Below are 72,089 nucleotides of genomic sequence, written 5' to 3'. Positions count from 1 at the left end.
AGGTGAGGAAACAGATGGAGATTCAGAGGGAACATGTAAAGGAGGACTAAGTGGAGAAACATGGATATTGTTAGGAAGATCATTGTGTGAGATATGTGTCAAAGGACTTGTGGGAAATATAGGTGTGGCAGAATTAGATAGATAGACAAAAAGATAGACAGATTTATGAAAGACCACATCCCTAAAAACAAAGATGTATCTAGTGGATAGGTTCAAAAGTTTGTAACCCTTCTTACCAAAAGGATATCCAATAAATGCACAAGATACTACCCTTGGGTCCAATTTGCCCCTATTTTGAGAGAGAGTGAAAGCATAACAGAGACAACCAAAACATCTTAAGAAAGAATAGTCTGGTGATTTGTGGAAAATGATTTCAAAAGGTGTTTTGTAATTCAATAGTCTTGTAGGGTATCTATTGATTAGAAAAGTGGTTGTAAGTAGGCATTTCCCCCCCAATAACTAGTAGGCAAATGAGATTGGAATAGAAGAGCTCTACGTACCTCTAATAGATGTCTATGTTTGCACTATACTATTCCATTTTGTTGGGGTGTTGCTACACAGCTTGTTTGGTGAATAATCCCTTTGGAAAGGAAATAGGCAGTTGCACAAATACTAAAGCCAAACTCTAATGCATTGTCAGATCTAACTTTCTTTATCTTTGTGTTAAACTGTGTTTCTACCATATAGATAAAGGATTTGAGTATGGTGAAGGCACTACCTTTTGTGCTCAAAAGATAGGTCCATGTGCCCCTGCTAAAATCATCTACAATTGTAAGAAAGTATTTGAATATATCATGAGTGGCTGTTTTATATGGACCCCAAGTGTCAATATGAATAAGCTCAAATACTCTGGTGGTAGAAATATGACTATTGGGAAAAGGCAACCTATGTTGCCTAGCTAAGAGGCAAATTGCACAGGGGGTTGCAGCCTTATTGATGTGAAAATGTGGTAGGCTACTAATGTTTTTCATACTAGTAATTGACATATGTCCTAGTCTAATGTGCCATACATCTTGACAAGAAACAACAGAATTAGACATAAAATAAACAGGAGAATCAATAACATTGTCAAGTAGATGAAAGAAAACATTATTTGTAGAAGTAAGATGTCTAGAAGGGTAGTGTGTAAATCTCAGAATGTAGAGTCCATTACTAAGTTTACCAAGGTCCAAAGGCCTCTTCAAGGGAAGGCCGGCATAGAGCAGAGAAAGGCACCAAAGATTAGTTCACAACCAAACTGATAGCAAAATTTGTGAATAGAAAGTAAGTTGAACTTGAAAGAGGGCACATATAGTACTCTGTCTAGAATTATGTCTGGAAACAAAGATACTTTTCCAGCATAAGTAACTCTAATTTTGAAAGAATTTGACAAGTTAACAATTAAAGGTTGGGTCAAGGTTATGATGTCAAACAAGATAGATTTGTCAAAAGTCATGTACTCAGAAGCACCTGAGTCAAGGATCCAAGAATGTATAAAGGATTTATTAGGGAGTAAAGAAGGCAGCATAGGAGCTATACCAACACAGTTAACAGTAACATTAACCTCAGAACTTGAAGCAGCTTGTTGTCCAATTTTGAGTTGTTGTAGGATTTCCACAAGCCGAGAATATTGTTCCTGATTTATTCCCATGATGCTTGATGAATTATGTTGTTGAATTCTCTGATTATATTGCTGAACATCACCAAATTCTTCTTCTATAAATACTACATTTCCTTGTATCATATTTGGGTTTTGAAATTTTCTTGTTCTATTCACCTGCATATTCCCTTGCACATTTGTCTTAAAACTGTTTGGATAACCATGGATTTTGAAACACTTTTCGATTGTATGTCCAGCTCTTTGACAATAGGAACAAAATATATTTCTCTTGTCACTTCCCTTTGCTGCATTGTTTCTGTTTCCTCCCCCAGTATTTAGGTTAAAATTCATCCTACTCTATCCTGAATACTGTCCAAACTTTTGTGTTGATGCATTAAATGAACTCGAATCCATAGGAGAATTCATTGTAGGTTGAATATATCTTTGTCTTTCTTCTTGAAGAAGTAAAGAATATGCCTTATCAATATTTGGTGTAGGAGTCATCATCATTATATTTCCTCTACAAGCAGTGTATGTTTCATTTAGTCCCATAAGAAATTGAACTAATTTTTGTCTCTCCTCAATTGCCTTATTCTTATGTTTTGCTTCACATGTGCATTCAACACAAGTACATGGAATTTTTGCATCCAATGCATTCAACTCATCCCATATTGCTTTTATATTATTGAAATAGGTTGCTATATCATTAGATCCTTGTACAGTTTCTAATAATTTTTTTTGTAGGCCAAATGATTGAGCTACATCAGATTGTCCATACCTGTCTTCAAGTTGTTTTCAAAGATCCCTTGCATAATTGGAAAGAAGAACACTTGACCTAATTCCTTTTGTCAACAAGTTTATTAACCAAGCCATTACCATATCATTACATCGAGCCCAAAGCTCGAAATATGGGGAATCATCTCTAGGTTTGAGAAGTCTTCCATTGATCAATCCTACTTTGTTTTTAGCTGATAGAGAAATCAACATTGATTTGCGCCAATCTGCATACCCAGTTCCGTCAAATAACGTGAACACCAAATTTGTTCCAGGATTATCCGAAGGACTCAAGTAGAGAGGATGTGAGCTTTCAACAACAATTTGATTCTCAGCAAAAGGATTCTCTGCCGCCATTGTTATCAATAACTCGAAGTAGAAAATCAATTCCAATGGATAAAAAAAATGAATTGTATGAAACGAAAATAAAATTGAAGATCGATCAAACTGAATCGACTGAATTGTGAACGTAATTCACAAAAAAAATGTAGAACAATATAGAAGATTTAGGAGATCGAGCACCTGTGCTCTGATACCATGTTTGGATTCAAGAATTTGGAATGAACAAAATGCATTTTGGAATTTTGGTGCTTTTTTTTCTATCTCAATAAAAACAGTACAATGTATATATATATACATCAATGACTAACCCCCTAACTTTCTGTCTAACCACATTAGTGGAATAACTAATTACATAAATATCCCTAGATCTTTCTAGAGTGTATGTGTAACTATAAGGACTAAAATGTTATAACATCCTTCAAAGATTAGACTATGTAATGCCCTTTGTATTGGATGTATCGATCAGTGGGTCAGTCTTCTTCTTCTTCATTTGCTCCATCGGAACACTGTCAACACCCCTCCGTCTAGTTAATAATAGTAGTGTTGTTGTTCACTTCGCATCAATTAATGTTATACTCCATTATATTTTTAAACTTTTATGTCTAATCTCTTAAAAGATTCTTAGTTTACACATAATATATATAGAAATTAAACACAATAGATCATTGCAATATTTTTTTTTTATCAAATTATAAATAACTATGAGGGTGTTTGGATTGACTTAAAAGCTGTCAAACAAACTTCAAAGCACATTTTGGTTAGTTTGAGTGTTTGGCAAACATAAAATATATATTGAATTATTTTCTCATTCACTTCCGGCAAGTATTTATAATTTTTAATTAGGGATGACTCCAAAAAATATAAATTATGAAAAAATTACATATTGCCGATTTGATTCTATTTTAACTGACGTTATTTTTTGCAGTTAATGTATAAATCAAACTAAATATTATTGTATTTTGAACTTTTAACACCAAAAAACACTAAACAAATACATTGAATATTACTTACTCCAATAATATAATTAGTTGAAAAGTTAACGGGAGAAGCATATACTGGAGGCTGGAGCGGCTTATTTTTTCCTACAGTAAAATATCTTTTGTAACTCGTCCAAATAGTTTTGAACTATTCGTATATAATTTGGGTTTAGGGTTTAAGAGTAGCATAACTCACTTTTGCTACACTGTCACTTGAACGAACACAACTGTCAAAGGAAACTTCGTACAATCAAATCAAATGCGTGTCTGAAATTTTTTCCATGTGGGTTTCAACAATAAGGTCAGCTTCTTATAGATACCTATTCAAGAACAGCTATCATTTAATTCGACTTAAATCAGTTTCTTCAGTAGCTCAATTAAGCCCATATTTTTCGGATTCTAGTTCTGATGAACAAAATGGAAATACCCAAATGAAAAATAGTACCAATAATATTCTTGAGGTAAATTCTTATTGGGTCACTGAAATGCTCAACAGTTTAAAGGAAGAGCCTGAAAATGCTTTATTATTTTTTCGTCAATTAAAAGAAAGTGGGTTTAAACATGATGTACAAACTTATATGGCTATGGTTAGGACATTTTGTTATTGGGGTATGGATATGAAATTGGATTCTTTGTTTTTGGAGGTTATAAATTGTGGAAAAAAGGATTTGGGGTTTGAGGTTTCTGATTTGTTTGAGGAACTAGTGGAGGGGTTAAATGCTGAGGGCCCTAATTCGTTGGTTCGGGCTTTGGATGCATTGGTTAAGGCTTATGCTAGTTTAAGGATGTTTGATGAAGCTATTGATGTGTTGTTCAAGACGAAAAGGTGTGGTTTTGGGCTGAGTGTGTTGTCGTGTAATTATCTCATGAATCGGCTTGTTGAGTGCGGGAAAGTAGATATGGCCGTGGCGGTTTATAAACAGTTGAAGAGGATTGCGGTGAAACCCAATGTGTATACATATGGAATTGTGATCAAGGCATTGTGTAGAAAAGGTAGTTTGGAAGAAGCGGTTAATGTATTTGAGGAGATGGAGAAAGCTGGTGAAACTCCTAATGAGTTTACTTATTCCACTTATATTGAAGGGCTTTGCTCGTATGGTAGATCAGACTTGGCTTATGATGTATTGCGGGCATGGAAAGGAGCGAATCTACCCCTTGACGTCTATGCCTATACTGCTGTAATTCGCGGGTTTGTTAATGAGAAGAGGTTGCAAGAAGCAGAAATTGTTCTGCTTGACATGGAGGAGCAAGAACTGATCCCTGATGCCTTTTCTTATGGGGCTATAATTCATGGTTACTGTGATGCCGGGAATATTACTAAAGCTCTGGATTTCCATGACAAGATGGAAGCAAGGGGTATCAAAAGTAATTGTGTAATTGTCAGCTCAATTCTTCAGTGCTTGTGCAAAAATGGCAAGGCATGTTATGTTGTTGATCAGTTCAGTAGTTTTATGAAGCAGGGTATTTTTCTTGATGAGGTGGCTTATAATGTCGTAATTGATGCCCTGTGCAAACTCGGTAGGTTTGGAGAGGCGGTGAAGTTGCTTGATGAGATGAAGGGTAAGAAGATGACACTTGACATTATATGCATTACACTACTTTTATAAATGGGTATTGCCTCCATGGAAAAATACTAGATGCGTTGGAGTTATTTGAAGAAATGAAAGAGAAAGGCTTGAAACCTGACGTTATTACTTATAATGTGCTTGCTGGTGGATTTTCTAGAAATGGCCTTGTTAAAGAGGCACTTCACCTTTTGGACCATATGAAGGGACAAGGCTTGACTCCAACGACTGTCACACATAATGTGATTATTGAGGGCTTATGTGTTGGAGGTTATGCAGAGGAGGCTGAAGCATTTTTTAGTAGTTTGGAGTATAAATCTGTAGAAAATTATGCTGCCATGGTGAATGGATATTGTGAATTAGGCAACACTAAAGATGCCTATGAACTTTTTGTTAGGCTATCAAAACAAGGCATTTTAATTAGAAGGAACTCTCGTTTGAAGCTTCTCACTAGCCTCTGTCTGGAAGGTGAATACGGGAAAGCCATAAAGTTGTTCGAGATAGTGTTGACTTTAGATGATGACACTTGTAAAATAATGTACAGCAAACTAATTGCTTGTTTATCTAGTGCTGGAGATATGAAAAGGGCCAGGTGGGTGTTCGATAATATGGTTTGGAGAGGATTAACGCCTGACGTGGTTATTTATACTATGATGTTAAATGGTTATTGCAAGGTGAATCACTTGCAGGAAGCTGTTAATCTTTTTGATGATATGAAGGAAAGGGGCATTTCTCCTGATGTGATCACTTACACAGTTATGCTTGATGGTCACTCTAAGAATGTAAAAAGAGATCGATTGTCATCAGATACAGGGAGGAATGGCGGAGAAAGAAAGGATACATGGTGGAATAATGGGGAAAAGACAGACCCTTCAACTTTTTGGAGTGAAATGAAGGAGATGGAATTAAAAGCTGATGTTATTTGCTACACTGTTTTGATTGACAGGCACTGTAAATCAGATAACATTGATGATGCTATTCGCCTTTTCACTGAAATGATTGATCGAGGTTTAGAACCTGATAGTGTTACATACACAGCTCTGATATGTGGCTATTGTAAGCAAGGACAGGTTGAGATGGCTAAAGACCTTGTGAATGAGATGTGGAGTAAGGGAATACAACCAGATAGCCATACAATCTCAGCATTACATCATGGCATCATAAAGGCCAAAAAGGTGCACCTTAGGCATAACAATAACTCGGGAAAATCAGAGGTACTTTCAACACCTTACGTTTCCAGTAGTGTATTTTGAATTTCTACATGCATGTTAGTTATTTGGTCTGAATTTCTCATGCATGTTTGGTATTTGATCCTTGGTGCATCAGCTTTGAAGATTCTTTTCCCTGTGTACATTTTGCATCTCCTCATTTTTATTTTATGCAGGTGATTCGATCCTCATAGATGAGTGACATTTATTGGAGCTCTATTGCACTGCGTAAGTTGTCTATTATGGAAATGCCGAGCTTCATGCAAGGATTATCAGGAAATGCACCAGTAAATTACAACGGGGATTGGGGTGCCAAGCATCAGACCAACTTGAAAGATTCTGGTCAATCTATACCTGTTGGTGGTCTTGCCTATAATATTGCTGCACCATGAAGGTAACCAGTGTCTCTGTTCCACTATATTATGGTTGCCTTACGTTCGTGCAATTCTCATTATTGACCTCCAGCAAAGTCAATTTCTTCCTCAAATGCTTGCTTACAGTTGCTCTTCCTAACTGCAGCCTGGCGGATACAATAGCACATACTTCCAATGCTATATTGTATTCACTGCTGTCAGCTTGTGCTTTGTTCTTGAAAACTTGGATCAAGGTTTCAGGATCATCAGCCTATGTTGTAGCTAAGCCGTTAAAGGTATGATCTTCATTCTGTTTCATGTCTTTATAATTTATATAGACATGTTTTGTTGGTTAATATAAGGACGATCCTGAAGTTGAGAGCTAAAGTCTCAAGTTTCGTTGGTTAATATAAGGACGATCCTGAGGTTGAGAGCTAAAGTCTCTCTCACCCCGCACATGATTTCACTTGTCAAAAGAAAGATAAAAAAAACTTCTGTCGCTGTTATATCTGTCCGTGTGTACTATTATCAGGTGTTAAATTTAGTTAAGAAAAAGATGTGTAACAAGTTGAGCGGATATAGATGCAAGTCGACTTTGAAAAGAACTACTTAACTTCCATGTTTGAGCATGTTTATGTCGATTGAAAGATATAGGTGGACTGCTTATGCATAGAACTGCTGAAAGTTGGGTTTGATTTTTACTTATCCAACAGCAAAAAAATAAAAGCAGTAAGTACAATTTTTTTTTTGGGTTTGACTTGTTTATTGTCTGAATTTTCTGATTTTACTATCTTGATATGGAACTGCAACCTGCAAGTATTGTAGTTGATAAACTGAACAAGAACTTGTCTCCCATGCTTTTCCTGGTTTGTACCCTTTTTTATGATTTCCAGGAATGGTGATGGCTGGGTATGAGAAATCAAACATGTACAAAGAGTTAAACCTCTAGATATGGACAGCTGCAGCCTTTGGTGGAGAGTGTGTGGCATCCAGACTGTGTTGGGTGATCTGATAGGAGCAGTTGGTTCAGGGACTGTAATTTCTTGGCAGTCGCCATCATATATCAGTATTTTGACGCATACAAGAAGGTAAAAGATAGTGAACTTGGTTTGTTTAGTCTCTCAGCCATAGAACAGTTAATTCTTGGTATCATGCAAGCTGCAACATATAATTAGCTATTCTTCTCTATCTTTGAAGGTTTCAGATCAAACATCAATAATTGGACAGCCTTGCAACAACAAGAAAGCTAGCTGAAAAAAGATGCAGTAACTGGGGCTCTGGAAGGGCGCCGTTCTTTGTGTCTTTTTCGCATATATTGTAAAAGAAAAAGTTTCATGTTATAACCATGTTGTATAGAAACCTCTTTTGAATATAATTATCCATTTTGATTTCAATACAGAGCACTGTGTTTACTATCACCACCACAATTGAAAAAAAAATTCTAAATTGTTGGGCCCCTGCATAGCATGGGCATCATCCCTCTAGTTTGAGATATATATAGAAAGATATAGCCAAGATCAGTTTCAACATGTCTTTTTCTTGGAATTAATTCAAAGCTGTTGTACTTTTTTGCTCCGACAGTCTAAAAATGTTCTCAATATGACCCCAAAAAAAACTAAATATCTCTAATCTTAATACCTCTCGTTTCTGTTCGAACAGCTTACATAGCTCTTTATATAAGGACTTGCGTGTCCTTTTACGCTGCAACAAACAGCCACCTCCCCAAATACCTTATTTTCCTCTTTTTTCTCCAAAATCTTCTTTGCCTCGGTTTCCCTGTTAGTTGTGTCTTTCTTTAAGTTTCTCCAATTTCTACCCTGTTCAGTTTCTTGTTCGCCTTTGTTTATTTAATTTCTGCTGTTTATTGATCAGGTTTTCTTGGCTTTTATTTGTTTTCTGTAATTCATCTGCTTTGTCTACATGGAGTGATGGAGAACATCTATCCGTGCACCCTCCAAATTCCACATGCATCCTTCTGGTCTTCCGCAAGGTCAGAGGTAAGAGACAAAATAAAAGATAGTGAAAATCGTGACACTTTTAGAGGTTGTCATTTTATAAACTTTTTTTTTCCTCTTTGATAGCACAGAGAAGTAGAAAGAAGATGCAGTAGCTTATTTATTGGTATACTGCATGGAAAATGACGGCATTCATCGTTTACCCATTGTGGTCAGTTCACTTTTGATATTTGGAATGTGAGACTTTAAATTTTATGTAAGAGTTCGTTTATCGTATTTGATCCTGGTATATTTCATAAATTGATGTTTAGTACCAGCAGAAATTAGAAAATAACTGAAAAGAGACTTCAAGATGAATGTGCCTTATTGCTTAGACAATGAGGTATTGGTGAAATGAAGGATGAATTTCATCTGTTACTACATATTAATTTAGTTCAATCTTTTTGAGCATAGTGCATTTGTTGAAGAATATGGATGTGAAATGGATAAAGGGAGTACATGGCTGAAGACGTTGAAAATCTAGTCTGGTAACTGCAACAGAAGTATGTTTTGTACCTCGGATCTTCCAAAGATTTGGCTGAGAGACGAGTTGCAACCATTGTTTTGAGAAAGAACGAAGTTTGATCTCCTTATATGCGATATCAGGTAGATTGTAGTTTATCTGTACATTCCGATTTTTTCTATGTTTTTTATTTTTTAATAAATAAGTGATTTTAGCCATCTTATGATCCAAAGAAGAATGAAGAATACAACAATAACAATCCCATACATGAGAAAATTTTCTTTTAGACTCGCTTCTTTGCCGGTGGCTGCTGGTGAAGCCAGTTCTATGAGGCAAGTCAATGAGGCCAACTTAATGAAGGTAGTGTTTAGGAATTTTCAGTATTGATTCTATTTTCTGCTTTATTCTTGGGGATAAAACTAAAAAAGTTGGTTTGTGCAGGGATGGAATATTATAGTCATGGATATTACCTTTTTCTTTTCGCCTTTGTATATTTCTTTGTCTGCTTAGTCAGGGAAAGCCTGTCCATTTCTCCCCTTTTTTCTTGTTTGTTTCGTATGAAGCTCAGGGATTAAAAGCAATGCAGAAACTTGTTGAAATTTGATTCCAGTTTTCTTTTTACTGGATTCTGATGGATCATCTTTATTGTGAAAATCCTCCTATTGCTTTCTTAATATTGCTCTAAACACATTCTTTTATAGTATACGCTTTATTAGTAGAATGAGACCATCAAGCATTAATTCACTGGAGATTTCACTGATCTAATATTTTTCAATTATGACCAGTTCAAAATATATGAGAACCCAAGAGCTTTGTCCTCACTCCTCAGAAGATAGAATATGAATATGTGCCTTTTAATTTATAAATTAACAACTTAAGTGAACTAGATGTTTTGTTTCCCTTTTTGGTTTCCAGCAATAGAATAGGTGCTGGGTGATGAACTAATGTATCTTTGGTTTATTTATATCAACATTGTACTAGGTAGGTGGTCCATTTGACTAATTATGTGTAGTTATTAAAGATTTTTTAATCCTACTTTGATAAGCATTGTGTTTTAGGCATGTGTTTTATATCTTTTGGAGGTGGAAGCATTTTAAGTAGGAGCGAAGTGTTCTTTTTATTTTTAATTTTAACCTCTGAAGAAGTCAATTAGTTCACTGATTTCTTGCTGAATGACGTGAATTATCCTTGATAGAGGAATCTTTTCAGTGCGATCATGTGATTGATAGCGAACAATCTTTGTTGAAGAAGATAATCGTTCTTGCTAAAAAGAGAGGGAATCAACTTCCTTATGTTAAATAATTATTCTGGATAATTCTCTTGTAAATGACTGCTGGTGGTTGATGGAGCAAATGGAGAACCCGGTAATCAGGCACAGCTCCAGGGAGATTAATGCAGTAGCAGATAATCTAGGTAAGGAAGGAAAGAAGCGAGCATATTTTGTTTATGTTAGCTATCTAGCCACCTCATCCCCTACTACCCTTAAGTAACTAGAAAGGGATAAAAGCAAGACTGTTTTTGTTAGAAAAGCCTCGACTGATGTTTGTAATTTTTTTAGCTCGCTTTGGGAACATCTACGCTCTTAGGAGCGCTACTTGTTACGATGCTACTTAGTTATTAGTAATATATTTGCTGTTTTTACCAAAAAAAAAAAATTCTGTATTAGGAACAATTTCTTTTTGGTACTCGTGTGATGCCTATTAGATCATAAAAGTTTTATTTGGCTGAAAATTCACCCCCTTTGAAAATTAGTAGTTTTATTGAATCAGCATATGCTATCTTTATTCATACTTTCTTATTGTTCTTCACCTAGCAGTTTTTGAATAATTTGCTTGGAATATACTTTAGTTTGTATTTCATTTAGATGTTCTGTTTGAAGTACTCGTGCTGGATTGATCTTGCCGTCTTGGCATACTTGATAGGGACCGATTCGTAATATTCTGGTTGAGTTCTTGCATTTCTTTTCTCTGCTTCACATTTAAATGCAAATGCATTCATATTTATAGTAAGATCACATTCTCATGCTTTATCCAGGAGGCTGTGGAACAGATATTCCAGGAATTCTGAAAGCAAAAGTGGATTTTGTTTATCAGAGGAAGACTCCAGAGTAAGTCTTTGCTTCAAACTAACACCAAAAGGTTACTATTGTCAGTTGTGTGTATTTTATAGTATGAATTTTGTACCAAAGGTACTTAGATTAATGGCTGTTGGAAAATGTTTTAAAGAAATTGTCCTGGTGCTTTGTTGACTTTTTCTCTCCCAAGTATTAAGCTTGAAATATTCTTTTTATTCGCAATGTTGTTACATCCCCAGAACCACTTACGAGATTACATTGGGTCTGTTGTCATGGTCAATCGCAATGTAGTTATATCTTTATAGGCACATGAATATTTTACTGTGCCTCTTAATTTTTTGTTAAAGATGTCGCGTTTATGTTTTGTTATATCTTTATCGGTATCGAGTGTTTACATCACACACCAATAAATAAATGATACTTGTCACTTTATTTAGGGGCAATTGCATTTATACTCGCTTTTTGAGTCACGTTTTAACTTGTGCCCGTTTTGCAAAAAAAATTGCAAACGTACCCACTTTTCGCGTAACTTCAGCATACGGGCCTGAAGTAGCAAAGACAATTACGCAAAACTTCAGCATTCTAGTAGACGAGCCTGGAGTAGTAAGTGTGCTGAAGTTTTTGTTTGTATTTGCTGAACTTAAACATAGTAGCTGAAGTTTTGTTCTCTATTTGCTGAAGTTTTTGTTTGTAATTGCACTAAATAAGCTGAAGTTTTTTTGTCCTGGATTCATTAGTTTTGTCATTAAGCTTTTTCAAAAACTTCAGCAGAAGATGCTGAAGTTATTTAGTTCATTTATAAAAACTTCAGCACTAAATAAGTTGAAGTTTTTTTTGTCCTGGATAAGCTTTTTCAAAAACTTCATCAGAAGATGCTGAAGTTATTTAGTTAATTTTAAAAACTTTAGAACTAAAAGTTGAAGTTTTTTTGTCCTGGATTCATTAGTTTTGTCATAAAGCTTTTTCAAAAACTTCAGCAGAAGATCTGAAGATGTTGAAGTTATTTACTTTATTTGTAAAAACTTCAGCACTATATAAGCTGAAGTTTTTGAAAAAACTTTCTAACATACTAGATAAATAATCAGATTGCCAACAATATCTAAATCATAAATTTTGGAAACAATAAACGTGAAAAGAACAGAAATATCACCCGAAGAAGAAGGAGGAGGAGAAAGAGGCATGAAGTTGTTTAAAAAGTGGTTACAAGTTAAAACTTTTTTAAAAAGTGGGTATAGGTTAATTTGGTCGCCCCGTGCAATTTTTACCTTTATTTAACTATAACTTAAAAGTTGGGTACAAGTTAAAATTTAAAAAAAAAATAGGTATAGGTTAAATGAGGGCGATCAAATAGGGTGCCCCGTGCAATTTTTACCTTTATTTGACTACAACTTAATGTATTTAACCATGGTAAGCTACCATTTGTTTTGCACGTGATCTTAATTAATAATAATTGGTTTATCGGCTATCCTGTTCAACTAAGCTCAATTATGATACTAGCTACAGAGTTTAATACAAAAACTAAGAACAAGGAGAAATAAGATAGGGAAGAAGCTCCGGGCTGCGAAAGTTAATGACAATTTAGGATTCGTTTGGCCATAGATTTTGGCAAAATATATTTGTTTTTTTTTTTGGCAAATACATGTTTGTTCATGAATTTTATTCATATTTTGATAAATTCCCAAAACTCAAATCTCAAAATCAGTTCAAGAGCTGATTTTGGCCTAAAATATTACAATTATATTTTTTAAAAATTGCCCCAAACTTTTGTATTTTATAAAAGAGCCCACCATTTTATTATTTTGTAACTATGCTGCTTCGTCTTCTCGGTCATCTGATAGTGTATTATGTAGTTCATTATAAAAATGATAATTTTGAACAAATTTATTTATGTTCAGGACTATGGTTTGCGATAATATAACGAATGTTATTGATGAAGGTACTGTTGGGTATTTGTGATAGTTTTTAGAACTTGTGGGGTATAAGACATGTTTCATGTTTTTTCAAAAAAAAAAAAAGTGAAATATGTTTTGAAAACTGATGTCTAAATACATTTTCATCTTTAAACCAAACTTCACCCAAATCAGATTTTTCAAAACAATTTGGGAATTTATGGCCAAATGCTAACTTACATATCTGGCATTCTTAGTCGCGTTATGAAACAATTTATAAGGGAAATTCATAGACACATAAAGATAGAGGGAAATCACATAATGAGTGAATCTCTTCTTTAAGCATGAGATAACAACACTCCTACATAGCAACTCACAATGACACTGGAATTCATTAGTTTCCAAGAAAAAAAAAGAGCAGCCCAGTGTATAAAGCATCCCATGTTCATGCAGGGTTCGGGGATGGATCACACCTCAAGGGATGTGATTTAAACAGCCTGCCCTAATGCAAGCATTAGTGGCTACTTCTCGAGTCCGTGACCTATAGGTCATACGGAGACAACTTTATCATTGCTCCAATGTTCAGCTTCTAACTCAAAGAAATCATCACAATCTTTAATGAGTTGTCTCACTTTCTGTAGGATTCCATATAATTGTACTATTATAGAGACTTGTGGATCCACAACCAGACTAAATATGAATAGCAAGTTCTGTTTCTGAAACTTCATAGATAATAAGCTGCCAGTTTTTGTCACATCTGAATTGAACACTTGAATGCCAGACTACTATTGACATTAGTGAGAACAATTGCTTGCTAATTATCAAGTTATAAAATGAAATCATCACTTATTTTTGAACCTTCAACCTGAGCCCTCAATTTGCTTCAGAAAATTGTTGGGAAAATGACATTGTATAGTCGCTCTCAGAATAGCAACCGAAAAAAATGTATATATACATTTTGTATGTTATACGACAGAATGAACAATGTTGTTTCAAGAAATTGATAGCAGTTACTAGTGTCATTTAGCAAAACATAAAATGCAAGTGAAGCAGAGGAAAAACAGAAAAGTTACCTAAGTGAAAGCTTCTGTAAATCATACAGATTAGGACAGACAAAAGTAACTCATAAAATAAAATTCAGAGTACCTTTATCATTATGAATGATGAAAAGAATAGTACATGTTTAAACTTATGATATCTTGATACAACTTTTTTGCCTGATGATTCTGTGTCAACATCCTCTCTCTCTCTATATATAGATGATCAAGTAGCTGGAAATGTTAACACCGCGCAATGTATCCCCTATCAATAAGTACTTTCTCCAACAGGACTTCGACACAATTTCTCATTTTCCCACGAGAGGCACGAATCGAGTACAAAGAAACTTTCACATATCAATTCCTTCTTCTCATAAAGAACTTCAAATAGCTTTACAATCCATAAAATTAGCTTTCGAACATGTTGTTATTGAACTTCTTCTAATGCTGAAGAAATTGTCAAGGCTTCTAATACAGGCAAACTTTCTTCATTTGATGCTTCCATTCTATATGATTTACAACGGAAGTAGAAAACAGTACTCATCATAGAGTCAACAAGCATCACAAATGAATACATTATTACCAAAAGTGGCCCTTCCCATATTCTTGAAGATTCATTTCCATAGCTTAGTATCTTCACTCTATGCTCAAACAATCCCTCCACAAATGCCATCCCAATAGTCGATCCGAGAAATATCAATAGCCCAACTTGTGTTTGCCCCTTGATGAGAGAACTAGACCGAAGCAATGCCTGCGCTCCAGAGTCATCCTCCAACACAGATATCACAATAGCAATATTGCAAATGATCATAGCATTTGCTAAAATTATAGAGAAAATCATCCCAACTATCATCGCGGGGTATAAAATCAAGTCAGGAGGGAACCCCATTACAGAGAAAGCACTGCTCACTGCCACAAGAAGTACAATAAACAACACGAGACAACCAGAAATCACCATACACACCCACATATAAGTCATGACGATGCGCTTCCAAATCTTTGTAACAATAACATAAAACTTTCTAGTGTCGAAATTCTTCCTCGAGTACGTGCAATCAACAGAGTATACTATAGCAGCTTTAGACAGGAGCAACAAAGTAGCATATAAAGGAAAACACATTGCAGCTGAAATCACCATTTCAGAGAACTTTTGACAAGACTGTTTGATAAAGGGCTTAAGTGGAAGCCCACTGGACTTAGCCAAAAGCAATAACCTAATTGTCAGTTTCTTCACAATAGATTGATCAACTAAAACATTAGATAAAAGAACAGCAGAAACAGGACAAATTAACAATGTAGCAATTGACAAGAAACCTATAGGATTGTACCTAAGAATCCTCACAGTTTCCTTTAAAATCTCCAATGCATCCATAGAATGATCAAAATGCCTATCCTGGTAATCACCATTATGATCTGTGGACTCCAATTGTGAATCTTGATAATCCGGGTCATGGTTTTTTTCCTTATTTAATACAACTGTGTTAATTCTTGGACTCAGTCCAGTAAAAGCTTCCATTTTTCACCAACCCCAATTACTCTTGTCAAATTTTTCGCAAAGCCAACAAACTAAATTCTGAATTCCCATGTCAGATCTGCATATCTCTGTCTCAAGAGTCAAGACTCAAGATTGAACGAATAACACGACAGAGGCGGATCCAGGATTTAGAGTCCGGGAGTTCCAAACCAGTACAATCTACTATATATATAGTACATTTTCTTAAAATTAATTTGCATATATTGCTCAGTACAGGTTCAAATTGAACGGCACTGCCTCGTTAAACGAGTAGTGCACATGAAAACCACAGACTCAAAGAAAAAGAAGTGAAGAAAAGTGGCACAAAGAAGCTGATCAAGGTCAGAAGAAGTGCACGCAGAAGGGGAGGAGGGGGGGGGGGGGATAACGTGAAGGGAGAGAAAGGAGAATGGCGTGAGAGGGTAATGGGGAGTTAAGAAGAAGAAGATTCGAAAGTGAAAGTGAGATTACAAAGAGACTGAGAAAGGAAAGAATTTTAATAGTGGAGAGAAGAGAATTTGGACTTTAGATTTGGCTTCGATTCTTGGAATTACGTTATTTAGTTGTTAAAGGCAAAAATGGTGGATGGTATGCGTACGCCATGCGTCCCTTTACATTATTATTATTTGACCATATATGCATGCAACACGTGCTAGGTTCCCCCTTACATAATATTTTTTGAGTATTTTTTTCCCACTAGCTCCATGCAAAATTTCTACTTTTGATAAAACATAGGTTATTGTAAAAAGAAAATAAAATCATCTTGGCCAAGAACAAGAATAAAAAATTACAATAACAACAACAACAACAATAAACAAATAAACTAGTGAATTCCCACAGTTAGGGTTTGGGGAGGACAATGTGTATGCACACCTTACCCCTATCCTAGGAGGGCATAGATCTTATTTTCGATAGACCCCCGGCTAAAAAAAATATGAAAAAAAAGCAGTGGCAACAAGCAGTAACAACAAGAAGAAGATATTAAGAATACTGAAGCAAAAGATAACAATCAAATAGTAAGTAATAGTAGCAATCTACGAATAAGAAGATACCATACTTACTAATACTAGCAGTATAGGAATAAAAAAGGAAATAGCTAGACTGCCTACTAATCATCTACCCTAATCCAACTTTCATACCTTACTATCAAGCGTCATATCCTCGTTAAGCTTAAGCTACACCATATCCTGCCTAGAAGCCGTTTGGATTGTCTTAAAAAAGTGACTTTTCAGCAGAAATAGCTTTTAAGACAAAAAAATAAGTTGGGTTTGCCCTGCTTCTAGGGGTGTTCATTGTTCGGTTTGAGTCGATTTTTCCCTAAAAAGAAACCAAACCAAGTAAGTCAGTTTTTTAATATTGGAACCAAATCAAACCAATTAAGTCGGTTTTTTATCGATTCCGTTTTTTTTGTTTTTCGAGTTTTTTGGTTATTTATCGGATTGTTTTCCTTAAAATATGAGACATACACTACCAAACGCATATTCCGACGACTACATTTTCAATATAACACTATCAAATCAATTGCTCTTTGAGAAATATATCATTTACCAAGATATGTTGATGATAATTGAATCAAATAGTGATAGATAATTTAAGTACTCAATTAAAAATCGATTATTTTTAAGATGAAATAAATTCTTATACTTCGCAAAGAAAACTGCCAATCAAATTAGAATGTAAAGGCAAATAATTAGATCATTATAATAGCAAAGAACTAGACTAAAAATATAAATGACTAATATGTACCATAAAATTTAAGAAACTTTATATAAGAATATACACACACACATATATATATATATATATATATATATATATATATATATGTGTGTGTGTGTGTGTGTGTGTGTGTGTGTGTGTGTGTGTGTGTAATAATAAATTTAAATAGCTACTTTTATAGTCGGGTTGGTTTGATTTTTTTTCGGTTATTTTTTGGTTAAAATCAAAATCAAACCAAATTTGACCGGTTTTTAAAATTTAAAATCAAAGCCAAACCAAACCTATAAATTATCGATTTTTTTGGTCGGTTTGGTTCGGTTTTCGGTTTTGTTTGGTTTTTCGGATTTTTATAAACACCCTACCGACTTCTTGTGTTTGGCTTGTTTTAAGTAATTTTTAACTTATTTTAAGAATTTTTTTTGCTTTTGCCAAATACTAAAAAAATTTAAAAAAGTCTTAAAAGTTGATTTGACTAATCCAAACACCCTCCTAATCATTTATCCCTTAGTACTTCCTCTTTTCCTTTCCCCTGTTCCCTGTCCCACTGTAATACTCCATGAAGTGCTTTCTCTGATTATAAGAAAGAAAAAGGAAGAAAAGAAGAAGAGAAATTAGAGTATTTTTGTTATTTAGCCAAGGTATAAAATTTAGTACTACATTGTAGGAAAATTAGTGGGGCATTTGTATCTATACCCGTTTTTTGGGTCACGTTTTAATTTGTGTTCGTTTTGCAAAAAAAATTGCAAGCGTACCCACATTTTCGTGTAACTTCAGCATACGAGGTTGAAGTAGCAAAGGCAATCACGCAAAACTTCAGCATTCTAGTAGACGGGCCTGAAGTAGCAAATGTGCTGAAGTTTTTGTTTTTTTAATTGCTGAACTTAAGCATAGTAGCTGAAGTTTTGTTCTCTATTTGCTGAAGTTTTTGTTTGTAATTGCACTAAATAAGCTGAAGTTTTTTTTTGTCCTGGATTCATTAGTTTTGTCATTAAGCTTTTTCAAAAACTTCAGGAGAAGATGCTGAAGTTATTTAGTTCATTTATAAAAATTTCAGCACTAAATAAGCTGAAGTTTTTTTTTTGTCCTGGATAAACTTTTTCAAAAACTCCAGTAGAAGATGCTGAAGTTATTTAGTTCATTTGTAAAAACTTCAGCATTAAAATATGAAGATTTTTTGTACTGGATTCATTAGTTTTGTCATAAAGGTTTTTCAAAAATTTCAGCAGAAGATGCTGAAGCTATTTAGTTCATTTGTAAAAACTTCAGCACCATATAAGCTGAAATTTTTGAAAAAGCTTTCTAACATACTAGATAAATAATCAGATTGCCAACAATATCCAAATCATAAATATTGGAAACAATAAACGTGAAAAGAACGGAATTATCATTGTCTACTAACTTACGTAAGTGGAAATATTCACAAATTATTGTCTACTAATTTACGTGATTATTTATAATTTATTTTTAAATAATCTGATAAATATATTTATGACAATCATCCCATGAACTGAAGTTTCATAGCAGCACTAACAGCATCAGAAGAAAGAAGAAGAAGAAGAAGAAAACGAAGGAAAAGGAGGAGGAGAAATAGGGCTGAAGTTGTTTAAAAAGTGGGTACAAATTAAAACTTAAAAAAAAAATTGATATAGGTTAAATGAGGGCGACCAAATAGGGCACCCGTACATTTTTACAAAACTAGTAGAGTACAAAAGAGGCTATACTTAAAATATTTAAAAGTCAATGGAATCATATGCGACGAATAAATATAAAGGGGCTACTAACTAAGGGCAACCTATTAAAATGAATAGCGATGTGAAAGTTTTACTTTTTTGATATTGGGATCATCAAAATTTATGTGGATGGTAAACTTTGTATTAGTGAGTAAAAGTAAGCTTTTAATTAGAAATGTATTAGTACTATGTAACTTAAATTTCAAGATTATATATATTAATAAGAACGGAAAAAGGTAAAAAATACTTCTTTACTATGCAAAAAAATTATTTATACTCCCCGTTATACTTTCAATTCAATATTACCCTCGATGTTATAAAATTGATGAAAAAATACCCCCTCTGTTAGTGTCCTTCATTATGACCAACACTATTTACGTGGCTTGATATTTTATAAACTTGGACGCCACGTGACCTGCCACCTCATTACCACCTCCAATCCCATTTTACCCTCTTCCCCGCTTCTTCTTCTACTACTATCTCCCCCTTTACCCCAACCATAACAATAACCATATCCTCCTCCATGTATAGCTATCCTTTCATATACTTTAAGAATATCCAACATTTTTTCACAAAGAAGCATTGCGTCTTCCCATCCATCAAATTCTACTGGTCACAACGATAAAATTAGGGGTGGCAAATAGGCAGGTTAAGTTGAATTTTGGGCGGGTCAAGATGAATTAGGTCAATAAATGGGTCATTACCCGACTCAGCCCAAAGTGTACTTGGGCTAAGATGGGCTGGGTCAAGATGTGCTAAACAATGAGTCATAATCTAACCCGTCCAACTTGACCCATGTTTTAGAACCATGCTCATTTTGCATATAAAAAGCCTTTTACCTTAAAATGTGTAAGTCGAAAAATTTTTAGGGGTGGGGGTGGGGTTGGGGGCGGGTAGGTGATGTAGAAAAACGAAAAAAATAGAAAATAGAAAATTAAAAATAAAAAAAATGTAATTTTTTTTGAAATACAAATTTTTTTTTTTGAGGGGGAGGGGGGAGGTGGTACAAAAAAAAAGTAAAAAACAATTTGTAGGGGAGGGGGTTTTGCGGTGATAGGGGTGGGTGGCGCAGAAAAAAAATAGAAAATTGAAAATACAAAAAAAAAAGTAAATTTTTTTTAGGGGAGGGGGTTTTGCGGAGGTGGTGGTGGTGGGGGGTGGTGCAGAAAAAAAAAAACAGAAAATTGAAAATATAAAAAAAAGTAAAACTTTTTTTTGAGGGGGGGGGGGAGGCAGGGTGGGCAGAAAAACAAAAGAACATAAAATTAAAAATGCAAAAAAAAAGAAGTAAAATTGGGGCAACTAAATAAATTTCTATATAAGTTTGGTTGAGATACCTTTTGTTTTGTGTTAGTTTCATGGGTTGTATTTGAGCTGCTTAATGGGTCAGAATGAGCTATAAAATATAATGGGTTAACTTGGGCTCAGCCCAAATTGACCCATGAGCTAAAATGTTTGTAATCCAACCCATTAATCTCTGGGCAGATTGGGCGGGTTAGATGAGCTTGGGCTCAAATTGCCACCCCTAGATAAAATATTCATCGATTACAACAAAAACACAGTAATTAAAAGATTCAGAATTAAACTCAATAAAAAGAATCCTGATTTTGTAGTAATTGATACATAATCTAACATAGACGACAATTATAACAGAATTTTAATTTGATTTTAAAGTAACTGTGCTAACGGGCTTCTTGTAACATCGTGTTAAACACACCCGTCATTCAGTTGTAATTCTTGAAAGTTAGCACATACCCATTCATAGTGTTTGTGAATATGCCTCAGTGAAAGTTGATAACTTTACGTCAAAAACTTACTTCACTCCATCCTTGTCAAAAAGGTTATTTAGCAGTATTGATAGCAATATGTGCCAAGCTATATCACAATTTTGCTCTTAAATTTTTGTTTCAAGGCTTTCACTTTTTTCTTTTGGGATTTTAGGTTTAATTTTAATTATACATAAATGAACGTTAAGATCCATTAAAAGAATAAATAACTGATGTTTCAATCTTTGAAGGCTGGATATGATTATGATAAAGTTTTAATATCTAATCTGTCAGATTTATCTTAGATAGCGAGTTGAGATAAAAATGGAGTAAAATGGGATGGAAGTGGTAATGAGGTGGCATGTCACATGGCGTCCACATCAGAAAAATATGCCATATGGATAGTGTTGGCCACACTGGAGGGCACTAATGGATGGGGGTACTTTTGCACCAATTTTATAACGTCAAAGGTAATATTGGACCAAAAGTATAACGAAGGACAGGGGCGGCCCTTCCATAAAGCAACTGCTTTAGGTCCCATATTTTTTGGGGCCCCATTTTTTGTTACACCTAATATGATATGTATAAGTTTTAGAAAAAATTTTGTGAAGTGAAAAAGTTTGATTTTTTTCTTTAACAAGTATAGAGATAAAGGATTTGTAACTGCTATGATTTCTGTCAAGAATATTGCACTTGAAATGAATATCGAACTCGAATTTTGTATGAAACGTATGATATATAGGAAATAACAATTTGATGAGAATGTTGATAATAAAATCTTAAAATCTTTCGAAGAGTACTTTGGAGTTGATTACTTTATACATAGTAGACAAGGCTATTCTTTTCACTTTAAAATAGATTTGAACAATTTGAAACATATGAAAATATTTTTGGTTTTCTATTTAGCGGTAATAATTAAGATCACTAGATGAAGAAAATTTGAAAAAATATTGCCTTAATGTTGAATGTTCCCTAAAGCAAAATAATAATTTGATATTGATGGTTTAGATTTATTTTTCGAGTTAAAAATATTAAGAAAAATAGTACAATTAGAAGATAACAGTTTAATTGATACACTCGGTCAAATAAAAAAAATGATTCTTTTTTCAATGTCTATAATACTTATGGAATAATGTTAATAACTCTTGTTTCCGTCGTTTCAGCAAAAAAAAGAAATCGAAATTAAAATTGATAAAATCTCACCTAAGTTAACAATGTCTCAATAAAGGTTAAATAGATTAGCTATATTGTCAATTAAGAAAGACTTATTAAAAGTTATTGATTATAAGAAAATTATTAATAGTTTTGTATCTAAGAAACGCTAGAAAAATAGACATTAAATAAATAAATAAATATCTTTTTTTAAAAAAAGGTTAAGGCCCCTTATAAAATTTGGCTTTATGCCACAAAACTTGTCGGGCCGTCCATATAAATAATCTTTTTTGCAAAGTAAAGAGGTATTTTTGACCCTTCTCCCTAATAAGAATATAACTATGTCAGCGAACAAATAATTTATCCTACCCAAATTTGTCAAAACCACAATTTAAGCATTTTACTCCATATCTTTTACATATCAATATAACCACATACGATTTGATTCAACATTCAACAGGAAAAAGAAAACCATTTGGCTCACACATCTCTTCATGTAATTACTCTAGTAGTACACTTTCAATATGTTCTTGAACACAAACCAAATTTTATACAATTCCCAGAGAAAGTAAACCTCTTGAGTTGAGGGCCAATCGGAGACAACTTCTTTACCTTCATAACACAAGGGTAAGGTTTACATATACAACCCTCTTCAAACTCCACATCTGAGTACACTAGGCATGTTGTTGTTGTTGTCCCCAAGAAAGTAAACAAAGTATACAATAGCATGACTATTCTCATCGGACAAGGGCAGAGATACATACACAGTACACACTACTTTCTTCGTACTCCACTTGCGAGACTATTTTAATTGCCCCGAAAAAAGTAAACAAATTATACAATAGCATGACTATTCTCATAGGACAAGGGCAGAGATATGTACTCATTGGCAAACTCGTTTCCAATCTCAAAGGGCAATATTTCATCATTCAAGTCCTTGCAATACATATACAACACCGCATTCACCATTAGATACTGATTCATCATCAAATATCCCATTACTGAACTCTCCAAAGTCTGTAATATTATCCCCAAAAAGCTCCACCACTGATCACCCTTCGTTGTACCTATTATGACCAAAAACATGGAATTACCAACCACCATTCCTCCCATCACAAGCCCGTATAATAACATCATCGACAAAGCTACCGATCTTTTCCCCTTTACAAAATAGGCACTTCTCCTCAGTGTTTCGAAACCCCATTTGCATTCGACTACTGCTATCACATAAGCTAATGACCAATTAACCTGTAGCCATACCAGAATCGGTACGAGCACAATTAACGTGAAAATAACCAAAAACAAGAAGTGATTCGAGTCATATTTTAGCTCAATTAATCCAAGAGTTTGAAGAACTTGGACTAAAAAAACCAAGACAAGGGCGAAAATGAGAGTGATTGAAACGAAAATGGTATGCGAGACGATAAAAGTGGAGAGAAGGGGGAAGAAGGATTTTTTAATAGATTTAATAGACGAAACGAAGTTGATAGGTCTACCATAGGATGCATGAACAGTGCTGTACGTAATCGTGGCTATGGCACAGAGGAAAAGTATGACCAAAAACACAGTGCACACTACAGGTAGAATAATTTCGAAACAGAAAAAGGAAAGATGGGAAAATTGAGGTTGAGTAAAAATGGCGAAATCGTAATCGGGATGAAAGAGGGAAAGGTGGAAAGAAGGATATACGACGAGAGAGAAAAAGATAGGCAAGAGGAAGAGGATTGAAAGGGCACGAAAATGGCAAGAATGAGTTTTGAATATGAGCCCTTTTGATTTTAACACCTCTCTCCATAGGCTACGATTTTCTGTAGAAGCAGACATTAAGATGATCGTTGTAAAATGGAAAATTAAGGAAACAGTAATTCTGAGATATTATATTGCATCTAATTTGGTTCTTATTATAATAGTATGCCTCATCTTCTTTGACTAGCTATGAGCTCAAGAAATATTCAAATAAATAATTTTCAACACGTTGCCAAAAAAAATATTTAGAGTAATACTAATAATTTTCAACGCGACATTGAAAGTTCTTCATATAATTAAGTCTTGACCAATTTGCTTTTCCTTCTAAGCCATATGGTGTTGAAACTTACTATCCAACTAATTCAGATTCTCGCTAAATAGACTTTTTTTCCCACAAGCTGATCAGTAAGTGTACAATGGGGTAAAGTGCTTCAAAGCTAAAAATTCTTCAATTCAGAGTTGATATCACAGTTTTGTAAAATAAAAAAAAATAAAAATAAATCAACAGCTGTGTTGAATATTATTTATTTGAATGTTTATTTGAGGTAATAGTCAAGAAACGGCTCCAACTTGTGATTAGTTGTGACATGCTAATAAGAACTAGAAAAACCTCTAGTTAAATTATTTATCATATTATTGAGTGCAAAATTCCTACTGGCTACAAACACTATAGTTTATAAAAAAAGGAGATGAATGCTTGGCTAGGATGAATTTGTCAAAACTTGGGCGTCTGGGCAATTTTAATTAGATATGAAAATTTTGGTTTGGATTTTCGGGTTTTAGATTCAAGAAATTACAATCCAAATCCAATCCATATAAGCACGGGTTGAATCAAACTTTTTTGTTATGTTTCAGATTAATCAGTTTGGGTATTTCAAATTTTCAGTTTTGAATCTATAAGTTGAGCTTTTTTTTTACATTTTAAAAAAATAAATAAATATTCAAATAAAGTGCTCATATCAAATTATCTTAATAGTTGCCTGATCACGCCCAACTATGCCTTATAAAAAGGACACGCGGACGTTGCAAATATAATCTGAGTATTTCGCCCAAACTCGAACCCACAAGTAATTAACCTATCAATTACTCTCGTCAAACTTACTAAATTCTATGGAATCAACTTCCCAAACGTTCTGAATAACAATTGAGGATGTCTCTACTAACTAAGAATGAATGTAAATAAGTAACTGAAAACTAACTATGATTAAGTTGTAAACAATCAAGAGGTTGTTCTAAGGTTATGATTTCCCCTATTGATGGAATCCATTCCGGTTATGTTTCACGTAGATTCGCCTAATTGTTTCTATCGATCATGAACACTCTTATTACCGTAAATCTCTCCCGAGTAATCACGATAATTTACTAGACGCACTCTCCCGAGATACGTTAGTTGGCTTTGTTTATTACAGCTCATTTTAGCTTGCACCCAAGGCTTCGTTATCCCTAATCCCGCCTTTAAACCCTCAGTTATTGATCTCTCATATATTTTGGGAGTGGTGTTGTTCAACAATTACCTAAATATGCACTCTTTCCCGAGTTATGCACACTAAATAGGCACAACTAATTGAGGATCCTATCAATTAACTACAACAAGAACATAGTTGAATAACTAGAAATTAAACTGGGCAAACTATATTAACATAACAAGACGTTCATCCTTCAATAGGTTCCATCAAAACCTTAGACTAAATATTTAGCTACTCATACTAGTGTTCATCATAACAATATTCAACTTCATCACAAATCGTAAAAACAAAAGGAAGAAAGGAAGAACTCGATGTTGAATTATCCTCCTTGCCTCCCGCCTCTCCTTGCCTTGAACTAAGCTATGAAAACCTTGATAATGAATCTTTGGGCGAGCTGGACCTTCTATAGGTTAAGTGGATTTACCCCTGAACTTCTAAGTTTACCCCTAAAATTTAATTTTCCGAAACTGGGCTAGCGCGATCGCGCTAATGGACGCGCTAGTGACCGCAAGAATCAACCACTGAGACTAAGCATTACACTCTAGTGTCTATTGTGTTCAGGTGTATCAACGCTAGAGTTTTCTCTTTCGAATTCAGCTCACGTAGCCCATCAATCCTAACTAAAACTAAAAAAACAAACTAAACAAAAACTACCTACACCAGGTTCAAGCTAAACCCTTGGAAAAGAACCGTTGCCCAAAGAAAAACTAAGGGGGAGTTACTACACTACCTAAAAATAAAAAAAAATCTTTTTGGTCTTTTCTCTAGACTTATTTCCCTCAAGAAAATTGTCTAAAGGATCCGTCATCAGGAAGAGTCTCCGTATTCCCTTTTTTTGTTTTTTTATCGACTTAGTCCCTCAAGAACCCCGCCGAAAGAGATCCATCATCGGGACAAGCCACTTACCTACTTTAAACTTACCTAATGAAACTATCAAAACACCAAAAACAATCAAAGCAAAACAAAGAAACATCAAACAGTCAAATTGTTACAAATACATACATACATTGAAGTATCCCCCACCCCATACTTAAAATGTAGACATGTCCTCATGGCATAAAAATTTAAAGAACAGTGAGGTAAAGGAACTTCCCTGAAATATCACTCCTGATCGGAGACGGTGTCTGGGTTCACATTGCAAGCACGACCCAGAGCTCTCAGCCAACCTAAGAATTTCTTCTCCGACTTTACCTGCCGGTCAGCCACTGCGTCTACGCGGACACCCAAATTAGTGACTAAGGTATGCAACCCAACCATCTCCTGCTCCAAAGTGGTGAGACGGGACACCCAGGCAGCTCCAGAAGATGTTGCAGCCCCAGATGGTGCTACAACCACAACACTTTGCTCATGGGCCTGTGGTTCGTCCCCCACGTCCTCCTGCTCGGCCTCCTCTTCCTCTGAGTCATCAGAGCCACTACTATCCTCCCCACCTGCTGTCGTCGACTCCTTACCCGTGGTTACCTTGTCAGCTCGGAACTTGCGGTCTTTTGGCACCAGCCCATCCACCGCCAGATTTTTCGGTACCCGAGCTTACATGCATAGTTTAGTGACCAAAGAAGGGAAAAAGAATCCATACCTTTTGACTGGACAACGGATGAACATCTCCTCATGAATCACTTTGGCCACATCGAAGTTGTGACCATTTATGAAGCACCAAATCAAGGCCGCTAGGGGGCCATTCACTTCCGTAGTGTTGAGGGAAGGGATCAGACGATTGTAGATAATATACAACCAGCACTTCCCTTCAAAGGTTAGTGCCGAGGAGTGAAATTTCTCACCATACTTCATCCAGATCACCTCCTTCCCGGGTACACAGATCGTTTCAAAGAACATCGCCCACTGCGTGTATTTTCTGCCATACTTCTCATAAAAGTCTTCATATGGGTCCACAAGAGGGGGCAGCTAGTACATCACTGTATAGCCTCAACAGAGGCATCCACCGATTTTCTGCGCATAGTGACTATACCATTGACATGCTTCTTCACATTGGCGTAAAATTCTGTAACAACCATTACATTGCCCTGGCCCGGCTCGTCAATGAAAGTTTGCAACCCCCGCCTCACCAGCTCAGTGTGCATGTGAGAGCAGTGTAGTTGAACCGATCCTATGTCAATTTCCCTCTCCAGATTCGGCTTTTTAGAGGCCTTATCCGCAAAGCGGTCTTGAGCCTTGGCAGAGACAAATCTGTTGCTATCAAAGGGACGGGCAGGGGCTGCCCCGGGCGTCCTGGCTGAGTTAGCTTGGCTGCTAGAAGAGGCACCTATGGCACGACGTTTCTGAGATGGAGCCATAGTACCTGAAAAAGGGGAGCACATTAGCACATCCCAACACAAAATTCTGACGCAATGTGGTTACGTAGACTTAACACGCATAAGTCGTCACAACTATACAATTACGTTCACTGAGGCCTTTCCACAAACACCTTGTGGGCATTAGGCGCTCACAACCCATTCCAAGCATTTGACCACCCCAAAACCACCACAATGTACCCACAAGCACAACTAATTCACGCTCTAACTCCACCAACCATTCCATCCACAGTTACTACACATCTACTATAGATTTCGACTAAACAAAGGCAAGAGCAGCAAAAATAAAAATAAAGAAAAAAAAATAAAAAAATAAAAACGAAAATCAGAGAAAAACAAAAAAACAAAAGAACAAAATGGTACCTAAAAGGCATACCTGTAGTGGGAGATTGTTAGGAGAAGCGAAGAAAAGGAGAGGGAGTGTGCTTGAAACTTGGGGAAAGTAGGGGTGGGAATTTTGAAGAAGATGGGAGTTGAAGGAGGAGGGGGATGTTGAAGAAGAAGGGTTGGGGAGGTTTTTTGTTTCTGATTTGTGTTAATTTGGGGCGTTGGGTTTGGAAGTAAGGGAGGGGGGTAATTTAGACTACATAAAAAATTAACATGAAAAAAAAAACACAAACACACAGATGTGTGCGGGACTAGCGCGGTACGAGCATGGCCGCGCTAGCCCAGGCAGAACACTCATCGGTTTGTGCGGCCACTAGCGTGATGGCACTAGTAGCGCGGCCAATAACGCGTTCAACAGAGCGGGCACACTAATATTTTTGAGCCCAGGCAGAATACTTGCCCATATGGGCCGCCCATAGCGTGGGCGCGCTCTTGGGCGAAATTGTTTTTCATGTTTTTCACCTGTTCTTACCACTTCCGATGGCCTAATCACCCGCCCATTATCACCTGCATTGGTTAGCACTTCCTAAAAACTCATAATTAACAACTACTACTATCTTTGGGTTGCCTCCTAACCAATGCCTTTGTTAATGTTGTGGTACGACGATTACAACAAATCAATAGGTTGCCTCCCATGCAGCACCTGATTTAACATCTCAGCACGATGCAGACAAGCGCATTTAAGGCTCGCTCGACCTCTGAGATTCCGTCAGGTGGATCTCTGACACTTTCTTTGGTTATTTCATGCTTATGTATAACTTCAATCTATGCCCATTGACTCTAAATGTGTGAGAGTCTTTCTCTGAGGCAATCTCTACAGCTCCTGAAGGGAATACTTCAACCCCTCGAAATGGACTAGACTATCGTGACTTAAGCTTACCCGAGAATAACCTTAATCTTGAATTATAGAGCAGTACCATGTCCCTGGTTTTGAAATGTCACTCAACAATGTTCTGGTCGTGCAACCTCTTCATTCTTTCCTTATACAACCTTGTGCTCTCAAAAGCAAGATGTCGGAACTCGTCAAGCTCATGCAATTTAGTGATTCTAGTTGTGCCCGCAGCCTCAATGTCTAGGTTCAGCTGCTTCAGTGCCCACCAAGCTTTATGTTTAAGTTCCACTGGCAAGTGGCATGCCTTCCCGAACACCAACTTATATAGTGACATACCAATTGGTGTTTTAAAAACAGTTCTATAAGCCTAGAGTGCATCATCTAGCTTTTTCGCCCAATCAGTTCTTGTGGCGTTCACTGTCTTGGTCAATACACTCTTTATCTCTCTATTAGTCACTTTCACCTATCCACTTATCTGTGGATGGTACGGTGTTGCCACCTTGTGACGCACATCATACTTCGCTAGCAACTTCTCAAAGGCTCGATTATAGAAGTGGGTGCCTCCATCACTGATAATCGCTCTCGGGGTCCCAAAATGGGTGAAAATGTTCTTCTTCAAAAATCCCACCACCACTCTTGCATCATTAGTGGGCAACACTGCAACTTGTACCCATTTGGACACGTAATCCACAACAACAACTATGTACTTATTGCCAAAGGAGCTGATGAAGGGTCCCATGAAGTCAATCCCCCAGACATCAAACACTTTAACCTCTTGAATCGGGTTCATGGGGATCTCATGGCGACGGGAAATGTTCCCTGTTTGCTAACATTCATTACCACCCTTCACCCACTGGTGCGCATCTTTAAACACTGTAGGCCAAAAGAAACCGGCCTTTAGCACTTTTGCAGCTGTCCTGACTCCTCCAAAATGCCCTCCATACACCGATGCATGACATGCCTGCAAAACAGAAGATTGTTCTATCTCGGGGACACACCTTCGGATCATATCGTCAACACATATTCGAAACAGGTAAGGTTCATCCCAATAATACATGCGGCAGTCACGATAAATATTTTTCTTTTGTACAGAGGAAAGGTCATAGAGAACTATACCGCTGGCCAGGTAATTTGCAAAGTCTGCATACCATGGCACTTCCTCAAGATTAGTAGCGAGCAGCTGCTCGTCTGGAAAGGTTTCCAGAATGACCTCAACCTCAACTGAGTTTGCAGCTCCCTCAAGTCGTGATAGATGGTCAGCGACTTGGTTTTCTGTGCCCTTACGGTCACAAATTTCGAGGTCGAATTCTTGCCGTAACAACACCCAATGAATCAGGCATGGCTTAGACTCCTTCTTCCCAATCAAGTACTTGAGAGCTACATGATAAATTAAACAAATATGCAAAAATTTATAAACTCCAAGTCATTTTAAAGAAAGGAAATAACAACAAATACTAGATACTATCACAACAAAACAAATCCTAGAATCACAAACCGTGGCTCTGATACCAAAACTTGTAGCAACCCCTTTGGGAGGGTACTACTTAGGAAAACAAATCTAATTTCCTACTTACAAAATATTAAAAGAGATATTAATAAAAATATTTAGAATAATTTTAGTAGCGGAAGTAGGCCCATGCGAAAAGGTTCAAAGTGCAATATATTTTTTTGAAAATACACCATAATTTTATTTTAAATGAAATACAATGTCAAAATATTAACATATGGTGATATAACCCTTATGGATTAATCAACAGATTAAAGCAACTTCCTAACAGATTTATACAATCATTCAAAATCACTACAAGTTTATATTGTACATAAATTTCAAACTATCGGGTATATATAAAACAAAGGAAACTAGTTTTCTCCTTTTCTACATATTTACAAGACAAAGTGTAAATTCAGCATATTACAAGACTTGAGTTATCAAAAACACTCTAATACAATAAAATACGTTACAAATTCAAGCTATAAGATTTTGGTCTTTAAAATCCAACAAGCCTTCAAATAACATAAGTGTGACATATATATATATCTTGTATATCATGTATATCATGTATATCATGTACATGTCCCAAAACTATGCACAAGGTGCATATGCAAATGTGATCTCCATAAATTCTCCCAAAGAGACTACTTCACCCTGGCCATCTTCAGATTTCATCCCGAACATTTCCTACGATAGAAAACAACTATCGCTAAGCATAAAGCTTAGTGGTGTATAAACTTTAGGCTTGGAGTTATTAACTTCTCCAATTTCCGCTTTTCAGTCATAGTTAGCTCAATTTAACATAATTTAAAACAAGTGAACAAATATATCAAACATATCAATATCAAACTTTGAAGTATTTCCAAATATCAATAACAATGTTCAAGAGTCTAGAAAGTGTATACTATCAATCTAAGAGAGTATACCAAATATCCTTTTTTTTCCGCCCAATATGTACGTCATGCCATCACACTAAGCATAATCAGATATCAAGATGGACCGAAGCCCCAAATCAAGTAGGGTCAAAACCCAATAGACAAGAGAATCAAGAACCATATTAAAAATGGCTTCCTAGTTCGTACTTAACACGGACAAGTTCCATAATTCAAGACGAACTACAAATCTAAAGTCAAGATGGCAAAAGATCCGAATCAAGAGGCATGCCAAGTGAGTGACCAAGTCACTGCCACAAGAAGGACAAAGTCCCAACAAGAATGCAAAATGATCAAACAATCCGTACGAATGGGCGATTTAGCAAATTTCTTACAAGACTTGATATAATACGAATATAACAATATAATTCGAAGACAAGAAAAATAAAATATCAGGTTATTTCAACATATTTCCAGAAAGCAAAAAGAGTACAAGTTTATACACAAACCTTGGTGTTTTACCGCTAAACAGTTCAATCACAACTTGGGGACGTTCGAATCGTCTACGCCGTAAACAAACCAAATCTGTCCACTTCCTCAAACACTTCCCCTTTGATTTTTTTCAAGGGTTTATATACCTTAAATACATAATCAAATATCTAAATAAGTTCAGTAATTTAACAAGTCAACTAAACATGATATTGGTGAAAATTACCCAAAAACGTTTGAAACAGAAATTCTAGACAGTATCACTGTTCCGAGTTGTGACTCAGTTTTGAAGATTTACACGGATAAACTAGACTTTATGGTCTTCACAAAAGTTGTAGATCTATGTCGTACCGTTTCATAACATCTTGAATCACCTCCATATCAATTTTGAACAAAATTTTATGCTAAAATTAATAACAGCAGTACATGGAGTATTTCTAAAACTGGAAATCTGGACAACACATGCCCTGTACTTTCTGACCCTTTTTCAGGTAAATACCAACAAAACTAGATTTTGGTTCCTTCATAAAAATTATAGATTTATGAAATAACTTTCCAGAAAGTCCTGGATCACTTAAAACGGAGGTTTGTACAAAAAGATATGTAAAATATACTAGTAGGTGTCTAGTATAAAAACGAGTTTAGAAACTTACCAAGAGGAGCAACTTGATCTTCACCAAAAATGAATTTTGTGCGTTGTTTTAGTATAAATTCATTTTTTTTGATGAAACTTCGCTTCTTGTTCCTACGGAGGAGAGAGAGAGATAGATATAGAGAGATAGAGATAGAAAGATAGTTATTCTTCTTTGTTTCTGAAGAGTAGAAGAATAGGGAGTTTATGGACAGATATGAAATAAAATGGTTCCCCAACTACTAAATATTCTTAGATAAATACAAAAGGTTGGAAACCCAAAACGTAATTATATACTATATTTACTAACAACTCGTCAAAATAATATTAAGTGTTACATATAGCAACACCATGGAACTTCATTGCCAATATTAACACAACCTAAAGTAAGAAATTTTTATATATTGACCATTCTATATTTAGGAAGTGCAAAGTAAAATATTTCCTCGTTATAAAAAAAATGCTCAATCAAGAATGCAAATATTGTAAAAACTTTTGGGGTGTTACAACTCTCTCTCCCTTAAAAAAAATTTCGTCTCGAAATTTACCTTGTACTAGTCCCGAAACAAATATGGATATTTAACTCCCATATCCTCTTCTCGCTCCCAGGTAGCTTCTTCGCCTGAATGATTTCTCCAAAGAACCTTCACTAATGGGATTCTCTTATTTCTAAGCTCTTTTATCTCATGCGCTAAGATTTGGATTGGTTCTTCTTCATATGTCAAATCACGATTAACCTCAATAGACTCAATAGGAAGAACATGAGATGGATCTGAGCGGTATTTTCGAAGCATAGAAACATGAAAGACGTTGTGGATCTTACCTAATTCAGGTGGCAAAGCTAGCTTATATGCAACCAGACCAATTCTTTCAAGTATTTCATAAGGTCCAATGAATCAAGGACTAAGTTTACCTTTTTGGCCAAATCTCATAATCTTCTTCCATGGAGAAACCTTTAAAAATACCTTGTCTCCCACCTGATGCTCAATTTCACACCTTTTAAGATCAGCATAGGACTTTTGTCTGTCTGAAGAAATTTTCAAACGATCCTTGATGATTTTTACCTTATCTTCAGTTTGTTACACAATCTCAGGACCCACAAATTTTCTTTCACCAACCTCATTCCAACAAAGAGGCGTTCTACATTTTCTCCCATATAAAGCTTCATAAGGAGGCATGCCTATACTTTATTGGTAGCTATTATTGTAAGCAAATTCTATTAGGGCTAAGTGTTTGTCCCAACTACCCTTAAACTCAATAATGCAGGCTCGAAGCATATCCTCCAAGATTTGTATTACCCTTTCAGACTGGCCGTCCGTTTGTGGATGGAAAGCAGTACTAAAATTCAACCTGGAACCCAAAGCTTCTTGCAAGCTAGACCAAAATCTAGATGTAAACCTCGGATCTCTATCAGACACAATAGAAACAGGGATTCCATGCAGCTTCACAATCTCATTAATGTACAATTCTCCTAAACATTCAAGTGAGTAGTCCATTCTGATTGCCAAGAAATGAGCACTCTTAGTTAGTCTATCTACAATGACCCAAATTGCATCATGATTTCTTTGAGTGCGTGGAAGTCCAGAAACAAAGTCCATCGTTATCCTTTCCCATTTCCATTCAGGTATTGACAAAGGTTGCAGTAGACCAGCTGGGACTTGATGTTCGACTTTTATTTGTTGACATACCAAGCATTTAGAAATGAACTCTGCAATGTTTTTCTTCATACCACTCCACCAATAGTGCTCCTTAATGGTCCGATACATTTTAGTACCTCCAGGATGCATTGCATAATGTAAACTATGTGCTTTAATTAAGATCTGCTTTCTCAATTCATCATCATTAGGAACACACAACCTATTTTTATAAATAAGGTACCATCTTTCCTTAATGAAAAATTTGATTCTCTTCCATTTTGGACTTCTTCAACCCGTTTCACAAGCTTCTCATCTAACTTCTGCGCTTCTTGGACTTGCTCAAGTAAGACTGGCTTGACTTGCAAATTAGCAATGATAGAACCATTAGAATTAAATGAAATACAAACATTCATGGCTCTTAATTCAAGAAGCAAAGGCAATGTACTTAGAGTTAAACTTGCAAGGGAATTACGACTCAACGCATCTGCAACCACATTGGCTTTACCAGGATGATAATCAATCGTGCAATCATAATCTTTGATGAGTTCAAGCCATCTACGTTGTTGCAAGTTTAACTCTTTTTGTGTACCCAAGTACTTCAAACTCTTGTGATCAGTAAATATGTGACACTTCTCTCCGTATAAGTAATGCCTCCAAATTTTTAAGGCAAAAACAATGGCAGCAAGTTCAAGATCGTGAGTGGGATAATTCAACTCATATGATTTCAAATTTCGAGAGGAATAAGCAATTACTTTCCCTTCTTGCATCAAAACACAACCCAAGCCACGATGAGATGCATCACTGTATACCACATAATCTTTTCCTTCAGCTGGCAAAGAAAGTATTAGAGCTCGTGTCAATAAGGATTTGAGCTTTTCAAAGCTCTCTTGACACTTGTCATCCCATACAAATTTGGCGTCTTTCCCCAAAAGTTTGGTCAAGGGAGAAGCTATAATAGAGAAGCCCTTCACAAACCTTCTGTAGTATCCTGCTAATCCCAAGAAACTTCTTATCTCAGTTGGAGTTTTAGGGAGCTTCCAATCAACAATAGCTTGAATCTTACTAGGATCAACCTTCACACCTTCAGATGATATAATGTGCCCTAAAAAAAGCCACTTCATTCAACCAGAATTCACATTTGGAAAGCTTCACGTAGAGTTGTCTCTCTTTCAGAATTTGCATGACACTTCGGATATGCTTATCATGATCTTCTCTATTCTTGGAATAGACTAAAATGTCATCAATAAACACCACCAAAAATTGATCGAGATAAGGCTTGAATACATGGTTCATTAGATCCATAAATGCAGCAGGAACATTTGTCAAACCAAATGGCATTACCAAAAATTCATAATGGCCATACCTGATCCTAAAAGCAGTTTTAGGAACATCTTGCTCCCTCACACGCAACTGATAATATCCATACCTCAAGTCAATTTTTGAGAATAAGCTGGCACCCTTCAGTTGGTCAAACAAGTCATCGATTCTAGGCAGTGGGTATTTGTTCTTAATTGTTACCTTGCTGTCGGTAATCAATACAAAGCCTAAGAGTGCCATCTTTCTTTTTCACAAATAAAACAGGAGCTCCCCAAGGTGAAATACTGGGACAGATGAAACCTTTCTCAAGAAGTTCTTGCAATTGAGTCTTCAACTCTTTTAATTCAGCTGGAGCCATTCTATAAGGAGCGACATAAATAGGAGTAGTTCCAGGGACAAGATCTATATGAAATTCAATATTCCTTTCTGGAGGCAACCTAGGAAGATCATCAGGAAATACATCAGGAAAGTCGCACACAGTTGGTATGTCCTTAAGACTTGGACTCCCCAATCGTGTATCGACTATATGAGCAAGATAGGCATCACAACCTTGACAAATCATCTTCCTTGCCAAGACCGCTGAAATAATATTAGATGTCAATGATCTTTCTCCTTGAACTACTATGTGTGAATGTGCAGGAGTTCTAAATGTCACTTGCTTCAACCTACAATCAACCACTGCATGGTGCCTATGGAGCCAATCTATGCCAACAATAACATCATAGTCTTGGAAGGGCATTTCAAGCAAGTCAGCAGGGAAGACCAGATTTTGAATCATGAATGGACAATCTCGGTAAATCCCGTTAATAATAGCCTGATGACCTAATGGACTCGTGACCAGCACATTAAAGTCAAGTCTCCCAGATTTAACAGTATCAGGAAATGCAAGTGATGAGCAAACATAAGAGTGCGAAGATCCAGGATCAAATAGTGTAACAACAAATATGCCAAATAAGTGAAATTTACCAGCAACCACGTCTGGGCTATCCTGGTCATTCTTTTGTCTCATAACATAAACTCGTGTAGTAGCTCTTGACCCACCAACTTGATTAGCTCCACTTGAACCCGCTGCTTGCATATTTCGAGGTCTAGCACTGCTATTAGCTTGAGAATGAGTAGTGACAGGCTTTTGAACTGATCCCTCTGTATGGGTATAAGAAAGAGGATTAGGATTAGGACAATCCTTCACTTTATGATCCATACTTCCACAATTAAAACAAGCACCAGAAGCTCGTCTACATGCACAATAATGATTCTTCCCGCACTGTACACAAGTAGGTGTATGAGTTTTGCCAAAGTTTGCCATAACGTGGAGTACTGGCAGTAGAAAAATTTGACTTATTTTGCTTATGATGTAATGATTTATGTGTACTCTCGGTCTTGGAATAGTCAAACTTTCCCTTTTTGGATGGACCGCCATATTCTGAATTACCCTTCCTAAACTTGTTTTCTCTCTTACTAGCTTCTTCCTTGTCAATTCTTTCCCAAGTAAGTGCAGCTGAAATCAGCTTGGAAAAATCATCAAGTTGTAAGATTGCCACTGATTTTCGAATGTAACCATTCAAACCTTCTTCAAATCTTCTGCACTTGTCTCTTTCACCATCAATAATACCTTTAGCATAGCGAGAAAGCCTGAGAAAGTTTTGTTGATACTCTGCAATAGACATACTCCCTTGTCTTAAATTCAGAAACTCTTTCTTTTTAGCATCACAATAGATAGGGGGAACATATTTTGCACAAAATGATTTCACAAAGTCATCCCAAGTCAGCACCGGAGGTTTCGCTTTTGCATTTGGCACACTTACCCACCAATCATAGGCATCTTTTTGTAAAAGAGAGATAACATACTTAAATTTGGCAGCATTAGTACACTCCAGTTGTTCAAAGACCCTCCCCATGAGCTCGAGCCATTATTCAGCTACCGTGGGATCTGTAGTGCCTTCAAATTCAACTCCTCCCATTTTTCTCATCTTCTCAAAATTTATTTCACTAGGTTCTGACATTGTCCCAGCTAAGTGACGAAAGAATTCAGCCATCTGCTGGAATGGGGGAGTCATAAATGGAGTATTATGACTCATTGCTCTTGGATTACTGCCCATTTCATTTTCACTAACACGAGGATGATTTAGGTCAGGTAAGGGTTCCTCATTTCCTCCCTGAAGGTGAGGCATGACATTATACTGGGCCTGACTTTCATCAACGGATTCAACAACTCTATTCGAAGAAGAGGCCATATTAAAAATCCTATAAAAGATAAGATCACACTGCATTAGGGACATGTACATGATGCATATGCATACAAAATACAATAAATTAAATTAAACAAGTATGCAAAAATTTATAAACTCCAAGTCATTTTAAAGAAAGGAAATAACAACAAATACTAGATACTATCACAACAAAACAAATCCTAAAATCACAAACCGTGGCTCTGATACCAAAACTTGTAGCAACCCCTTTGGGAGGGTACTATTTAGGAAAACAAATCTAATTTTCTACTTACAAAATATTAAAAGAGATATTAATAAAAATATTTAGAATAATTTTAGTAGCGGAAGTAGGCCCATGCGAAAAGGTTCAAAGTGCAATATTTTTTTTTTGAAAATACACCATAATTTTATTTTAAATGAAATACAATGTCAAAATATTAACATATGGTGATATAACCTTTATGGATTAATCAACAAATTAAAGCAACTTCCTAACAGATTTATACAATCATTCAAAATCACTACAAGTTTATATTGTACATAAATTTCAAACTATCGGGTATATATAAAACAAAGGAAACTAGTTTTCTCCTTTTCTACATATTTACAAGACAGTGTAAATTCAGCATATTACAAGACTTGAGTTATTAAAACACCTTAATACAATAAAATAGGTTACAAATTCAAGCTACAAGATTTTCAAATAACATAAGTGTGATATATATATATATATCATGTATATCCTGTATATCATGTATATCATGTACATATCCCAAAACTATGCAAACCAAGGTGCATATGAAAACGTGATCTCCATAAATTCTCCCAAAGAGACTACTTCACCCTGGCCATCTTCAGATTTCATCCCGAACATTTCCTACGATAGAAAACAACTATCGCTAAGCATAAAGCTTAGTGGTGTATAAACTTTAGGCTTGGAGTCATTAAATTCTCCAATTTCCCCTTTTCAGTCACAGTTAGCTCAATTTAACATAATTTAAAACAAGTGAACAAATATATCAAACATATCAATATCAAACTTTGAAGTGTTTCCAAATATCAATAACAATGTTCAAGAGTCTAGAAAGTGTACACTATCAGTTTAAGAGAGTATACCAAATATCCATTTTTCGCCCAATATGTACGTCATGCCATCACACTAAGCATAATCAGATATCAAGATGGACCGAAGCCCCAAATCAAGTAGGGTCAAAACCCAATAGACAAGAGAATCAAGAACCATATTAAAAATGGCTTCCTAGTTCGTACTTAACACGGACAAGTTCCATAATTCAAGACGAACTACAAATCCAAAGTCAATATGGCAAAAGATCCGAATCAAGAGGCATGCCAAGTGAGTGACCAAGTCACTGCCACAAGAAGGACAAAGTCCCAACAAGAATGCAAAATGATCAAACAATCCATACGAATGGGCGATTTAGCAAATTTCTTACAAGACTTGATATAATACGAATATAACAATATAATTCGAAGACAAGAAAAATAAAATATCAGGTTATTTCAACATATTTCCAGCAAGCAAAAAGAGTACAAGTTTATACACAAACTTGGTGTTTTACCACAAAACAGTTCAATCACAACTTGGGGACGTTCGAATCGTCTACGCCGTAAACAAACCAAATCTGTCCACTTCCTCAAACACTTCCCCTTTGATTTTTTTCAAGGGTTTATATACCTTAAATACATAATCAAATATCTAAATAAGTTCAGTGATTTAACAAGTCAACTAAACATGATATTGGTGAAAATTACCCAAAAACGTTTGAAACAGAAATTCTGGACAGTATCACTGTTCGGAGTTGTGACTCAGTTTTGAAGATATACACGGACAAACTAGACTTTTTGGTCTTCACAAAAGTTGTAGATCTTTATCTTAACGATTCAGAACATCTTGAATCACCTCCATATCAATTTTGAACAAAAGGTTATGCTAAAATTACTAACAGCAGTACATGGAGTATTTCTAAAACTGGAAATCTGGACAGCATCTGCCCTGTACTTTCTAACCCTTTTTCAGGTAAATACCAACAAAAATAGATTTTGCTTCCTTCGTAAAAATTATAGATTTATGAAATACCTTTCCAGAAAGTCCTGGATCACTTAAATCGGAGCTTTGTACAAAAATATATATAGCAAATACTAGTAGGTGTCTAGTATAAAAACGAGTTTAGAAACTTACCAAGAGGAGCAACTTGATCTTCACCAAAAACGAATTTTGTGCGTTGATTTAGTAGAAATCCATGTTTTCTTTTTGATGAAACTTCAGCTTCTTGTTCCTACAGAGGAGAGAGAGAGAGATACAGATAGAGAGATAGAGATAGAAAAATAGTTATTCTTCTTTGTTTCTGAAGAGTAGAAGAATAGGTAGTTTATGGACAGATATCAAATAAAATGGTTCCCTAACTACTAAATATTCTTAGATAAATACAAAAGGTTGGAAACCCAAAACTTAATTATATACTATATTTACTAACAACTCGTCAAAATAATATTAAGTGTTACATATAGCAACACCATGGAACTTCATTGCCAATATTAACACAATCAAAAGTAAGAAATTTTCATATATTGACCATTCTATATTTAGGAAGTGCAAAGTAAAATATTTCCTCGTTATAAAAAAAATGCTCAATCAAGAACGCAAATATTGTAAAAAATTTTGGGGTGTTACAAGATTGGATGCATTAGCTTGTCTTTCTGTTGTCCCAACACTGCCCCCACTACGTAGTCACTCGCATCACACATGAGTTCGAATGGTTGCTCCCAGTCGGGGGCAACAATGATGGGTGCTGTGACTAGACTCTTTTTCAACTCCTCGAATGCTACCGTGCAATCATCAGAAAACAAGAAAGGGTGATCTTTTTCTAACAACTTACAGAGAGGGTTGACAATTTTTGAGAAGTCTTTATGTATCTCCGGTAGTAACCGGCATGCCCGAGGAAGCTCCTGATTGCCTTGACTGAAGTTGGAGGTGACAGCTTTGCTATCACGTCAACTTTAGCACGATCCACCTCAATTCCTTTACTTGACACCCGGTGCCCCAAGACTATGCCCTCTTGTACCATGAAATGACACTTCTCCCAATTAAGAACCAGGTTAGTCTCAATACACCGTTTCAGCACACGAGTCAGATTTATAAGGCACTTATCAAATGAGTTCCCCACCACTGAGAAATCATCCATGAATACCTCCATTATATCCTCTACCATGTCAGTGAATATGACCAGCATGCACCTTTGGAATGTGGCTAGTGCATTGTATAGGCCAAAAGGCATCCTCCGAAAGGCATAAATGCCATATGGGCAAGTGAAGGAGGTCTTCTCTCTGTCCTCTGGTGCAATAGAGATCTGATTGTACCCTGAGTACCCATCCAGTAAACAGAAGTGTGACCTCCCTGCCAATCTGTCTAACATCTGATCAATGAAAGAAAGTGGGAAGTGGTCTTTCCGGGTGGCCAAATTTAACTTTATGTAGTCCATGCAAATTCTCTAGCCCATGACGGTTCTTGTTGAAATCAGTTCATTGTTATCGTTTCTGATCACCATCATGCCTCCCTTCTTAGGCACACATTGCACTGGGCTAACCCAGCTGCTGTCAGAGATTGGGAAAATGATTCCCGCATCTAACCACTTTATCACTTCTTTCTTCACCACTTCCTTCATGTTGGGGTTCAACCTTCTTTGGTGTTCCCTAGAAGGTTTGTGTCCCTCTTCCATCAGAATTTTATGCATACAGTAGGCAGGGCTGATCCCCTTAATGTCTGCCATGGTCCACCCAATGGCAGTCTTACACTCCTTGAGTACCTGCAAGAGTTGTTGTGCCTGCATATCTAACAAACTAGATGAGATAATAACAGGTAATGTGGAGTCAGGTCCAAGGAACTCATACCTGAGATGGGCGGGCAGTGGCTTCAATTCCAGCTTTGGTGGTTCTTCGATGGATGGCTTGGCTGGAGGAGTTTCTCTATTTTCTAAGTGCAAGGGCTCAAATTCAAGAGTTCTATCCCAGAACCCTCTGCCCTCTAATGCCAACACCCATTCTGCCAGTTCTTCTCCATTCACCTCATCTAAATTCATCAGACATGCAGCAAGAGGGTCCTCAATAGTCAGCATCTCATCATCAGTTTCTACGATTACATCCACTGCATTAATAAGAGAGCAATTGGCGAATTCACTTGGTCACCTCATAGATTTCTGCATATTGAATGTTATCTCTTCGTCGTTCAATCTCATCTTGAGCTCCCCAGTCTCACAATCAATGAGATCTCTCCTAGTGGCCAAGAACGACTTTCCCAAAATTATGGGAATTTCTTCATCCACCTTGTAGTCTAAGATCACAAAATCTGCAGGGAACATAAATTTTCCCACCTGAATCAACACATCATCCAGGATACCAGAGGGTCTTTTTACAGTCCTGTTAGCCAGCTGCAACAACATAGATGTGGGTCTAGCTCTTCCAATCCCCAGCCTCTTATAAATCGCCAGGGGCATAAGATTTATGCTGGCCCCTAGATCATAAAGTGCCTTAGCAAAAGCAAAATTACCAATAGTGCAGGGAATTGTAAAGCTCCCTAGGTCAGATAGCTTCTCCGCAATTGGTCTAGTCACCACTGCACTGCAGGTCTCAGTAAGAGTCACCGTGGCCAAGTCTTGGAAATCGAATTTTCGGGACATTAAGTCCTTCATCATTTTTGCATACCTAGGCATCTCTTTCAAAGCATCTATCAATGAAATATTTACCTAGATTTGTTTCAGCATCTCCAAGAATTTCTTGTATTGCTCCTCTTTTTGGTACTTAGCCAGCCTCTGAGGGAATGGTGCAAGAGGTCTCTTCTTCCCAATGATTTGGGACTGCTCTTTATCAGCTACCACCTCAACTACTTGTTCCTGGGTTGTCTCAACTTCTTTCTCAGTCTCAATCTGAATGTTATGTTCTTCCTAGGCAGGCTGGACTGTCACCTCTATCAGTTTTGTTGACTCATCTAGATCAATGGGCACTGGTATGAGTGTCTCAGCCTATTTGATTTCTCGCGCCCTCTCTTGCTCCATATCTAAATCTCTGTCATTCTGTAGACTCACTACCATCAGCTGCTTCGAGCCTTGATCTTTTGGGTTCATTTGAGTGTCTGCAGGTAATGTCCCATGAGGACGATTGTTTAGAGACATCGAAATTTGGCCCATCTGCACTTCAATATTCTTGATAGCTGAATCATGTGTATCTACTCTTTCACTAATTTTTGCATTAGACCCAATAACCTGCTGCATCATTGCCTCAAGTCTAGTAAACCCATCTTCCTGTCGTCCACCATGCTTCTGATTTTGATTATTATATCCCTCTAGCCTTGGATAAGGTGCCATATTATTAGGAGGTCTCATACCTCTCATGTTTCCATTGTTGAACTGTGGCTGGACTGGCCTGTACGACTGATTTTGCTGGCCTCAATTCTGACCACTCTTTCTCTGGCCTCCATAATTAGACACATAATTCATGTCTTCAGGGTAGTGATAATGATCATGTTCTACATTCCACTTGTTACCAATTGGCTGACTAATGCAAAATGTGCATAAGCCCCCATTGGTAGTATCTACGATGTGTACCTGCTGCTTCTGCCCTGACTCTTCCACCTTTTTGGTGAGTATACTCATCTGTGTCAATAAGGTGGCCATATTTTCAGCCATAGAGTTGGATGGATCTAAGGGCACTGAGTGAACCACTGGAGTGATAGGTGCATTCCTGGTTCTCCATCCCGAATTCTGTGCCATCTTATCAAGCAGACTCTGGCTTTCTCTCCATATTTTGCTCAAAAATGCTCCACCAACTGAAGCATCAACATTACCCTTCACGCCATCTGCCAAATCCATGTAAAACTGCTTCCCCAACATCTGATCTGGAATCCCGTGGTGCGGACATATAACCAACATCCCTTTGAATCGTTCCCATATTTCTTACAGTGTATCCATTGGTATCTGTTTGAAACTCAAGATTTCATCAATTTGTTGGGCAGTCTTGTTGGGTGGATGAAATTTGTTCACAAATTGCTTGACTAACTCCTTCCAAGTTGTTATGGAATTGATGGGGAGTGAGTTTAGCCAGGTATGGGCAGCTCCTGTAACTGAGAATGGAAACAATAACAACTTGATTGCCTCCTGAGTTACGTTGGGCTGCCTCTGAGTTTTGCAGATTGACAGGAAGTTCTTCAGGTGCTGTTGAGGATCTTTGATTTGTGACCCCGAAAATAGTCCCTTGTTTTGCAACAAATGCGGCATGTTGTTCGTGATTTGAAACGACTCAGCTTGTATCTACGGGACTAAAATCGCTGTGGCCAATTTCTCTGTTGTGGGTTGTGCCCAGTCATATAGCGCAGCCTCTGGCACAAGAGGTGCCACTGGTGCTATCGGCGCAGCTGGGTCAACTATATGATCCCCCGTGTCTGGTTTGAATCGTTCAGTTGTTTGTTGTTCCGATTGGCCCATTTAAGGCCTTGAAAACTTTCTCGGGATCCGATAATGCTTCAAATACTTCACCAGTTCTCGATGAGTTTTTAGGCATGCACCTGTACAACCAAATCAACAAACGTTAAAATTTCGATGTATAGATTGGGTATAGAGAAAACTGACTACACTAAGAATTTTTGTACTTCTTACAATTGTAATTGATAACACCGTAAACTTCCCCGACAACAACGCCAAATTTTGATCATGCCCAACTATGCCTTATAAAAAGGACACGCGGACGTTGCAAATATAATCTGAGTATTTAGCCCAGAGTCGAACCCACAAGGAATTAATCTATCAATTACTCTCGTTAGACTTACTAAATTCTACGGAATCAACTTCCCAAATGTTCTGAATAACAATTGAGGATGTTTCTACTAACTAAGAATGAATATAAATAAGCAACTAAAAACTAACTATGATTAAGTTGTAAACAATCAAGAGAATGTTCTAAGGTTATGATTTTCCCTATTGATGGAATCCATTCCGGTTATGTTTCACATAGATTCGCCTAATTGTCTTTATCGATCATGAGCACTCTTATTACCGTAAATATCTCCCGAGTAATCACGATAATTTACTAGTCGCACTCTCCCGATACGCTAGCTGGCTTTGTTTATTACAGCTCATTTTAGATTGCACCCAAGGTTTCGTTATCCCTAATCCCGCCTTTAAACCCTCAGTTATTGATCCCTCATATATTTTGGGAGTGGTGTTGTTCAACAATTACCTAAATATGCACTCTTTCCCGAGTTATGCACACTAAATAGGGACAGGTAATTGAGGATCCTATCAATTAACTACAACAAGAAAATAGTTGAATAATTAGAGATTAAACTGGGCAAACTATATTAACATAACAAGACGTTCATCCTTCAATAGGTTCCATCAAAACCTTAGACTAAATATTTAGCTACTCATACTAGTGGTCATCATAACAATATTCAACTTCATCATAAATCGTAAAAACAAAAGGAAGAAAGGAAGAACTCGATGTTGGATTATGCTCCTTGCCTCCCGCCTCTCCTTGCCTTGAACTAAGCTATGAAAACCTTGATAGTGAATCTTTGGGCGAGCTGGATCTTCTATAGGTTAAGTGGATTTACCCCCGAACTTCCAAGTTTACCCCTGTAATTTAATTTTACGGAACTGGGCTAGCGCGGTCGCGCTAATGGACGCGCTAGTGACCGCGCATATGCCCTATCATTTTGCCTAGACCATCTGGGCTAGCGCGGTCGCGCTAGTGGCCGCGCTAGTCCAGGTCTTCATTTCGTCTCTTCTTTTTCTCGTTTTCCCACGTACTCAGCTCTTAGGGTCTTTTCTTGCTTCAATTTAGCTCCAATCACAGCTTTAAGTCCTCATACGTGCTACTCACTCCTGCAACGTGTGAAATTCTTATTTAGAGCCAATTTATCATCGTTTAACTATATTATCACAACATAATCAAGCTGGGGCATAAACAATCTCCAAATTACATAAATCTAGCCTATTATCATTTCCCATATTCAGTACAATCGTCCAAATAAAATATTCATGCTAATCATATTGCAACAATGATAAAATTATCAAGAAAATAAAGAATCATTAATAAGTACCACATGGTAAAACCATGTTGAAGTAGAAAATATTCTGACAACGATTTAGTAATTAGTAATGAAAATATCAGCTAATGTCTAATGAGTAAGGTATTGGACTTAGAGTAATACGAATAATGGACTAATATTTAATATGTATGGCTAAATATTTAATTAGTTTTTTTGGCTCTTTACAAACTTGTTTTTAGTTTTATGATCCTGCCTCTTTTTTTACACATGAGAGATTTGCTTTTACACGTAAGAGATCTGTCTTTTATACATAAGAGATCTAAAAAGGTCATTTTCTTAAATTCAAAATTATAAAGGGTCATGATGTACAAATAGCACAAAAATTTAAGATTTTCAGATATAAAAAATTCGAAGTTCTAAGTCCGAAATCCATCAAAAATTTGAAAATTCTAAAAAAAAAAATCAAAAATTCAAACAAAAAATTTAAAAAAAAATTGAATTTCAGTTTGAATTTCGGGTTTGCTCAAACTATCCCCACCGTTATACGTGATAATAAAATTTATAGAACTTAAGCTCTTTATTCAATATATTCAACAACTGGAAAAAAAGAAGAGCTCACACATTCAACAATATAAAAGTGAAATTTTTTGGTACTATTTCATGGTAAAAAGAACCGAGAAAAAAACAGGTATATATATATATATATATATATATATGCTGACATGACACTTCTTATTGTCCAAGATTCATATTTATCTTTTTTCTCATACTTTTACTTATTTTCCTTTATCTTAAGACTTTTTATCCCCTTAATCATTATTCAAAAAATGTAACGTCTAATACCCCCTTCCCTATTTAAGGTCATTGTAAACAATAGCTATTAATTACTACTGTGTACTTATTGCACCTTTTATTATGAAATCAATTCATTCATATAATTTGGCCAATATGTGTTACGAATTTGGAAAGGCAAAAACATGGATACTATCATACTAAATTCTTGGTCCTTAAATACTCTGTATTTTTAGCAGCATGGAGGTGCCTTTCACCGGCAAGAAAAGAGGATATGAACATATATGGTTTGCATCAAACATAAGTTTTATTATTGTTGGTGAAGAAACAATTTACTCATCTGTTATAATTTTTAGGTATTTTTTACTCTCCTTCCTTATTTCCATTTCATATTGCTTGAGTTTTCTTCAGTTACTTGTGTGTTGAAAAGGAAAATTGTTGCCATTTAGCAAACAACAATTGTATTGCCTCAGTATCATCTCCTGACACTCTATCATTGTGGCTTTATTTTTCCAGTTTTTTGTTTTGTCAATGAAGAGGTAAGTTTTCATTTTGTGCTTACTTGGTTTGTGTATTTATTTTGAACTTTTTACTTTTTAATATTGTGCTTGTGTGCTTTGGATTTTCATTTTCTTGTCTTTTGTTTTGCAGACACACTCAAAGACTGGTCTGAGGCTAACAAATAGCGGCTTATTCTTACTACCACTTTCTTTGTAAAATAGGTAGTATTTAAAAAAAACTTAATTGAGATATGATAGGAAGAATGTATGTTGTTCAATGAATTGGATTTCACCCATTTACTTTTCTCTACTCATAAATATTATATATTACTTGTAATATTTAATAGAACATTATTTGTGAACAGCACTAAAAATACAAAAGTCTATAATGATGAATAACATTTACTTCTAATTACAATCACAATATGATGAGCCTTCCAGTTGGAAGGACTGTTTTTCATTTATGTATGTAATTTTGTTCTTTAAACATTTGATTTTTAACTTATTTAGCAATGTTCCTTGACTTTAGTTGCATTGAGTAATATAGTTGTTATTATTGTATGGTTTATATCATATAATTTTTTTCTTTATTATATTATTATAACTTTTAATAAATAAATTTATTAAGAAATCACGCGAAGCGCTTAACTATTAACTAGTTAATTTAATAAAAACTCTACCAACCCACAAAATGGTCAAAAGGTTCCATCTTTTTGCCACTTGGCTTAATGAAAATGGTCAAAAAGATTGCTTTTAATTGTGCTATGTGGACCTTAATTTTAAGTCATACGCGCAAGTAATATTTGACTAATCACAAAATTGTATTAAATGGTACTTCCTATAGATTTTTTTTTTTTTAAATGTGGTTGAACTATTACTACTATTTCTTAGATTGGATTGGTCGATTACCCCAAAAAGCATTATTTGTCTGTATATGCAATAGCTTTTGTAGTTATTTGGAATGACAGTTCTAACTATTTGCAGTAATTAGAATAAAATAATGTTGCTTTTACATTTACAAATAAGGGTCGTTTGGCTTGTTAATAAAGTTATGCCGAAATTATAATAGTAGGGTAAATAATTTTTGAATTATTAAATGCATATACTTCTTGGCAAATATTTAGTTCATCACATTGAATGTCGACTAATGGAATATAATGTGTGATAAAAAATGTGTTCTATTTTAAGTTGGATACAGTTTTGTTTACAATTTTGCTATTAATTTAAAATTAAAGTATATAAGAAAAAAAAGTTATTCGTTAACAGTTGTAAATTGGAAATAGGGAAGAAGAAGAAGACATGATGGTAAAAGGTTTGTAAAGAATGTTCTTACTGAGAAAGCTGAATGCCGTAAAAAAGGCTCTCAGGAAGTTCAGAGAAAAAGAAGAATTGTGAGAGTAGTAAAAGTGAAGAAGTAAAAATTATGGATATTACGACTCCGAAAACCCATTGATGGAAAGAAATGACACCGAAATACGGGCAAAAGGCCAAGCACCATGGTACGCAAAAAATCTTCTTTCTTTCATTCTTACTCTAACATAATCGTCTTACGAATAAATTTCTAACTAACTCTTTTGTTCCAAATAGAACTTTCGAGGGGTTCTGTTGTGTGCCACGATGTCGATACCCTAGATGACCTTGAAGAGGCCAGGAGGGTGTTGCAAAATGCCCTTGCCCGAAGCAGAGCTCGTGGATCTGCCCGAGCTTCCGATGAGGGTGCCTCCTCTCGGAGTCCCCAGTCCGAGAACAAGAAACCGAAGAGAAGATGTTTCTCATCGGTTGGAACTCAGGAGAAGAAAGTAAAGAAAACATCATCCGAGCCGGCCACAGTGGTCCTCGTTGATGAAGGGGAAGCCAGTGATGAAGAGGTTCCCCTTCAAAGGAGAAAAAGATCTTCATTATCTCAACTAGAGCTTTAAAATCTATCGTCACATGAAGTTCAGACACTTTGGGCGTGAGATAGGCTAGTTGAGAATGTTGGCTCTCGTTTTTCAGCCCCCATTGTTGTCTCCGGTCAAAGGCATTCGGACCCTAAGCTTCTTCTATCTTCAACCATTGAGAAAGCAATAATCACCATCCCTTCTGCCACAACTATTTCTTCTCCTTCTACACCAACAGCTTCACGCCCACAGATGTCAGCTGCTCCTTTACCACCTACACCAACTGCATCGACTCCACCGGTACCAGCTGCTCAAGAAAGGAATGATTCTTCCCCTCGGTATCCCGATCACGGGAACGTGGGGAATAATTACTCAACTTCTTCCCAAGATCCTCGAGGGAGGCGAAATGCCACTTTTTTGGTTTCGAAAGAGTGTCATATTTTATCTGAGTCGGTGGAGCTTGCTAAATACTTGAAGCCACTTTCATCGAAGGATTGGAAAAAGACGGGCTCCCTTTCTGGGGAGTGGCTGATAAACAACAGCAGGCATAGTGTGGCGCAAGTATCATCCTAATTCCCTTCTATCTTCTTTACTATTTATGTGTTGCCATAACAACCTTAACTTTAACCCTTTTTTAGGCCAACTTCTTTGCTTCTGAGGGCCTGCAAAGGTTGATTCTGGATAAATAAGGACTTGCTTCCGAGGGGGTTCAACTTTAGGCTGAGAAGAACCAGCTTTTCATGCGTCCCCCGTGTTGGGGGTTAAAGTTGCACAAATGGACGAGCTAGGGGATCGGTTACAACAAGCCAAGCATGATAGAATGGCCCACAGCCAAGAAGCTGCCTGTGACGACCCGGCCAGTCGTCTCATGAGATACCACTCCGTTTTCCTCTTTTTTGCTTTTTTTGCTTCGTTATCCGTATTTTACGGTATCGTATTTGTCGGATCGAATTCGAAATAATTTTGGTAAGGTTTGAGACACTTAATCTTTTTTAAGGGAGTTTGAGTTGGAAAAGTCAACTGGATATTGACTTATGTGTTAGAGGTCTCGGATGCGAGTTCCGATGGTTCGGTTAGCTTCGGGAGGTGACTTATGACTTAGGAGTGTGATCGGAATGGGTTTTGGAGATTCGGAGTAGAATTAGGCATGAATTGGAGAAATTGATATTTTGGCGATTTCCGGTTGATAGGTGAGATTTTGATATAGAGGTCGAAATGGAATTTCGAAAGTTGTAATAGCTTTATTATGTCATTTGGGATGTTTGCAAAAAATTTCAGGTCATTCAGACGTGGTTTAGTTGGGTTTTTGATTAAAAGTGTATTTTGGAAGATTTTAGAAACTTAGGCTTGAATCCTATGTATTTTGGGTGATTTGATGTTGTTTGAGGTGTTCTGATGAATGGAACAATTTTGAATAAGGTTTTAGGTTATGTTGGTGCTTTTGGTTGAGGTCCTAGGGGCCTTGGGGTGATTTTGGATGGGTAACGGAAGAGTTGAAGTGTAATTGCAGCTGCTGAAGTTGTTGCTTCTAGTGTTTTCGCACCTGCGGTTTGGGGACCGTAGGTGCAGCGCCACACTTTCGATGGAGAAGCCGTAGAAGCGGTTTTGGAGGGGAGTGTCAGGAAACTGCAAATGCGGTTGTGGGGGCCGCATCTGTGGAACCGCAAATGCGAAAGAAGGATCACAGATGCGGTAGTGATCGACTTTAGTAATTTCTGCAGAAGCGGAGTGTTAACCGCAAATGCGGTACCACAGAATCGGATTTCGGACCGCAGATGCGGGTATGTCTGGGCAGAATGTATATTTTCCTTCCTTCGTGATTTTGAAGGGTTTAACCTTTTTTGAACTCGAAATTGGGAGCTTTGGGCGATTTTGAAAAGAGAAATCAAGGAGACTTCGTCGAGGTAAAGATTTTGGACTTAAAACACACTTCTATGATAATATTTCATGGATTTGGACTGAAATTAAAGGAGTTAAAGGGCTAAAAATGGAGGTTTAGGGCTTGAGTTTAAGAGGGCTTTAAATGGGGATTTGAGGGGTCATTTGGACTCCGATTTTGATGTTGTTGATATGTATGAACTCGTGGAGGGATAATGAACCCGTTGATGTAAAAATTTCTAAATTTCGAGAAGTGGGCCTAGGACTCGGGTTTGGCTAATTTCGGGATTTTTGGTATTTTTCGATTGTTTTCGCTTGGGCTTTGTTCCCTTAGCATATTGTGACGTATTCGTTCTGATTTTTGGATAGATTCGACGCGCGTGGAGGCCGATTCGAGGGGCAAAGGCGTCGCGAGCTAGAGATTTAACCGGTTCGAGGTGAGTAATGAATGTAAATCATGCTCTGAGGGTTTGAAACCTCGGATTGCACATCATAGTGCTATATTGAGGTGAGGCACATGCTTGATGACGAACGTGGGGTCATGCACTATTGGGGATTGTGGCTCGGTCCGTCCCGGTTGATGATTTTACCGCGTATTTAATCGAAACTTATTTGCTATCATCATTATTTGGGTTGAATGCCATATTTGGGCTTAGTGCCAACTATTTGAACCCTTCGGGGATTTTTATTGATATTTCCTCACTGTTTTGACTTTACACTTGAACTCAGCCATGTTATTTTTTACTATTTTCCTACTTAGCCATATTTATTCAGTTTTAAGACTTAAATGATATTTTGATGATGTTTGGGCTGAGAAACACTGTTCTACTATTGCCCGAGGGGCTTGTTAGTACTTTTGACTGAGTAAGGCCGAGGGACTAGTTGTGAGGAAAACACTGATACTGATATATGAGGCCGAGGGCCTGAGATATGTACACCACGAGGTGGCTTGATTGATATGAGGCCAAAGGCCTAGATTTGTACACCCCCCAGTGAGCGTGGGTACCCATTGTGATATGAGATTGAGCCTGAGGGGCTGGCATTGTTCTGAGATTGAGCCCGAAGGGCTGGTACTGTTCTGAGATGTCGCCCGAGGGGCGAATTTGTTGATATTGTGCCCGAGGGGCGAACTTCTATTTATTTACTTACCTGTCGATTACTTGTTTTACTTGTTGAAAAGGGATTTTTACTTGACTCTTCACTGTTTTTATTGTTTTAAGTGATTCTTTTACTGCTTCATTATAGAATGTCTTGTGCCTTACGTGTTTTCTTACCTTCAGTCTTTATGTATATTTATTACTCACTGGGTCGGAGTACTCACATTACTCTCTGTACCATGTGTGCAGATTCAGGCGTCGCTGGTTCCGCTCCTGAGTGCTGATTCCTCTAGTTCCAGGCGGTATTCGGAGTCTACGAGCTAGTTGTTGGCGTCTGCAGCCCCCGTGTCTCTACTATCTTGTCATTTCTATTTCCTTCAAACATTTGTACTAGATATTGGATTTAGTAGACTTGTATCATGGCCTATAGATGCTTGTGACTTGTGACACCCCGGTTAGGGCTGTGTCGGGTTGGATATTTCCGCATTGTTATCGTTATTTCCGCTATTCAGGGTTATTAATCATGTTTAGACTATTTTTGTGTTGCTTAACTATTTTAAAAGGCGAATTGGGTTAAACTGGCTGGCCTTGTCTTCACGAGAGGCGCCATCACGACCGGGTTCGGGGTTGGGGTCGTGACAAGTTGGTATCAATGCCCAGATTACATTGGTCTCACGAGTCATGAGCAGGTTTAGTAGAGTCTCGCGGATCGGTACGGAGACGTCTGTATTTATCCTCGAGAGGCTGTAGAACCCTTAGGAAAAACTTCATTTTCTTGAAATTCTTGTCGTGCGAACTTGTTGATCTGAGTACTGAATTTACGTTATTCTATTCTCTCACAGATAGTGAGGACACGCGCTACCGGACAGTTTGGACGACCACCAGTGCCACCATTTGTGGCCACTAGAGGTTGAGGACACGTCCGTGGTCGTGGTAGAGGCAGAGAAGCAAGAGCAGCACCTGTAGATCCACCAGCTACCCTAGTTCAGGACCAGGTCCTAGCTATGGATGCTCCAGCAACACCAGCTCAGGCACCAGCTCTGCCCATTGTGATTCCGGGTCTTCAGGAGGCCTTGTCACAGATCTTATTAGTTTGCACTGGCCTGGATCAGGCGGTTTCATCCACTACAGCCGCATCTACTTCACAGGCCGAGGGAGTCAATCAGACTCCCGACACTCGCATACCTGAGCAAGTCGTGCAAGGACGTCAGATGCCGGGGGCGCATCCAGCTCATCCAGTTGTAGCTGCTCAGGACTATGTGGTTCTTGTCATGCCGGAGGATGATCACCGTAGGTTGGAGAGGTTTGGTAGGTTACAGCCTCCGACCTTCAGTGGTATAGAGGGCGATGATGCCCAGGGCTTTCTGGATAAGTGTCAGAGAATGTTTCATATTGCAGGTATTTTGGATACTAGCGGGGTCGCTTTTACCACTTATCAGTTTTCAGGAGCTGCTTTCACTTGGTGGGAGGATATTGAGAGGCGTAGGCCTATTTGTGCGGCACCCCTTTCCTAGCAGCAGTTTTCCGTTCTTTTTTTGGAGAAGTATGTGCCTCAGTCTCGTAGAGAGGAGCTGCGTAGGTAGTTTGAGTGGTTGCGTCAAGGGTATATGACTGTGTCACAGTATGAGTTGAGGTTTTCTGAGTTGGCTCGTCATGCCATCTGGTTGGTTCCGACTGATCGAGAGAGGATCAGGAGATTTGTTAATGGTCTTACTTATCATCTTCGTATTCTTATGACCAGGGAGAGGGTGACTGGTGCTACCTTCAAGGAGGTTGTGGATATCGCCCGTGAGATTGAGATGGTTCGTTGTTAGGAGCGAGAGGAGAGGGAGGCCAAGAGGCCTCGAGGATCTAGCAGCTATAGCGGTGCACCTTCGAGGGGCCAGTTTCAGCACAGCAGAAGCCATTCATTCATGCCTGCACAGTCAGCTTGCCCAGGTTATCGTGGGGCATCTTTGGGTCATGGTTATCATGGATTTCAGTAGGGCCAGTCATCACTCAGTGCCCTTCCAGCTCAGAGTGCATCTCGTGCTCCATCAGTTCAGGGTTCTTCTATGTCGAGTGCATCTGCTAGTCACTCCGATGCGAGGGGTTCCCTTCAGTCCCCTTCTCCAGCACCTGGAGTTGTTATGAGTGTGGCGAGATGGGCCACATGTGGAGGCAGTGTCCTCGTCGTGTTGCTAGTTCATCCCAGCAAAGGGGTCAATCTTCGGCTTCAGTACCAGTTTCTTCACTACCACCCGCTCAGCCAGCTACTGGTGGAGGTCAGTCAGCCAGGGGTCGCCCTAGAGGGGGAGGTCGATCAGGGGGCAGTCAGGCCCATTTCTATGCACTCCCAGGTAGACCCGATGCTATTGCTTCAGATGTTGTCATTACAGGTATTATTTCAGTCTGTCATAGAGATGCCTCTATATTATTTGATCCAGGTTCCACCTTTTCTTATGAGTCATCATACTTTGCTCGTTATTTGGGTACGCCCCGTGAGTTTCTTGCTTTACTTGTTCATGTATCTACCCTAGTGGGCGATACTGTTGTTTGTAGACCGTGTGTACCGGTCGTGTGTGGTGACTATTGAGGCTCTGGAGACCTGAGTGGATCTATTACTACTGAGTATGGTGGATTTCGATGTCATTTTGGGCATGGATTGGCTATCTCCATGTCGTGCTATTCTAGACTGTCATGCTAAGACAGTCACATTGGCTATGCTGGGTGTGCCACGGATCGAGCGGCGAGGGGTGACTGATTACGTTCCTAGTAAAGTGATATCTTTCTTGAAGGCCCAGTGTATGGTTGGTAAGGGTTGTCTTTCATATCTAGCATTGGTAAGGGATGTCAGAGCTGAGACTCCCAGTATTGATTCTGTTCCAGTTGTGAGGGATTTTCCTGATGTGTTTCCTACAGACCTGTCGGGCATGCCACCAGATAGGGATATTGATTTTAGTATTGACCTGGTGCCGGGCACTCAACCCATTTTTATTCCGCCGTATCATATGGCACTAGCAGAGTTGAAGAAGTTAAAGGATCAACTTCAGGAGCTCCTAGATAAGGGATTCATTCGGCCTAGTGTGTCACTTTGGGGTGCGCCGATTCTGTTTGTGAAGAAGAAGGATGGCACAATGAGAATGTGCATTGATTATAGGCAATTGAACAAGGTAATAATTAAGAACAAGTATCCTTTGCCTCACATTGATGATTTATTTGATCAGCTTCAGGGAGCGAGGGTGTTCTCCAAGATTGATCTCTGTTCGGGTTATCACCAGTTGAAGATCAGGGATTCGGATATTCTTAATACGACTTTCAGGACCCGATATGGTTACTATGAGTTCTTGGTAATGTCTTTTGGGCTGACCAATGCCCCAGCATCGTTCATGCATTTAATGAACAACATGTTCCATCCTTATCTCGATTAATTCGTCATAGTCTTCATTGATGATATTCTGGTATATTCGCGTAGTCAGGAGGAGCACACAGAGCATTTGAGAGTTGTGTTGCAGAGATTGATGAAGAGAAACTTTATGCAAAATTCTCCAAGTGTGAGTTTTGGCTCAGTTCAGTGGATTTCTTGGGGCACGTGGTATCCAGTGAGGGTATTCAGGTTGATCCTAAGAAGATAGAGGCGGTTCAGAGTTGGCCTAGACCGTCCTCAGCCACAGAGATTCGCAGCTTTCTTGGTTTGTCAGGCTATTATCGCTGGTTTGTTCAGGGATTCTCATCTATCGCATCGTCCTTGATCAAGTTGACTCATAAGGGTGCTTCATTTGTGTAGTCGGACGAGTGTGAGGAGAGCTTTCAGAAGCTCAAGAAAGCTTTGACCACAATTCCAGTGTTGGTTTTGTCATCAGCTTCAGGTTCATATACCGTGTATTGTGATGCTTCGAGAGTTGGGATTGGTTGTGTATTGATGCATGAGGGTAGAGTTATTGCTTATGCATCTCGTCAGTTGAAGCCCCATGAGAAGAACTACCCCGTCCATGATTTGGAGTTAGCTACCATAGTTCACGCTTTGAAGATTTGGAGGCATTACCTGTATGGCGTATCTTGTGAGGTGTTTACTGATCATCGCAGTCTTCAGCATTTGTTCAAATAGAAGGATCTTAATTTGAGGTAGCGGAGATGGTTGGAGTTGCTTAAGGATTATGATATCACTATATTGTACCATCCAGGAAAGACCAATGTGGTGGCTGATGCTTTGAGCCGCAAGGCAGTGAGTATGGGGAGTTTGGCATATATTCCAGTTGGGGATATACCTCTTGTAGTGGATGTTCAGGCCTTGGCTAATCGGTTTGTGAGGTTAGATATTTCGGAGCCCAGTCGGGTGTTGGCTTGTATGGTTTCTCGGTCTTCCTTATATGATCGTATCAGAGAGCGCCAGTATGATGATCCACATTTGCTTGTCCTTAGAGACAAAGTTCAGCATAATGATGCTAGAGATGTGACCATTGGTGACGATGGAGTGTTGATGATGCATGGATGGATTTCTGTGCCCAATGTGGATGGACTTTGGGAGTTGATTCTGGAGGAGGCCCATAGCTCGCGGTATTCCATTCATCCGGGAGCCGCGAAGATGTATCGGGATTTGAGGCACCACTATTGGTGGAGAAGAATGAAGAAAGATATTGTGGGATTTGTAGCTCGGTGTCTCAATTGTCAGTAGGTGAAATATGAGCATCGGAGACCGGGTGGCTTGCTACAGCAGATGGATATTCCTGAGTGGAAGTGGGAGAGAATCACTATGGACTTTGTTGTTGGACTTCCACGGACTTTGAAGAAGTTTGACGCTATTTGGGTGATTGTGGATTGACTGACCAAGTTCACGCACTTCATTCCTGTGTGTACTACTTATTCTTTAGAATGGTTGGCGGGTATATATATCCAGGAGATTGTTCATTTGCATGGTGTTCCGGTTTCCATCATTTCAGATAGAGGTACTCAGTTTACTTCGCAGTTTTGGAGAGCCGTGCAGAGAAAGTTGGGTACTCAGGTGGAGTTGAGCACAACTTTTCATCCTCAGACAGACGGGCAGTCCGAGCGCACTATTCAGATATTGGAGGACATGTTGCGTGCTTGTGTCATTGATTTCGGAGGATCATGGGATGAGTTTCTACCGCTTGCAGAGTTTGCTTATAACAATAGCTACCAGTCGAGTATTCGGATGGCTCCATACAAGGCTTTGTATGGGAGGCGGTGTAGATCTCTTGTTGGTTGGTTCGAGCCCGGTGAGGCTAGGCTATTGGGGACAGATCTGGTACATGATGCTTTGGAGAAGGTGAAGGTGATTCAGGAGAGGCTTCGTACAACGTAATCGAGGCAAAAGAGTTATGCTGACAGGAAGGTTCGACATGTGTCCTACATAGTTGGTGAAAAGGTTCTGTTGAAGGTTTCGCCCACGAAGGGTGTTATGAGATTTGGAAAGAAAGGGAAATTGAGTCCGCGGTTCAATGGGCCTTTTGAGGTGCTTCTAAGGATTGGGGAGGTGGCTTATGAGCTTGCTCTGCCACCCAGCTTGTCGAGTGTGCATCCGGTATTTCATGTTTCTATGCTCCGAAAGTATATTGGGTATCCGTCTCATGTCTTGGATTTCATCACGGTTCAGTTGGATGATGATTTTACCTATGATGTGGAGCCAGTAGCTATTTTGGGTCGTCAGATTCGGAAATTGAAGTCAAAGGATATAACTTCAGTGAAAGTGCAGTGGAGAGGTCGGACCATGGAGGAGGCTACCTGGGAGACCGAGCAGGAGATGCGGAGTAGATATCCTCACCTGTTTGAGGCTTCAGGTATGTATCTTGACTCGTTCAAGGACGAACGTTTGTTTAAGTTGGGGATGATGTGACGACCCGGCCAATCGTCTCATGATTACCGCTCTGTTTCCCCCATTTCTACTTCTTTATGCTTCGTTATCCGTGTTTTATGGTATCGGGTTTGTCGGATTGAATCCGGAATGATTTTGGTATGGTTTGAGATACTTAGTCTCTTTTAAGGGAGTTTGAGTTGGAAAAGTCAACCAGATGTTGACTTATGTGTTAGAGGTCTCGGATACGAGTTCCGACGGTTCGGTTAGCTTCGGGAGGTGATTTATGGCTTAGGAGTGTGATCAGAATGGGTTTTGGAGGTTCGGAGTAGAATTAGGCTTGAATTGGCGAAGTTGATATTTTGGCGATTTTCGGTTGATAGGTGAGATTTTGATATGGGGGTCGGAATAGAATTCTGAGAGTTGAAGCAGCTTCGTTATGTGCTTTGGGATGTGTGTGTAAAATTTCAGGTCATTCGAACATGGTTTGGTTGGGTTTTTGATCAAAAGTGTATTTCGAAAGATTTTAGAAACTTAGGCTTGAATCCTATGTATTTTGGGTGATTTGATGTTGTTTGAGGTGTTCTGATGATTGGAACAAGTTTGAATAAGGTTTTAGGATATGTTGGTGCGTTTTGAGGTCCCGGGGGCCTCGGGGTGATTTCGGATGGCTAACGGAAGAGTTGAAGTGTAATTGCAGCTGCTGAAGTTGTGCTTCTAGTGTTTTCGCACCTGCGGTTTGGGGACCGCAGGTGCGGCGCAACACGTGTGAGGGAGAAGCCGCAAAAGCGGTTTTGGAGGGGAGTGTCCGGAAACCGCAAATGCGGAAGAAGGATCGCAGATGCGGCAGTGACCGACTTTAGTAATTTCCGCAGAAGTGGAGTGTTAACCGCAAATGCGGTACCGCAGAAGCAGATTTTGGACCGCAGATGCGGGTATGTCTGGGCAGAATGTATATATTCCTTCCTTCGTGATTTTTGAAGGGTTTAACCATTTTTGAACTCAGAATTGGGAGCTTTGGGCGATTTTGAAGAGAGAAATCAAGGAGAATTCGTCGAGGTAAAGATTTTGGACTTAAAACACACTTCTATGGTAATATTTCATGGGTTTGGACTGAAATTAAAGGAGTTAAAGGGCTAAAAATGGGGGTTTAGGGCTTGAGTTTAAGAGGGCTTTAAATGGGGATTTTAGGGGCCATTTGGACTCCGATTTGATGTTATTAATATGTATGAACTCGTGGAGGAATAAGGAACTCGTTAATGTAAAAATTTCTGAATTTTGAGAAGTGGGCCCAGGGCTCGGGTTTGGCCAATTCCGGGATTTTTGGTATTTTTTGATTGTTTTCGCTTGGGCTTTGTTCCTTTAGCATATTGTGACGTATTCGTTCTGATTTTTGGATAGATTCGACGCGCTTGGAGTCCGATTCAAGGGGAAAAGGCATCGCGAGCTAGAGATTTAGCCGGTTGGAGGTGAGTAATGATTGTAAATGATGCTCTGAGGGTTTGAAACCCCGGATTGCACATCGTAAAGCTATATTGAGGTGAGGCACACGCTCGATGACGAGCGTGGGGTCGTGCACTATTGGAGATTGTGACTTGGACCATCCCGGTTGATGATTTTACTGCGTATTTAATCGAAAACTATTTGTTATCATCATTATTTGGGTTGAATGCCATATTTGGGCTTAATACCAACTATTTGAACCCTTCGGGGATTTTTATTGATATTTCCTCACTATTTTGACTTTACACTTGAACTCAGTCCTATTATTTTTCACTGTTTTCCTACTCAGCCATGGTTATTCAGTTTTAAGACTTAAATGATATTTTAATGATGTTTGGGCTAAGAAACACTGTTCTACTATTGCCCAAGGGGTTAGTGAGTACTTTTTACTGAGTAAGGTTGAGGGCCTAGTTGTGAGGAAAACACTGATACTGATATGAGGCCTAGGGCCTGAGATATGTACGCCATGAGGTGGCTTGATTTATATGAGGCCGAGGGCCTAGATTTGACGCCACAAGATGGATTGTTATTGCGCTTGGGCCGTAAGGGGGGCCCCGGAGTCTGTACACCCCCCAGTGACCGCGGGTACCCATTGTGATATGAGATTGAGCCCGATGGGCTGTCATTGTTCTGAGATTGAGCCCGAAGGGCTGTTACTGTTCTGAGATGTTGCCCGAGGGGCGAATTTGTTGATATTGTGCCCGAGGGGCGAACTTCTATTTGTTTACTTACCTGTCGATTACTTGTTTTACTTGTTGAAAAGGGATTTTTACTTGACTCTTCACTGTTTTTATTGTTTTAAGTGATTCTTTTACTACTTCATTATAGAATGTCTTGTGCCTTACGTGTTTTCTTACCTTCAGTCTTTATGTATATTTATTACTCACTGGGTCGGAGTACTCACATTACTCCCTATACCATGTGTGCAGATTCAGGCGTCGCTGGTTTCGCTCCTGAGTGCTGATTCCTCTAGTTCCAGGCGGTATTCGGAGTCTACGAGCTAGTTGTTGGCGTCCGCAGCCCCCGTGTCTCTACTATCTTGTCATTTCTATTTCCTTCAAACATTTGTACTAGATATTGGATTTAGTAGACTTGTATCATGGCCTATAGATGCTTGTGACTTGTGACACCCCGGTTAGGGCTGTGTCGGGTTGGATATTTCCGCATTGTTATCGTTATTTCCGCTATTCAGGGTTATTAATCATGTTTAGACTATTTTTGTGTTGCTTAACTATTTTAAAAGGCGAATCGGGTTAAACTGGCTGGCCTTGTCTTCACGAGAGGCGTCATCACGACCGGGTTCGGGGTTAGGGTCGTGACACTGCCCAATTACATGAAAAGCTTCAAGAGGCTAAGGCTAAGTGAACCGAACTTCATGATGTTGTAATCGTTACTGCCGAGCGTGAGCCTGCCTTCGAGGAGCAAATTAATAATCTGAAGGCCAATTTATGCTCCAAAATCGAGAAGGCCAATGCCGCCGAGGAGAAGAGGGACAAAATGGAAGAGAGGCTCAAGAGAGTCATGGAGCAGAACCGGTTTCACTCAACTACCAATTTTGAGCTTGATTCCTGCCTCAATGCCATGAAGGCTGAAAAAGAGGAGCTCTAGGCCGAAATCGATAAACTCCTGGTTCAAGAAGATTCCCTCGTATTTGTGAAGTCCTATGCTATATATCACACGAAGAGGAAAACTTTGTAGGAGGCCAAAGTGGGAATTGCAGATATCGACGATTGCATTGCCAAAGCCCAAGAGTTGTAGTTGACTGCTCGTGAAAATCTTCCTGCTTGGCCCACTGCAACTGACTCCTGGAATACTAGTTTCGAGTATTCGGGAACCGAATGAGAGACTGAAGAAGATGAAGGCCCAAACCGATAGCGGATCCGTCTTCTTTTACTGGGGGAAATGTAGACCCTTCTCTCCCTTTGGGTTCTAATGAATAATGTATCATTTTTTCTTTCATGTTTCATAACTATGCTGAAACTTTTGCTAAGTTCGGCCCTTCAACAAATAAAAGAATTTTTGCTTAAGTGTTGTGCAAAAATATACTTTTTATGTTTAGTTGATAAATATTCGGGTATATTATTTTAACCGATCGCTTCCTATTTCAGGCATAAATTCTTCCGAAATCTATCCTTTACTATGAGTATTTTATAAGAGAGGGACCTTATCTTTACAATACTCTTGAAGAGGACGTCTCCTATTCATTACGGTACAACCATTTGAAGTTTTTGTTAACTTTCAAATAATGAAATTAACTCGTCATTTGGACTAAAGATAAGATAAAAATAAAAGGACCTTGTTTTATTTCCTCTATCTTTAAAAGTACATAGGCATTCATTTGCTTAAATAAAGTTGCCAATGCATGTGAGTAACTTGTACAACTTATTTCTATGGGACTGATCATGCTATCCCCGGTCCTGATAAGACATCAATCCTGGTTCTTAGAGTTTCCAATTTTCGTTGCACTCTTGGTGCCGTATCATACATCCCCCCAGTGTTCAAATGCTAAGTATGAGGATTCAAACACTGAAAATCTTGTATTCATACTGCTGCTTCATCGGTGGAGACAACTTGTAAACGGTTAAATAGTCTTTCTGAATAATGGAAGGTGAGGCTTGCCATCAGGCCAAAGATTATTTAACCATCCAACTTTAGTGCCTTGCTATTTAAAGGTCTTGCCTTTGTCGATGATCCTCCCTTCGTAGTATGCTTTACGTTGCTGCCTCATCAAAAAACTTTCCAGAAAAACCCGATTGTGATAAAAATTGATCGAAGGAAAAAAAGTGTAGCACATACTTTCAATACCAACAAGGATCCTCAACAATAGTACCTTTTGAGGTGAGTCATGTTCCAGTTGCTTGGTAGTTTGACTATGTCATGATTTAATAAATCATAAGATCCTTTATCGATGACAACTGAAATTCGGTAAGGACCTTCCAACGTTGGTCCCAAGTTCCCGATGTTGACTTTTTGAGTGATCTGAGTAACCTTCCTTAGAATCAGATCTCCCACTTTGAAATAACGGAGATTCTCCCTAGGATTGTAATACCTTTCCATCCTTTGCTTTTGGGACACCATCCTCACATATGCCAGGCCTCGGTATTCCTCAAGAAAATCTAGCTTCACCAGCAACACTTTATTGTTTGCTTGTTCTTTTGCTCGAGAAATCCTCAAAGTCGGCTCCCCCACTTCTACCGGTATCAGAGCCTCCGGCTGTATACGAGAGAAAAAGGTGTTTCACCAGTGCTCGACTTTGCCGTTGTCTGATATTCCCACAACACCTTCATCTGGCCATTTACCCTTAGCGTCTTCTAGCTTCTTTTTAAGGTTTTGAAGATTATCTTGATAGTTGACTCTTCCGTTAGTACTCAGGTGGTATGATGAAGATATAATTCGTTTGATCTTTAGCCCTTCCAAGAACTTAGTGGCTTTTGAATCCACGAACTACGGTCCGCTGTCACAAGTAATCTCCTTTGGTATGCCGAATCAGCAGATTACGTGGTTCCATTTGAAGTCAACCACTTCGCGTTCTCCGATCTTTTTGTAAGGACCTTCTTTAACCCATTTAGAAAATTAATCAGTTAAAACAAAAAAGAATCTTACCTTCCCGGGGCTCGGTGGTGTCGCACCTCCTTTTTACCGCGCCCGCGGGGCGCGTGGGGAGTTTTCTCCAATTGAAGGACAGTCGAAACGGGATTTATTTATTTGTTTCAGAGTCGCCACCTGGGAATTTTAAGGCGTCCCAAGTCACCGGTTTTAATCCCTGAATCGAGGAGAATATGACTCTGTTTGTTATTCTGCGAACCAGAAATCCTGAGTAAGGAATTCTGTTAATCCGGAAGAAGGTGTTAGGCATTTCCGAATTCCGTGGTTCTAGCACGGTCGCTTAACTGCTTTTATTATTGGCTTAATTATCTTGATTTTACTAAATACGTTTTTATTGCATGATTTTACTACCGCTTTTTACTTATTGTTTACAATTATATGGACGAATTACGCGTACGTATATTCGTATTATATACTTTTTATAATTACCGGGGATCGTGCCACGCGTACATGTACACAATATAATTGATTATATCCTTTATTACAAATTCATATGTTCGTGATTTAAAATAAAATTATGAACGTTACCACCCTTATATTTAAACAGTGAACTGCACATCCCGGATTACATGAAATTATTTTTTACGTCCTCGAAGAAATCCCTTTTATTAAATATTCTCTCGAAATTGCGCGCACGCATAATTCGAATTGCTTTTATCAACATAATCAGGTTACGCGAACGTATCCCTAATTCCACCAAATATTATTAATGATATTATGGATTTTCCATGAATTGTCTATTATATCTACACATTTTATATGAAAATCTTGAGAAAATTCACATTCAAGGGATGCCTTTAAATTCTTTTAAAAAAAAAGAATTCATAATTTATTAGATGTTGATCGTCGATTATAATTTCCGCGTATAATTTATGTTCATCCAAGACTATTCAAATTCAAAGCAAAGAATATGAACATGATTAATACTATTCTTCACAAATACAACATATAAACATATACCAAAGGATGAATTGCATATGAAACTAACAAAAATGATTTATGAAGGGAAGAAATATTTTTTGAAGAATTTTTTATTATTCAAATTCTACTTCTATTTATCATTGATATAAAGTATTGCAATTCATGCTTGTACGTCTTATTTCATGTACTTGTTTTTAATCTAATAGGCGAAATTATTTTAATTGATTTGTTTACGATAGTAGATAGGCATCGAATTGATGAGAAAGTGAATTATTATACAAATTGATTAACAACATTGCCTTTCATGCAACATATTTGTATGTCTTGAAACATTCATAGCACTTTAACATCATAATGAGCCATAACAACTCAACTCACCATCCACTAATGGTTCTATAGATACCTGTTATCATGCCACATAAGAACGTACAATGCCACAAGGCCTAGTTAATGGCAATATGGTTTTGACATTTTCACGCTATTCTTTATTCAACTAACAATGCCACAAGGCCTAGTTAATGGCCAATCTTTATGTCATGTTTCCTACCTTGACAGTTCAAATATGACTAAACTAATGAGATGAAGGGCTAACATTATTACAAAGCTTTATACGAAATTTCAAAGTAAGACAATTAACTCATAGCTATCAAATTGAATTCACTACTAATTAACTAACATGAAACAAAAATGAAATTTAAACTGATGAACTTGGACAAATGGAAAACAGAATTGCAATTCAAGCTTCATTGATTAGTCATGTTGAATCTCTTTCCAACATAAAATTTAAAAGACATGTACCTGAAAATGAAGGTAGAAGGAGTAAATTTCAGCAGTAGCAGCAGTAACAAAATCAGCAGAATAGCAGTCTTTCCACAGATTTGAGCAATAATGAGACCCGAGAAACCCAGATGCACAGTAACAGTATTTTAAAAGAAAGCTTCAGATTTTAACTGAACTATGGATTCAAATAAATCCGGATAGATTTAACCAAGGGACATTATTTCAGATTTTAGTTTCTCTTCTGTTTCAAATTCCTGTTTCTGACTTTTCTGTTTCTGATTTTTTTTTTCTATTTCTTCTTCTTGAACTCTAAAGAAATCTCCTCAATCAGATTTTTCTGTTTCTGTTTTCAAATTTCTGTTTCTGATTCTATTTCTATCTCTTTCTTTCTTTCTGTTTTTCTCTCTTAAAATCTGCCCTCAAATCTGATTTTTTTTCTCTTTCAAAAAAAATCTCTCTTATCAGATTTTTCTCTTTCAAAATCTGCCCCTAAATCAGTCCCAATCCCCCTCTATTTATACAGGGCTGTCCTGTACCCTTCTAGTGCTGCCTGGACCCTTTTCTCCTTTTAAAATCAGAAAGTTTTCCATTAAAACTACTTTTGAATACTTTAAATCCTATTGAGTGCTATTATCCTGTTTTTCAGCAGCCCATTACCCTTTGTTTCCCACTATCCTATTAAATTAAAAACCATTAACAAACCACTTTCAGCCCACTATTATGTCACATTACCCTTACTGTTTTATCCCAGAAATGCTCAAATTTACTGTTTTCTACTGGTATTACTGCCTTAAATTCAGCATCTTAACAATACAGATTTTAAAATCTGTATAAGCCTAATTATTAATCTGATTTAAGACAGCTACAACCAATCCTAAAGTTTTGGTCTGAATCCTGTCTAAGAATGTAACCTCCTAACACAATTACATCTAATCAACATTTGTAGAATCATACTGAATTCAGAACCAATCATCATAACAACATATTACACTGAGTTTAGTAAACTGAGCTTTAACTTTGAACAAAAATCAAACAAACACAGGAGCATTGTCAATATACTGACAATGCCCTGAAACTCACTGATTCAGAAATCAACATATACACACCATTGACAAACTTTCTGATTTATTAAACAAGAATCAATAAATTGGGAAGAACTAATTAACTGATTTCAATGATGATAATCAACTCTAAACAGATAAACAAGGTATTACAAACAACATTTCAGAAGCAAGATTCACAATACAACTAATCGACGAACTTAATCGAGTCGATTACACACATTGTACATAATCACAATTAACAGAAACAATTCACATTTGGAATCAAGTAGACGGGTAGGGGACAGTATAACAAAATTGACTAGAAAATTATGAAAAATTAAACAAACTAATGAAACGAATATAGAATACACGTAGAACACACATAAGCAACAGAAAATTACCTCTGAGCCTTCAAATTCAACCGGACTCAACTCAACTTGGATTTGAACTTTGTTTGAAATCAAACAGACCTTAGTCGAAGTATTTTCTACTGAAAATACTTTGACTAAGGTCGATTAAACCTCAATCTTTCTTTAATCTGGACAGAATCCAAAAGTCTGGTATTTTTAGGGTTCTTGAAAGTTCGATTTGGGACTTAACCATTTCTGGTCAGATTCGAGGAGTACCAAATACAACACAAGGGTGAGGGAAGCCTAGGGGTTATTTGGTGTCACTTTGGAACAGGTCTGAGTAAGTTCTTGTTTGGTCCGAATCTTCAAAAGAAGATTCGAGAAGCTCGGAACTGATTCGAGCCAAACAAACATCAGATCCATAACAAGGCATGCTAGGGGGTACTATGGTGTCAACTAGGGGTTGTTTGGTTTAGATCTAAACTCGGCTCGAATCTTCAAATGAAGATTCGAGAACCTTCAAGAAGATTCGAGCCAAGTGGCTAGCATATCTGGATAGAGGATGTTCAGGGGGTTCTAGGGTGTTATTTTGGTGACTGGCGGCGTTGTTGCCGCCGGGTTTCAGGCGGGGGGATCCTAGGGCGGCTAGGGTTAGGGGTGAGTTTTGGTAGGGACGATGAATAGGGAAGGAGGGGGGGTTTGGCTAGGGGGGGCGGGGTAAGGTTTTGGTCCTTATATAGGGGTGGGGTGGATTAATCTTGACCGTTAGATCAATGAGAATAGATGGCCAGGATTAGTTCACTTAGCCAAACGGTGTCGTTTGGTTTACTGCTGGGGTCGGGCTGAATCGGGGCACTGGGTCGGGTAATGGATATGGGTTAAGGTTCGTGGGATCTCAGCCGTTGGTTGGCTTTGATCCAACGGTCCCTGATAAACTACAATCAAACGATGTCGTTTTGACTCGTTTGATTTGGACCGGTGCCTGGGTTGCCTGAATTGGGCTGAAGGGGGAGTAATTTGGTTTTGGGCCTGGATTTTAATCCAGGTCCAATTTTTATTTTACAACTTATTTTATTTTATTCCATTTTATTATTAATTAATAAAATCCTAATCAAAAATTATAAAAACAAAATTATCATTACAATAATACTAATTATCTTTAAATAACCATTAACACGTAGATAAATCATTAATCACATAACGACACATTTAAAAATAGAACGAATGCATATTTTTTGTGATTTTATTTAAATTATCTTTCAAATGCATAATTAAATCCTATATGCATGCAACATGTATTTTATTTTAATTTTCATTTTTATTATGACAAAGTAAACATTTACGGACATAACAAAAATATTTAACACCAGGCAAATTCAAGAATTACACAGTAAAAGAAATTTATTTTATTTTTTTGATTTATTTTGGAGTAGTTTTCGTAAGGCAAAAATCACGTGCTCACAGCTGCCCCTCTTTGTGCGGAAACTCGAAGAGTTTTCGTGCAAAGATAAAGTGAGCGGATACGAGCGATTTTTGCCCGTTCGAATACTCCGTGGGAAGCATTTTTGAAAGATTTGACCGAACCTCTGCTTCAAAGGTTTCCTACATATCCTTGGCTATAAAGGAATCAGATCAATGTAGTTCGGGAAGTTTTGGGTAGCTGGGACTACCGTGGGACTGTGATGTTACTGCTGCTTCGTGCTGTTTTTACTGCTTGCTGACCTCCTTATTACACCTTACTTCCGAGGTAATACAAAAATCTAAACTAGACTATGGTACATGAATTATAAAAAATCTTATCTAGATCATGCCCTTGATTTTCTTGTTGTCTTGATGTCTTGTTGACTCTTGGGCATTTGGCTTATTCCGTATTCTTTTCATTGTGTCCCGTATTTCTTTATCTGTTTGGGACTCTTGTTGTTTCCTGCTGGGGATTTTGTTGGATTCCTCTGCTTTATTGATTCTAAGTGTGCTCTTTTTTCATATGAGCGGGCTTTTGATTTCAACACTTCAATTGCATTCCCTCGTTCTCCAGGTGGGTGCCTTGACTGCTTCTTTTCTTTCCTCATCCTCATTCTTCAGATGGACGCCTGACTTCTTCAATTCTTTGTCCTCATTATCCAGGTGGACGCCTGACTTCTTCTTTTCTCATCCTCATTCTCCAGGTGGACGCCTGACTTATTCGATTCTTCATCCTCATTCTTCAGGTGGACGCCTGACATCTTCTTTTCTCATCCTCATTCTCCAGGTGGACGCCTGACATCTTCTTTTCTCATCCTCATTCTCCAGGTGGACGCCTGATTTCTTCAATTCTCATCCTCATTCTCCAGGTGGACGCCTGACTTCTTCAATTCTCATCCTCATTCTCCAGGTGGGCGCCTGACTTCTTTAATTCTCATCCTCATTCTCCAGGTGGACGCCTGACTTCTTCAATTCTCATCCTCATTCTCCAGGTGGACGCCTGATCTCTTCTTTTCTCATCCTCATTCTCCAGGTGGACGCCTGACTTCTTCAATTCTTATCCTCATTCTCCAGGTGGACGCCTGACTTCTTTAATTCTCATCCTCATTCTCCAGGTGGACGCCTGACTTCTTTAATTCTTCATCCTCATTCTCCAGGTGGACGCCTGACTTATTCGATTCTTCATCCTCATTCTTCAGGTGGACGCCTGACTTCTTCTTTTCTCATCCTCATTCTCCAGGTGGACGCCTGACTTCTTCAATTCTTATCCTCATTCTCCAGGTGGACGCCTGACTTCTTTAATTCTTATCCTCATTCTCCAGGTGGATGCCTGACTTCTTCCATTCTCATCCTCATTCTCCAGGTGGACGCCTGACTTCTTCAATTCTTTGTCCTCATTCTCCAGGTGGACGCCTGACTTCTTTAATTCTCATCCTCATTCTCCAGGTGGACGCCTGACTTCTTCAATTCTCATCCTCATTCTCCAGGTGGACGCCTGACTTCTTCAATTCTCATCCTCATTCTCCAGGTGGACGCCTGACTTCTTCAATTCTTCATCCTCATTCTCCAGGTGGACGCCTGACTTCTTTAATTCTCATCCTCATTCTCCAGGTGGACGCCTGACTTCTTCAATTCTCATCCTCATTCTCCAGGTGGACGCCTGACTTCTTCAATTCTCATCCTCATTCTCCAGGTGGACGCCTGATTTCTTCAATTCTCATCCTCATTCTCCAGGTGGACGCCTGACTTCTTCAATTCTCATCCTCATTCTCCAGGTGGACGCCTGACTTCTTTAATTCTTCATCCTCATTCTCCAGGTGGACGCCTGACTTCTTCTTCTTTCATCCTCCTGACACAAATATTGTATTTGCCCCTGTTTTAAATCAAAGAAAATTTCGTTAGTTTAAAGCAGGGTGGTTAACTGGGGTACTCTTGCCGATGGTGAGGTTTCTCTTCGTCTCTCTTTTATTGCCTTGGAATGGTTGAAAAAGACTGTTTTGTCTTTGTAATTGATCTTTGACTATAGGATTCCCCTCTGTATGTTTTCCTTCAAACCCTTTTAATTGTAATCATATGTCCCTTCTGACTTTGCTGATCCACTTTTGATTTCACTTTTCTTATACCCATATTTTATCTCCCACCCACCTTTCATGGCCGTATCATGTAACCTTGAATCTTGGTAGTATACCTTGACATTCCTTCTTATTTGTTTGGATTAAAACTTATCTCAAAGCTTTTAGAAAAGTAAGATTATTAGTGACAAAACACGCTGATTTCGACAATTATAGAATGAAAAGAAAAATCCAAGTTTGGATGACTGTTGGAGAAAGAATAAAAACTTATCTGATTGGAGTTACTGGCGCCAATGATCAGGGTATACATTTTGGATTAATCAACCCAGTCTTTTAATCAATCTCCTTTCAATTGTCTCATTTTTATTTTTCCCCAAAATTTCCGTAATCCAATTTCATTTTTCATTTCACAGACCTGTTGGACTTGTAATGTCTCAAAGAGTTTTCACCGATAAACCTTCCTCATTTGTTCATTTCTCACTTCCTTTTCGCCTTATGGTGCCTACGAAGGTTTTCACCAATAAGACTCTCTCATTTTACTTTTCTCTCAACTTCCGTCGCCTTATGGTGCCCGTGTGGGTTTTCACCTATAAGACTCTCTCATTTTTACTTTCTTTTCTTGTTTGTACCAGAGTGTTATGAACCATCTTCATTTACTTGTCTCAGCATTTTTCTAAGATTGATCGAAAGGTCTTTTTGGTATGGGGTTAGAAATGGAAAAGGTATTAAAAGCTAAATAGCTTTGGTATGGGTTTAAAATTACAACTCTTGGAATCTTTTCTTATTTCCAATACAATTCCTGCCCCAGTTTCTTGATTGGGGTCTCTTAATGTTTCTTTTCATGCACATTGTGTATGTCGTGCACCCTATGACCGAGCCGTGAGGCGCCTACGTATCCTTCTTTGAGGAATCAGGTCAAACGTAGTTCACTTGGTAATAGTGACTTTCTTCTTCTTCTTTTTTTATTGATTCCAAGAGAGGGTAGGAAAGAAACAAGTATGGCTCAAAAGGTAAACAAAGGGTATAGTGTTTGGATAGCAGAATAAATTGCCTTTGTCATTCCAATCTTCGAAATAATGCTAAATACAAACATTCAAAAAGTTATGCGTAATATCTCTTCACCGCGTCAGAATTGATCGCCATGTCTATGCATTTGCCTTCAATATCTGTTAAACATAGTGCACCATTTGATAATACTCTGGTCACAATGAATGGTCCTTGCCAATTCGGGGCAAATTTGCCTTTTTCCTCAACCTGATGTGGAAGAATACGTTTCAGCACATGCTGACCCACTTCAAACTTCCGTGGACGCACCTTTTTATTGTATGCTCTTGCTATTCTTCTTTGATATAATTGACCATGACATACTGCGGCCAATCGTTTTTCATCAATCAAGTTTAACTGTTTCAGACGGGTTTTGACCCATTCATCATCATCAATCTTTGCTTCGGCGATGATCCGAAGGGAAGGAATCTCAACTTCTGCAGGAATTACTGCTTCAGTGCCATATACCAATAAATAAGGAGTTGCTCCTACTGAAGTGCGAACAGTAGTGCGGTATCCCAATAATGCAAATGATAATTTTTCATGCCATTGTTTTGATCCTTCTACCATTTTCCGAAGTATCTTCTTTATGTTTTTGTTGGCTGCCTCTACTGCTCCATTCGCCTTGGGCCGATATGGGGTAGAGTTGCGATGTGTAATCTTAAATTGTTGACATACTTCCTTCATTATGTTGCTGTTAAGATTAGCACCGTTATCTGTGATGATCACCTTTGGGATTCCGAATCGACATATGATATTTGAGTGGACAAAATCGACCACAACTTTCTTGGTCACCGATTTGAATGTCTTGGCCTCAACCCATTTGATAAAATAATCAATGGCTACCAGAATGAACCTGTGCCCATTGGATACTGCCGGGTCAATCGGTCCAATCACATCCATGCCCCAGGCAACGAAGGGCCATAGTGCCGACATTGTGTGCAACTCGGATGGTGGAGAATGAATCAAATCTCCGTGTATTTGGCATTCATGACACTTGCACACACACTAATACAATCTCGCTCCATGGTAAGCCAATAGTAACCAGCTCGGAGGATTTTCTTTGCCAACACATATCCACTCATGTGGGGTCCGCAAACTCCTGAATGTACTTTAGACATGACAGTTGTAGCTTGTCTGGCATCTATGCATCTTAATAATCCAAGATCTGGTGTTCTTTTATACAAAACTCCTCCGCTTAAGAAGAATCCATTTGCCAATCGCCTAATGGTCCTTTTTTGATCTCCTGTGGCTTGTGTGGGATATATCCCCATTCTGATATACTCCTTGATGTCGTGGAACCACGGTTCACCGTCCCATTCCTCCTCAACCATATTGCAATAAACGTGCTGATCGTGAACTTGAATATGTATCGGATCTACATAAGCTTTGTCCGGATGGTGCAACATTGATGCCAGGGTAGCCAATGCATCGGCAAGCTCATTATGGATTCTTGGAATATGTTGGAATTCCACTGATTGAAACCGCTGACAAAGATCATGTAGACATTGTCGGTATGGTATGAGCTTCAAGTCTCGAGTTTCCCATTCTCCTTGAATTTGATGTACCAAAAGATCCGAATCTCCCATGACTAAGATTTCTCGGATATCCATATCTGCGGCTAGCCTTAACCCCAAAATGCAAGCTTCATATTCAGCCATATTATTGGTGCAATAAAATCGCAATTGAGCCGTAACAGGATAGTGATGCCCTGTTTCAGAAATGGTTACAGCTCCTATCCCGACTCCTTTCATGTTAGCGGCTCCATCAAAGAAAAGTTTCCAGCCAG

The 72,089-nt window shown here is 37.9% G+C and overlaps 4 protein-coding genes across 4 annotated transcripts; 1 reads left to right on the top strand and 3 right to left on the bottom strand.

The window, feature by feature from the left end:
* Positions 1-1,936: 1,936 nt before the first annotated feature.
* LOC142174280 (uncharacterized) lies at positions 1,937-2,710 on the bottom strand. Its single transcript, XM_075240067.1, has 2 exons — positions 2,445-2,710; positions 1,937-2,357 (listed from the first exon to the last, which is right to left on the bottom strand). The coding sequence occupies exons 1-2, from the start codon at positions 2,708-2,710 to the stop codon at positions 1,937-1,939; spliced, it is 687 nt and encodes a 228-aa protein (XP_075096168.1).
* A 1,120-nt stretch (positions 2,711-3,830) lies between these two features.
* Positions 3,831-8,192, top strand: LOC107780386 (uncharacterized). Its single transcript, XM_016600912.2, is given in 6 exon segments — positions 3,831-5,258; positions 5,261-6,451; positions 6,622-6,839; positions 6,965-7,094; positions 7,692-7,886; positions 7,996-8,192. Coding segments are annotated over 3 exon segments (2,514 nt in total). The 5' UTR covers positions 3,831-3,953; the 3' UTR covers positions 6,640-6,839; positions 6,965-7,094; positions 7,692-7,886; positions 7,996-8,192.
* A 6,084-nt stretch (positions 8,193-14,276) lies between these two features.
* Positions 14,277-16,343, bottom strand: LOC107780385 (uncharacterized). Its single transcript, XM_016600907.2, has one exon. It carries the CDS (start codon positions 15,769-15,771, stop codon positions 14,683-14,685), a length of 1,089 nt encoding a protein of 362 aa, XP_016456393.1. The 5' UTR covers positions 15,772-16,343; the 3' UTR covers positions 14,277-14,682.
* A 17,844-nt stretch (positions 16,344-34,187) lies between these two features.
* On the bottom strand, positions 34,188-37,211 carry LOC142174278 (uncharacterized). The gene is made up of 4 exons (XM_075240066.1): positions 36,746-37,211; positions 35,687-36,630; positions 35,184-35,406; positions 34,188-35,098 (listed from the first exon to the last, which is right to left on the bottom strand). Exons 1-4 carry the CDS (start codon positions 37,209-37,211, stop codon positions 34,188-34,190), a joined length of 2,544 nt encoding a protein of 847 aa, XP_075096167.1.
* Positions 37,212-72,089: the final 34,878 nt, after the last annotated feature.

The sequence above is a fragment of the Nicotiana tabacum genome, chromosome 20 (assembly GCF_000715075.1).
Source record: "Nicotiana tabacum cultivar K326 chromosome 20, ASM71507v2, whole genome shotgun sequence".
NCBI lineage: Eukaryota > Viridiplantae > Streptophyta > Magnoliopsida > Solanales > Solanaceae > Nicotiana > Nicotiana tabacum.
This window is presented reverse-complemented; position numbering and strand designations above follow the sequence as displayed.

Coding starts and splice junctions, on each gene's coding strand:
- LOC107780385 (XM_016600907.2), bottom strand. CDS start 15,771: ATGGAAGCTTTTACTGGACTGAGTCCAAGAATTAACACAGTTGTATTA.
- LOC142174280 (XM_075240067.1), bottom strand. CDS start 2,710: ATGGCGGCAGAGAATCCTTTTGCTGAGAATCAAATTGTTGTTGAAAGC. Junction 2,358..2,444: donor AATGATATGGTAATGGCTTG/GTTAATAAACTT, acceptor ACTTGAAGACAG/GTATGGACAATCTGATGTAG.
- LOC142174278 (XM_075240066.1), bottom strand. CDS start 37,211: ATGGGGAGGGTCTTTGAACAACTGGAGTGTACTAATGCTGCCAAATTT. Junction 36,631..36,745: donor AGAAAACAAGTTTAGGAAGG/GTAATTCAGAAT, acceptor TTCTACTGCCAG/TACTCCACGTTATGGCAAAC. Junction 35,407..35,686: donor CTGGAACTACTCCTATTTAT/GTCGCTCCTTAT, acceptor GGATATTATCAG/TTGCGTGTGAGGGAGCAAGA.